This window comes from Lutra lutra, chromosome 11 (genome assembly GCF_902655055.1).
Source record: "Lutra lutra chromosome 11, mLutLut1.2, whole genome shotgun sequence".
In the NCBI taxonomy this organism is placed as follows: domain Eukaryota; kingdom Metazoa; phylum Chordata; class Mammalia; order Carnivora; family Mustelidae; genus Lutra; species Lutra lutra.
The window spans coordinates 15,911,946-15,984,034 of NC_062288.1; the positions used below are offsets into that span (position 1 = coordinate 15,911,946).

General features: G+C 41.4%; 1 pseudogene; it reads left to right on the top strand.

The window, feature by feature from the left end:
• The first annotated feature begins 4,113 nt into the window (after window positions 1–4,113).
• LOC125081304 (uncharacterized) lies at window positions 4,114–49,319 on the top strand (annotated as a pseudogene).
• The last annotated feature ends 22,770 nt before the right edge of the window (window positions 49,320–72,089 follow it).

Genomic DNA, 72,089 nt, shown 5'->3' on the forward strand with positions numbered 1-72,089 from the left:
AGGAACCGCAGCAGGAAGCTGAAGAAATGGAAGGAATGGAAGGTGGGGGAGACAGGAAGTGGTACAAAGCATGAGGCACAGGAGGCAGGAACACAGAGGATGAAAATGGCAGAGGGAGAAATGGGATGGGGGCCCTGAGAAAGGGCAGCTTCCCAGGGAGGCCCTGGTCTCTGTCATGGGCAACCTGGAGGACAGAGCTCCCTCCTCACACAGGGGGTCCTGGAGGATGGTCAGGTGAGGGGATGACAGGGAATAAGAGAGCATCAAGACCCTTCCCCTGCTCTGTCTTCTGAGATGCAGATCACACGTCACAGGGTCTGTGGCCCTCGGTTACATTTATTTTACACTCTGGGTCTCAACACGACTCCCACAGCAAGACCACGTCTCACTTACTCTCATATCATTGATGTCTGCTGTGTTCAATGTCTGCTCACTTTTCTGAGAAAAGAGGGAGGGAAGGAGAGGGAGGGACAGCTGAGCATTTGAATGATGAGCAAAAACACAAATAGATAATCATTTTTTTTTTTTTTTACCAGCTTCAGGTTCAGGAGCAAAATAAACTCAGGAGAAAGAGGTACCTTGAAAATCTTTCAACCAAAAAGTGTTTTGTTAATAAACTATGAACCAGCATTATAAAGACAGATTCCATCTAGTTTATAGAATTGTCTATTACTCTTATGATTCCTTGTTTATGGCATGTTTATTCAGTGTTTATGGCTTCTTTCCCTGGGAAATACCTTCTTCCCTAAAGAGACCAACACCACCATCAAAACCAAAGCACAGAGCAAATCAAAAAAGCTGGTCAAGTCAGACAAATGGCCTACAGTATACATTTTGTTAGAGAAATATCAGTTGTAAAGCATAATAAATGGATAGCCTTTATAAATGTATAAAGTGTTATTAAGATGGTGAAGAAATATTTATTCACTAAAACCATCCCCACCCAAAAGGAAGGAATTACAAGAGGACAGAAATGGGAATCCTGATGTGGGAGCTCAGCAGACTCACTCATGATGAGAGTGAGGCTCAGGGGCCCAGGGGAGGTAACACTGGGAGAAGTTGGAGGGAGCAACAACCTCATCCCAGGAGCCAGGTGTGCATCCCACTGCTCCTGACCCTGAGGACACTTGTGCTCTCAGAGTTTCATTCAGCCTGACTTCTGCTACACTAGTGCTTTGAATTCTACTGACTCACATAAGCATTCAAGCCTCACTCACACTAGAAATGATATGGTTTCAACGAAGCTCACGTTAATGTTGACACAATTAGAGAAGCAACTTCCATTAGTTCTCTCTGCTGCTGCTCCAGGAATGTTTTCATGGAAGAACAGAGGGCAGAAAATAGAAGACCTGTCTTGAATCGATTCTGGTGATTTAAAATTACTCTTGAATAATAATTCTGTTCTTGTAGATTTCTACTCTGTAAATGACATAACCCAAAATAAAACCATTTACAAGGTTTTTTTTATCTCCACTGTTCCTTGAGGTTATAATGATGCTTAACTTTCCTTAGGACATGAGACCGTCTTTTCCTATTAAGCAGGGCAAACTGAGCCAGATGCTCACAGAGCATAACCACAGCATGTGTGGAAATGGCATAGGTCTCTGCATTGAGCCTTGATCATGTCACCAGCAAGAATGCGGGGGTGGCCCCTGGGCTTCCACTCAGGCCATCATACAGAGAAGAATTCCAGCCCAGTAATGAACAATGCAGCTCAGTCCATCATGGGGCTTTCTAGTCCATTTCCAAGGGTCTCCAAGCCCGCAGGTGATGATAACATCCTGGCAGGGCTCAGGATCCCATAGCACTAGGAATCCCTCTGCTTCTCACAAGAAGATGGGGGAAGCCTGAGGTGACTGAGCATTTGTCTGGCTGGATGTCTCCCTCCTCCACCCACATGTTCCTCTCTCACCCACCATTCATCCCCTCCAGGCACCACCTGTGCTGATGGTGGCTCCACAAAGCCACCACCTGCTCTATGGAAGCCATGGGAGACTCTGGAGGGTCACTGACTCTTACAGTTGTTGCCTCAGCTCAGCCTGCTTGGTTTCCATCTCTCTGTCCCTGAGGAACAGGGCTGTTTAGAAACACAGAGTGCTTGGTGTTCTAGGACTGGGATCACAGGGACAGAGAAGTGCTGGCTCTTTCTGGTGTTGGAATGTCCTTTTCCCCAGGGCTCACACTGTCTTCTAGGGAAGCCTGGCCTGACAGGTTGAGAGGGGAGCCACATTCTCTCCCCATTCTGCTCTCCATCTGTTCTGGATTTCTGGTGGGCCCACTGAAGGATGGAGACCTGAGATCCACTTCACCCCCATGGTCACCCAAGTGTAGCACTGTTCCAATCAGGACTTCCAGGGTCTTCCTTCTAGCTCAGTCCCTAGCCTCTCTCAGGAGCCTAACCTGAGGAGACACTTTCTGGTTCCTTTTCTGCCTCTTGAGGTGACACATTGAGATCCAGGAACCATGTCTCAGTCCAGGCAAGGAGGGATGGGATGATTGGGAGCACACAGCTGAAAGCCCCTTGAGAGAAATGCTGCAAGGACAGTTGTGACCAGGAGAGGGAAATGCAGTTTCCAGGAGCTCACATTGGAAAATGAGGCTTCACCATTATGTACGATGATAGTACAGAACACGTGGGAAGCTAGACCTGTGACAGGATCACTTAGGGAGTAAAAATCCCTGGTCACTGCTGTCATCAGTGGACAGACACATAATCCAGCATCATTCAAATTAGACATTTGACGTTGGGAAGGCAGCTGCTCCCAAAAGACACCTGTGTGAGCCAGAAGATCCTAATCCCTGGAAAAGCTCTGCCAGGCTCGGGTCCTGCCCACATCACTCTGTCTCCAGCCCCTGAACGTGCACTGGCCCAAGGTCAGCTTCTCCGTGGTTCCCCATCCCTCCCTGGCTGCTGGTGCTCTCCCTCCTCCCAGAGTCTAGCAGGCTAGTGTGTTGGCAAACTAAGTTTTGCCCCCACAACATCCAGCATGCAAATGCAGTCTCCCCACCCAAGGGAGCCCTGGCGAGTCCAAAGATCATCTCACAGGACCTGGGCCTTGTCCCTCCATCCCCAAACTAGTATTCCCAGTGATGTGACAATGCCCAGAATGATGCCAACAGTAGCCTGACTGACAGATTGGGAGTCAGGGGACCTCGGATATGAAGCTCTATACTATTACCATAGTTACAGAGTCAATATTAGCAAATTACAACACACATACATGCACACAACCCACAGCCACATATGAACTTGTTTGTGTTCTGAATTCACTGTATGTACAAGTTTAAGGAGCAAATAAAGGAAAGACTGAGTGATGGATGAGTTCACAAAGTCACTATGGTCACAAAACAACATAAAGAGAGAGACCCATTCAAGTTATGACATCATAGGGTACTCTAATAATTCATGATAAATAGACTATTTCTCCTACTGTTCCTAAGTATCACGTCACAGCCAGCTACGATAGAAACACAAGCACAGTCTGCATGGGATGACCATGTCCCCAGGGCAGCAATGTTGGTGTCAGTTCTTCTATCATCGCCATCATTGTTCTGATGTCTTGGTGTGTGGCACATGCGATCATCAGGAGAAGGCAAGGGAATAAATTTGTGAGCTGGACCCATCCTGCCACCACAGTAAGCACAGACTTGCAACCCAAAGGCCCCAGGAGACCCAACAAGAGGACGAGAGAGAAGAAAGGGATGATGGACAGAAGAGGCTCATATGAAAAGAGCGCTGAGAGCAGCAGACAGTGGTCATCAGAAGAGAGAGAAATGACATGGATGGAAAGACATAGAACTGAAAATTGCTGTGACCACAGAGAGAGGTAGAGAGATAAAGATAGGCTGCAAAATAGGTAAGAGAGATGTCAATAGATGAAGGAGCTAGGGAGTAGAGATGGGCAGACAGACACTGGGAGACAGAAGTGCAGAGACAGATGAGAGACATATAGAGAGGCACAGAGAGGGAGAGAGAGAGAGAGAGAGAGATCAGGGGGAGACAGAGAAGAGGGGGAGAGAAAGAAAGCAGAAGGAGACCCAGCTAGAACGGGAGACGGAGAGAGAAAGATGCAGAGGGATGGGCAGCGATGGGACAGAAGACAAAGAAAGAGCATGGACACAGCCATGGGGACAGAGGAAGGTGAGGGAGGGGGTAGCGGTGGGGGTAGGGACGCAGAAGGTCTGTGGGAGCAGCGCCAGTGCCAGTGAGGGAGCTGGGGATCCCTTGGGACACATGTCTGGATACAGTGTCTCATTAGGGGGTGCATGGGGGCCATTTCCTAATTCTCAAATTCTCTCTGATTCCTCCTGCACTTACAGGTTAAGAATTCCATAAAGAAGAGCTGTCATGCATAAGCTCTGTGCAGCCTGAAACCTAGTCTGTATGGAAGCGGGCAGGGAAGTGGTTGATTCTTTTCCTATTGTGTTATTTCTGTTTTCAGTCATTTCTCATTTGAACCCTGGTACTTGTGGTAAAAAAAAAAAAATGGATTTGATACCAAAAGACAGACTCTATGAGTACTCATACATCTGGATTATTATTGCTTTCACTTTTTTCAGTGGGTAGCTAAAAAAAGAGTAATTTTTAGAGAAATGAAATCAAATTATAGATCACAAGGTTTTTACTAAGTCATAAAAAGCATATATTTGCATTTTTCTCTTACACTGAAATCTTGGTGCTTAACACTATCTATATGAGTTTATAAAAATATATATATAAAAAAATTATAATTACCACTAACAATACGAAGCCCAGAGGATGAAAATTAAGATTTCTCTCCCCTTGCCCAGCACCTCTTAGGTAAATTGTGCTGATTGAATAAAATCTAGTGGCAATATTGTATTCTTTTGATGGCTTTGATTTAGAGTTTATCTTTCTGGTGGCCAAGATTTCCCTTATTATCCTTTTTTGTTTTAAGAATACTCTTTCATCTTTAGTGTGATGACAGTTTTATAATTTCTTAACTTTGAAACCCGGAGTCCTCTGTCCTAGCAAGGATTTCCAGAACTGCAAGACACTGAGCTTGCTTGGGAGAGTCTGCTCTCAGAGCTGCTCCTGGGGCAGCCTCCTGTCACCGGCAAGGGGGTCCCTGAGCAAAGGACAGTCACCCCAAGTCCCTGCCCTTAGTTCCCATCTTCTGTGATGACACTTGTTATCTGTACTCTTTTTAACAATAGCCATTGTAACAGGTGTGAATGATAACTCACTGTGGATTTGATTTACATTTCCACAAATTTCAGATTCAAATAATTTTGTAGTTTATTTCCAAATATTGCCCAGCACTTTGCAGTATTTTCCCATCAAAGCTGGCAACCCTAGGTGAGGCTACCTTTTTGCCTCAGGAACCACAGAAATTCTCAAATTAATTTGCTATGCTTGCATGCACATATGCACACACAAACACACACATATTTACCTTTTTGGAGAGTCAAATGTAGACTGACATAACAGATCTTAATTTTTTCTAATAAAGCTGGTTCAAGGATTATCAGATTCTCAGCTACTTAAACGAATCCAATGTGAGGAAAGTCCAAGGAGCCTGACTGGTATGACAGTTGACTGAGAACACACGTGTGTGCCTCACCAAATTTTATCATTTTTCAGGGATACAGAACCAAGGTTAATGCTTCAAAGGGGGCCTGGGCCAGTGCCTGACAGGTGGTGGGTGCTCTGCATGTAGTGACTGAATTTGAAATGCCAGGTCCATGCAATAAAAGGTGCACAGAGTAGAGAGGAGGGGGTGGGGGTTCTAATCCCACCTCAGCTGCTCAGGGTCCTGTCATATTTTGAGTCCCTTACCTCTTGGCGGCATTCATCTAACAAAAAAACAACTGATTTCTTAAATTCTAATCCACACCCTGTGTTGTATAAAGATATAAGTTGAAGCTAAAAGAAAAATACTTTAGCCATAGTTTTGTTATCAAATTATATGACTACCTTTCCTGTTTTGAGTTTTTTGGGGCTTGTCCAGTTCACTAAGAGTTGACATTGCATGAACATCCAATTTATTCCCCGTGACATAGTGAAGAAGTCAAACTGGATTAGGTCTCACATTCTCCCAGGGTCAGAAGGGAGCTATCCCTGGCCAGAGGAAGCACAGGAGCCTCTCAGAGTTTCAGTGAAAGGTTCAAGCTTTAGCACCTGGCTCTTTGCACAGGGTCTGCCTGAGTCCACACCTGCTCTGACCCCCTGTCTCTCCCCTGGGGCTGAGGTCTGGGGCCATCAGAGCAGTTTCAATCATGGCAGCAGCGGGATGACCTGGGGGAACAAGAAGTGCTGCTCCCTCAAGAGCCACGTGATTTCTCTCTTCCTGAAGATGATAGGGTCTTGCTCAGGACCCTCCAGTCTCCACATGAGGGTGGTGGGGAAGCCTGTGCTACTCTTTCTGTGATGTTCAAGAGTTTCCTCCTTTTTTTTTTTTTTAAACATGTGTCTCTTTTAGACAAATATGACCTTTCGGCACCACTTAGAAGAGCACAGATGCACCACAGCAGGAAGAGAATGAGGGCAGGAATACAATTTTCACCCATTGAAATGCAGACATGTTTCCTTGTTCTAAATAAGATCAACTATGCAACCCCAGCCAACTGACCTAAGCCAAATAGTGTCTCCTCATTCCCTGACTGATCTGTGAGCCTTGTAAGGAAATCCCTGACCTCCCACCTGACCCTGCCTATTCCCCCTTTGCTGCTTCTAAGCCTCTATAAAGCTTCCTCATGGCCAAATTCCCTGGGGCAGAGTGCTCCCCTGCTTGTGAGACCCTGAACTCCCCAATCCGTGGATTGTTCTCCTTTGACTAAGGGACCTCACACTCTACAGACTAAATTGTGTTATTTCTGTAAGACAGAAGTGATGTAGGAAGCAAAGGCAGAAGAAAAATTATTAAATTTCCTTACTAATTACAGCCCATTGACAGGTTCTTGAAACAGACAGAGTGACATTCTTCTAGGGACTCAACTGCCTAGATGTTAATACTTTGCTAAGAGCAAAAGGCAATCCTAGAAAAATGAAACAAGATGGGATTGGGAGGGAGACAAACCATAAAATAATCTTAATCTCAGGAAACAAACTGAGGGTTGCTGAGGTGGGAGTGGGGGGAGGGATGGGGTGGCTGGGTGATGGACATCGGGGAGGGTATGTGCTATGGTGAGTGCTGTGAAGTGTGTGAGCCTGACGATTCACAGACCTGTACCCCTGGGGCTAATAATACATTATATGTTAATTTAAAAAAAAAAAGCAATCCTAGCCCAACCCCCTCACCCCAAAACTGGGATCTTATAAATCTACTTTAACATATAAATTTTCCTTTGGAAAATTCCTTTATCTCTAAACCGCCAAGACGCGTGTTGGTAATCACCGCCCAGGCATATGGCCCAAGGATATACATCTGAAGGGTCTTGTGATTTGATTAGATGGTTTGATTAGATGGTAATAAATGACCATTTCCCAACAATAGCTAACCCCTTCCAGGTCCTGGAAACCTTGCTTCCAAAATTCCTTAGAGACTTATGCTATTCCTAACCCCCTCCCAACTTGAAAGTATATTAATGGGCCACTCCTCATGACGCCAGTGCAGCTCTTTCTGCCCATGGGTCCTGTCCCCATGCTTAAATAAAATCATCTTTTTGCACCAAAGACGTCTCAAGAATTATTTCTAACCCTAACATTCTTCCTACATCACCCAGGAGAGTATTTGACTAGAGGTTTGGCACAAACTGCATTAAACACTAAGGCTGGTCATGGCCAGCGTGTGTTGAGCCTTTAATTTTAGCAGTGTTTGAAGACAAATAGTAATTGAGAGAAACAGGTTGAATTGTGATAATATGAAATAAAATTTATTTTCATAAAAGAATAGATGGCTGTGGATTTTCTCCCCCAAAGTAAGATGTTCTTATTGGTGAAAATCTCAAAAACAAAGAAGGCAAGAAGAGACAATTTCACCCAATTTCTCACCACCCACATTGTTCACTTCTATATTCAAATGCCATCTGCTCTACCTGTTGTTTTCCTGTGCAGATGTCACCCCATTCTCACTCTCTTTTCCACTTAACATTTCAGCACAACTTCCCTAGACACCTGCTGAGGGTCTGAATGATGGCTCTGGATTATTCTTTTAGCAGAATATTCTAGTCAACACCTCACCAACTCAGCACAACCTCAAAACCTGCATTTTGGGACACTTGACCCTTGAATCTTAGAGCTCAGCGTGTGTGCCTTTCAGTGTTTACCCAGAGGAGGAGCTCAGGAGCTGGGTCTAGTAGTGGGTGTGAAGGACCCAGACCTCCCTGCCCCAGCCAAGTCCCCTTCCTGGTCATTCCCATTGCCTTTTCCCTCCAGGCCAACAGGCTATCATTAGTGTAACTAATTACCATAACTATACCCAGGAGGTCCTGGTTTACTTGGAAAAAAAACAAAACAAAAAAAAATGAACCTTCATTTCAGTTGGAATTCAATGCTACCTTTACTTCTCACAGCTTCATTTCAGATGCATTCCTCAACTAACCCTTCCTGAGGCCCTATCTTTACAATTTCTGAGTATCTGACCCTGGAACTGCTGGACCTGGTCCAGCCTCCTGCCCCTCACTGTCCCTAATGTCTTGACCCCACCCTCTCCCCTTTCTCTCACCAGTATCTGCAGGCACTACCTGGAAGCAGCAGCTCACACCCTATATTGTCCTCTGCCACCCACCCAGGCAGTCTCCACCCAGCAGGTGCAGCCCTGAGGTCATCCTGGGCTTCTGTCCACCTGGTTGGACTCAGAGCCGTGCTGGGTCTCCTTACTATCCTATGCACCCTGTTTCAAGGTAAGTCTGGACTCTGTCCCCTGTGTCAGGTGTGGAGGTGCCCAGAGGTTCTAAGCTGCCCCTGTCTCATCATGGTCTCCCTCCCAGGCAGCCTGTTGGAAGTCAGGTTGGGGCAGCCAACCTTGATTGTGGGACTCATGGGCAGCTCAGCCATCCTGTTCTGCAGGGCAAGAATCACAGTCAAATACCTCCACTTGTACCACCACCAGGCTCCTCTTAGAGTCATGTTGGGGTCTTATGTGCAAATGGATTCAGCCCTGAAAGGAGATAAAATCATGACCAAGAGGGGCACAGATGGCAAGAGCTGTACCCTGTTGATACTGAAGCTGGAGAAGAGCGACAAGGACATATACTACTGTGCTGCCTGGGAACTGTACAAACCTGCAAGCCTTCCTGGTCCCAGCACAAAAGGGCTCTCTCTCCCTGGGTGTTCCAGGCCTGACAATTTCCACTGGCTCTGGTTCCCTGGGGTTGCCCTGGGGTGCCCCGGGGTCAACTTTCATCACCCTGACTCTCATTAACACCCCTTCTGTGGGTCCACTGCACAGAACCCTGAAGGCTAACGCCATACACACAGGAGGGCACAGATCCAGGGAGCTGTCCAGTCTGGAGGGACTGCTCTGAAGATTGTGTAGCACAGCATTTCTGGAGCATTTGGAGCAGAATCTGTGCTGCTTGATGCAGTAGCCACTAGCCACATGTGGCTCCTGAGCGTGTGAAAGGTAGCTGTTCCACTAGCCCAAGCTGAGATGGGCTGCTTGTGTAACATACAAACCATTATTTTGAAGACTACAAAAAGAAGATTAAATAGCTCCTTAATAATTTCTATATTGATTGCACATTAGAATAATATTTTGGATATCTTGGAATAAATAAAAATAGCTTCATTTGTTTTCTTAACCTTTCTTTTATGCAGCAGTTGGAATATTTTTAATTTGTCTCAATTGTTGGCTTATATTTATTTCTACTGGATAGTGCTGTTACTGACTGATGATTTAAGATTCTGACCATCTGCCTTGGCGAATGTACAAATAGAATATTGTGCAGATAATTTCAAAAGTGAAGGGTTCTCTGGAGATTTACCACAAAAGTGTTATAAGCTGAGACAGGAAGTCATCTCCGGATTCCAGTTTCTAAGTTGCTGCCCTGACAATTTTTAATTACTTTGTTATGAGTGGAGAGTCAGTGAGCGGAGGCACAGAAAACAACCTCACTAACCTCTCAGCACCCTCATGCACTGACTCAACGCCTGTGGGGGGACATGATCCTCAGGAAAGCTGATGAAACCTGAGTTGCTCCACCTTCTGCTTCTCCCTGAATTCTGCCCCTTATGGAATTTGGGGTCCAGATTCCCTGGACCTCTGTTGTCTGATCTGTAAAATGAGGTGGTTTGACCAGCAAAATTATGGGACTGATCTCTGTATTAAGGTAATATTATGCAAATAACAAATCACGATATTCACTACCTTCATATCAATTTAGTCAAATTCTTGAAAACCCTCTGCTCCTATATGTGTGGGAGAAAAGAAGCTTTTCCTGGAGGAAGCTGAATTAAAGTTATTTTCAACTGAAAATTCAAAGTTCAATTACAGCTTAATCACATTGGTAAAAAAAATAACTAATGAAAGGAAAGTCTAAATAATCTGAAGAAAATTGGTCCCTCAGATTCATTAACCCCTAGTCTTTTCAGAATCCCTGAGCTCCTATTTGTGCAGTAGAAGATTTGTGTGTGTATACATATATACATATACATATATATATATATATTAAAGATTTTATTTATTTATTTGACAGAGAGATAGAGAGAGAGCATAAGTAAACAGAGCAGCAGGCAGAAGGAGAGAGAGAAGGAGCCTCTCTGCTAAGCAGGGAGCCTGATGCAGGGCTCCATTCCAGAACCCCGGAATCATGACCCAAGCTGAAGGCAGCCGCTTAACCAACTGATCCACCCAGGTGCCCCAATTTGTACATATTTTAAAAGATTTTATTTATTTGATAGAAAAGAGAGAGAGAGACAAGAGGAGCAGAGAGTGAGCGACAAGCAGACTCTGCACTGAACACAGAGCCCAACACAGGGCTTGATCCCGTGACACAGAGCCCAACACGGGGCTCGATCCAGTGACTTGAGCCAAAATCAAGAGTCTGAAGATTAACTGACTGAGCTACCCAGGCACCCTAGAAGATTTATGTTTAAAATATGCCTGCCTGTGAAGGAGTCCAACAGCTCCACCCTCTGTAGAGGGCTGAGTCAATGCTAAGACCTCCCTCATGTGTGGGAGGGGTGGAGGTGGAAGGAGCAGAAATTTACTTTTGTTCTGTGTTGGGGATGTTCCTTCATTTGTCTCCCCCATTCCTAATACAGTTGAATGCTTACCTCTTGTTATAACCTCTCAGTGCCTGAATCCACCGAGGACTGACTTTATTACCTGACCATTACAGTTTAATTAGAGAGAAAGTAGCTAAATATTGAGGGCATTCTCAAAGAAGTCATCTCAAGTCAATGTAAATCTCATTTTTCAATATGGTTCTATATATTCTGCTTTTGAGATATGGCTGGAAGGATAGTGGCCTGGTGCATGGAGCAAAAACCCTATGGCAGTGGTGGCGGGGGAGGGGTGGGTAAATCCACTTTATAGTCCTTCACTTTTCATCCTGGCTGAGGTGAGTTTCACTGAGGACATTTTGTCCACACACAGCAAAGGCTAACCAGCCAGAGGCCAGCCAGTCCTCCTGTCCTAAGTAAACATTTGCTAATAAAATGGTTATTTCAATGTCTGATCCATAAAAACACTGAAGGCTCTTATTAGAATGTATAGCACCGAGTATAGTGGCGGCTCCGTTAAGTCTGTTGATGTGAGACTGATATTTTGACTATTAGAGAGGGGCTCACATTACCTCAGGCCTATGAGATTTTGCACAGATACGTGCTCAAAATGTCCTGATGATTTGGGCTCAGTTCATGTGCTTTCATATCTGGTGTGGGAGAGACACAATAAGTTTACAACAACATCATGTTATCAAATTAGTGCTGAATAAATTCTAAGAACATCTTCAGAATCATGATTTTCATAGTTACATTATCATTATCAGCTGCTCACACATACTAATGCTGCGGGAAAAGTGATATGTTTTACCTCAAAGTCACCTTGTGAAAATCATAATTCTAAAAATTGCCTTGCACACCTGGAAATCCATGTTAACTGTTTTGTGTTAGGGGTTCTTTATGTTAAGCCCCCCAAAATAGACTTAAGGACACAGCTTGGAGCAGAGGAAAAGGCACAACTTTGGAGAGGTCTGAACATTGAACATTGGGATTAGGATAGTTTTTTCTAGATCATTTCTGTATTCCCCAAATTATCTCAGAATCCTTAAATTGCTTTTGACTTTTATTTTATTTTATTTACTTAGTTTTTGCTTGGTTTTCTTTTTATAATTTAAATTCAATTAGCCAAATTATATTTATTTTATATACAATTCACACATTTCATAATATTAAAAATCACTGCATATTATTGAGCACTTAACAACAACATATGAAATTTGATGGTTAGAAAGGCCTAAAACTGGCTCTGTCCTAGTGAATTTTCTCCCCTCTTCTCAAACACTCTCTTCTTCTTTTACAAAACCAAACCTTGTTTTCTCTCCTGAATTCCGCTGAGTGTCTGCCAAATTCATCCTGGAGAGCTCAGAGTAACTTCTTGGGCTGAATGTGTCTTTTTCTCTATGTAGGACAGATACCACGTCCTATACAGAGTGGCAAAAATACTGTTTTCTTGTTAACACTGTACTGTAACTTCCTTGCTTTCTTATCGCTTTTTTATCCACATTCAGATGCACGAAAGCAATCAGTTGGTGAGAAAGGTTGTTGGCACTTTTATTACCTGGAAACATAATCTGCTAGCCTTTATGGAAGGTTGCTGGAAAATCAAGACTCACACAGTCTTTACCTGGAGACTGAGAAGAAGATAGACTTTCAACTAGAACTCTGGGTCCCCTTCTTTGGGTGCATGGATTTCTCCCTACTCAAAGGAAATGAATGGATGTTGAGAGGGCACAAAGTGTGGAATCTACTGAATGTCTTCTGTTTCCCATGAGGATCAACTCTCCACATTTCTCTACTACCCAGCTTTGGGCTCCAGGAGCTAACTCATATGGATTACAGTATTGGGCATCTTTGCTCTGATTTCCACTGAATGTTGGCCAGTAAGAGTTGAAGTTCAAGGGAGCATAATCTTGTCACTTGACAAAACCATTCATTCCTTGGGCCCTAGTTTTCTAAGCCTATAGATCCAGGGTCCTGAGAGAAAGGAACAAATTTCTCCAGTGGGTTAATTGGTATGAAAGGAAATGGCCATTCCCACCTGCACCTCTTGGTTGCTGAGCATAAACATGACTCTGGAATAGATGGCACCATGCATTGGCTGCGGGGGAGGATGCAGCCAGCCCAAGGCCACCTGTCAGGACAGGAACCCTGAGCTCATTCTGCTCCCACTCCCAGTCTCCTCCCAATGCTGCCATTGACTGCTCCCAAGGAGCCACCAGAGGATACGAAGACCATAGATATGGGGGTCAGCCTCATAACATCTGGGGCAAGGTAAAGTGAGTTGGACAGTCCATCTGCAGGATCAAAAGGAAGAAACCAAATGGTCAAATAAGTGTGTTATGTTTTACACCAAATTAGTAAAATAATTTGGGGAGTAGAGGGAAGATTAAATCTAGTTCCTTTCATTTCACTTTCCACAAAACCACCAAGGTCCTATCTCTAACAGAACAGGATGCGCCCTGTTCCTTCAGTAACAAAACGGGAAACATGACAAGTGTTGAGAGATTATCATTAAATTCTGTGCTTTTCTAGTTGATAAACTTTGTAGAGAGCAGCATGCAGTTTACTTGTAATACTGTTTTGTTCTTTTTTTTTAATAATTTTTTTTAAATTTTTTTATTCATTTGACAGAGAGAGAGAGAGAGAGAGAGAGATCACAAGCAGGCAGAGAGGCAGGCAGAGAGAGAGGGAAGCAGACTCACCACTGAGCAGAGAGCCCGATGCAGGGCTTGATTCCAGGACCCTGAGATCATGACCTGAGCCGAAGGCAGAGGCTCAACCCACTGAGCCACCCAGGTGCCCCAATACTGTTTTGTTTTTTAGTTAAATCAGGGCTTCTCAGGTATTTGTCTCCTGTTTAAGTAAGTCACTGACACTTAAGTAGAATAAAATAAATAAAGAGATCTCTGTGTAGATAAATAATTATAATACTCTATGAACCAACACTGTGATTAACACAATTCTGTGTTCTTGATGTTCTTTAATACAACAAACAAGTGTGCAGCAGTGACACAATCCAAAATCTTACTAAAAGAGACTAAAGAAATGCCTGCCACATTCATGTCAACTAAAATTCAGCCTCTCATGTTTGTTACAATTGATCTCTTTTCTGACCTTCCTTAATCTGCTTTCTGACCTATGAGTCAACACTTAACTGTTTCAATCACAAACTGATCACTCCTATCTACTGTAGTTCTGTTGCCTTTTTTTAAATTCCTAAATTGAAGCTACAGAGTAATTACCAAAAATTTGCAGTTATATTCTGAAAGTGGTAGAATTGGCATTTACAGTCCATGGGTCCACAGATTTGTTGTTTTTCTTTGCTCAGCCAAAGAAAAAGGATCCATTAGTTTATATGGATAGAGTTGAAAGTATAGTCATTCTTTCAAGGAGCTTAGTTCAATTAGAAAATAAATAGGGCCACCTGGGTGGCTCAGTGGGTTAAGCTTCTGCCTTCTGCTCGAGTCATGATCTCAGGATCTTGGAATCGAGCCCCACATCAGGCTCTTTGCTCGGCGGGGAGCCTGCTTCCCCCTCTCTTTCTGCCTGCCTCTCTGCCTACTTGTGATCTCTCTCTCTCTCTGTCAAATAAATAAATAAAATCTTTAAAAAAAAAAGGAAATAAATAAATATAATGTAATATTTTGATAAGAATATAATAGTTATTTTTAATGAAAACTCCTTATGTACTAGGTTCTGTATATAATAACAGCTATTTTTAATGAGAACTCCTTCTGTACTAGGTACTGTATTATGCACTTTATGTGTTTCTTGTTATTCAATGCCTTGGAATTAGAAGAAAGAAGAAAGGGAGTCTGATGTCTATCAATTCTACCCCCACAGATGTCATTCCAACCATGTCCAGAATGTCTGGTTTGACGTAATTTCCTATTGTTGACTTCCTGTTTAGAGACTATGTATGTTGAGATGGTCTGATTATCTCAGAGAAAAGCAAGGTGCCCAAAGATATTAAGTAATTATGAAAAGCTCAAGCTGAACGTGCTGGAAATGAGCAAAAAAAATTCATAACCATTTAGTTCCATCGGCTCCCAAATAACATGCTAGATGTTGTGTCTATCTAAGAAATCATGAAATCATCATAAAAATTCAGCAAATAAACCCATTTCACAAAAGAAAAGAACTGATGCTTAGAGAAGAATAGAAATGTTCCCAAGCAAATAAGCTGTATTGTCTCAATGCACTATTGGATCACTTCGGATTTCCTTAGTGTTTGTCAACTCTAGAAGAATATACTCTGGTATTTGTGGGCAAATAAGGGTTGTCCCAGACCTGCCACCCAGACCAGCAGAGCCTGGTCAGGACAGTAAGATTGGTCACTTAAGCCATGGCAAAAAAGGTCACTGTGGGCACACACCTGGAAGAGTTTCCTTTCTGGACTGTCTGCTCCAGGATCCTTCCAGCTAAGAAATATCACATTTCTTCTCTACTTTGTGAGTTTGTTTTAGCAGAAAATATCAGGTCAACTACATGAAGAAAACCCAAAACCCTCAACGAGCTTTAAGTAAACAATCAAAACGGTAGTGAGGATGATGCTCTGAAAATCTATAGCTGGCATAGTTTCATTCTTCCACACAAGTCAAGTCACCGGGAGTCCTTCTCTGGTTGGGCTAAAATATGACAAATATCACTCATGAAAAGAGATTGTGTCCGTGCCCAGAACAAGCTCATTTTTCTACTTAATCATTAGACAATGAGCTCAAAGTTCAGATTTAATTGAAAAAGAAAGGGATTTTATGAATTTCCAAACCTCCTATTCATAGTTTGTCAGGCATGCTTGGCCAACTAGGAATACAGAATTTCACAAAAGGTGCTTGATGTAGAAAAGGGTGATGTGGAGTCAGCAAAGTGTGCACGCACCCTGAGAAGAAAGACTTGCACTCATGCCTGGGGTGTGGTGTGGGATGGTGGGGAGCAAGTGAAGGTGCTTTCTGGTTCCCTTGTCTCTGAGGGTCTTATCCAAGGAAGGATAAAAACTTCTTCATCAGAAATCAAAACTCATGGAGGGAGAGTCTGAAAACTTCTCACTGACGTCAAGTTTCTACAATGTGGCCACAGTGGAATAACACCAACGGTGAAGGCACCTGCAAAGACCAATCCAAACCCCAGCCTGAGTTTCCCCACAGGCTGCACATGTAGGAGACCCAGATGGCTCTCAGGGTCTCTAAGAGGGTCAAGGTGCTGAGGGGACCAGAGTAGGCAGCAGATGGCATTTGGAGGAGTAGCTGACGGGTGGAAACTTTACATCCTAAGGTGTGGTGAGTCAGTAGCTGTGGGTTCACAGCTGGTTATTGCACAGGACAATCCAGAGGGTGAAGACAAATTCCAGAGACCAGTAGAGCAAAGGGCTAGAAGAGGGTGGCAGAAAGACCGTAAGAGCTAACTCTCCTCCTGTGTGTAGTGGTGTCATTCTGGGATGAGCAGGAGGCAGGGAGAGAAACAGAAGGGATGAAGAATGTGCCAAAGGAGATTGAATGAACCTGAAAGAGACTGTTCTAAACTAGAGGAAACTATTTCAAATTGGTAAATTCAGTGCCCTCCTACAATATCAGAATGAGGAAGAGATGATATTTGTAAGTTATCAATGATAATGACACTCCTCTCCCCTGCAAAACACCAGGAGTTGCAGCCTGTTTGTTGTAACCAGCATGCCCTGCTGGAAGTGCCTATGTGAGAGGGCACAGTGGGGACCAAAATCCATCCCATGCCCATTCCCTTCTATATCTGGAGCAGGGCTGCCTCAGGCTGGAGAAAAAGTGCCTTTTTCTAATCATTCTGCTGGACGTGTGCCCTGTTTTAATTAGTTAAAAAAAAAAAAGCCTTCTGCCCTTCAGAGACCTTGTTGAGGAGGTAGTAACTACATACAGTTATCTAGACACAATAGAGGATTTTTAAAAACTTAATCCATGAAGCTTCCTGAAGACTAGTCTACAAAAACAATTGTCAAAAACCAATGAAAATATTATTGCTTGAGTCTAGAAAACAAATTTTACATTTCAAAGCCTTGAGAGAAACTGACAGTCATTTGATATGCAATAAAACAACAATAGTCAGTCTTCTTTGTTGTAGTCCATTGGCCTTCTTGTCTATTGCCCCTACCTCTTCAACATTCTACTGCCCCGTGTGGATCACTTCACAGATGGTATTTACTGGAAAGGAGGGAAAACAGGGAAGCTCCCTCAGGAGGAAAATCCAGCCATCCTGGCTTTTTCCTCTCTTTTCTCCTCAGGAAGGACCCAACCCAAGCAGGAGTTCATATCGGCTCCACAGAGACATATGTAAGTGCAGCAGAAACTCTTTATAATACAACTAGTATTGGTCCATTTTACAACTAAAGAAACTAGAGCTCAAAGAATTTAGGATTACTGTTCATCCAAAGGCAGTAAGTCTGTGCTTTCTGAACTGGACTAATGGGCCTGAAAGTTTAAGAATTGAAATTCCTTAAGTGAATGCTAGGGGATATGATGAATTAGGATTGGAGCAAGGCCCTTTTGCTGGGAGGTGTGGGGAGGTTAGTGCCAGCATGATGTTATCAGAAAATAGAGCTCTGAATTCATTGAAGCTGTTAGATGGGCCATCATACTGGGCAAACTTTGATTCTCCTTGTGAAAGAGAGAGAACCTGAACCAGAAGAGCTAGCCTACGTGTGTATTTGTGTGTATAAGTTCTCTCTCAGTGTCCTCACATCTGAGCACATGTTAGCTCCTGTAACCCACATCACCTAAATGCTCTGTTCCATTATTATCACCAAGCATAGCTGACCCCTGAGGTTAAGCGTAGTACTAAGGAGTCGGTGACTTGTCCAGGTCATACAGCTGGTACAGGGTGGGGTGACCGAGTAGGGGAGGGTCCCAGATCAGCTGACTCTTTTTGACTATTGCACTAAACCACTTCTTCACTGCAGGACAATACAAGGCACAAGACAGTGTCCTCTGCAGCAGAGACAGATTGACATTGAATATTAACTGACACAAATTATTATTATGAGCTCGAGTCCATGGGCAAGACCAGAGTGATTAGGTGTCTTCAGAGAATAAGTGAAATGCCAGTAAATTATCCATTGACTTTTCAATAGGAAGCAGAGAAAAGACCCTTATTTTCTATTTCTAAAGTACAATCTAGAGTGGGTTTCTTGTGGGAATATAGATATCTCCTTGCAATTTATATGAACTATTCACCTTTATGATAAATTCCTCTAAGAACATCAACATATTCATTTGCTCCACCCCTTATTTCAAGGCCTCTCAGTCTATTGTTCAACATTGCGATCTATTGGGAGAAAGAGGAATTTGCCAGCCAGGCAGACACAAGAGATGGAATTAGATATATGATCCTTCAGTCCTTCTCCCACCTCATGTGAACTCATATTCTATGGTTTTCATTTTAACCCACACTATTTATGACCATGACAGTTTCTCACTGGGGAGACCACTGGCTTCTTGAGAAGGAAGAGAAATTTTAAGTTGCTATATTTTTATAAAAGCAAATTGGAGGCTAGAACCTGAGTGGAACATACTGAACAGGGAAAGACAACCCATTTCCAAAAGGAATGCATGGAAAGTGTGGATTCCGCTTCTCAAGAAATTTTTCTGCGTTACTATTTTGCTTCTCAAAATATCTTCACTAAACCTGTTATCTCATGTCACGTACAGAAGAGCACTGTGGAGTCATAGTATAGTATCTTCAGAGAAACAGACCTCAGAAGATTAAAGTTATATCAGCTTTTCAATATGAGTCTTAGAAAAATTGGTGAAAATTTTAATGATAAACAAATGGAAAGAGGCAAATAATTTATGTTGCATTCAAATGATGGAATATATGAAGCCATTAAAAATGACATTTTTAAGATTTTTGAGATTTATTAATAAAAGTGAAGATGTTTCCATTCAAATATCAAAAAACAATATAAAATTCAAATGAGCATTCTTTAAATCTCAAGTATGTAAATATCTCTCTTGGTAGAAGAAATGAAACAAAATGAAAAGAAACCTTTGAGTTTTAAGACTTTTTCCCTGACAAAGAGGATGGGTTATTTTCTTCCTTATTATACAAGAATCTTTACAATGAAAATATTATTTCACAAGGTCAGTTTTTCTTGTTTTTCAACTATGGTAAAGATATGATTTGAAAACATCAGAAAGGACATATTATTGCTATGCACAGCATATACTTTATGTTTATTATCATTTGTCAGATACCTATACTTTATGTTCATTCTCATGTGTGACTTTCTAAAATTTTGAAAAGATATTTATTTTGGCAATTATGGTTGTAGAAACTGAGACAAAGAGATTAAGTAACTCAGTCCACATCCAAAGGGTGAAGTAGCATAGGAGGATGCTAATTTTGTAGGTCATAAATAATGATATTCACAAAAATTTTTTAAGGACCTGAAAATTTTTCAAACTACAAATTTAACTAAATGGGTTAAGTGGTAAAGAGGGTGTTTAATTAATTCTGGCACATAAAAATAATATTCTCATAGATTATATAAAACCTGAAATATTGCTCACAAAAATAAGTTAACCAAAATCAGAGACTATAAAACCAAATATGCAAATGTCACTTAAAAAGTACATTTATATATAAAATACCAAGCAATTCTATTTGTATTCATAAACACAAGAGAAATACAAAGTAACAGTAAATTGTGCCTGCTGGAGTAGATCCACAGCTTCAGCATTGTCAAGAGAACCTGCACAAGAACCATCTTCAGGTCTGACCCACCCACACCCTTCTCAGTATGGGCAACCACAGAGGCTGCACCGCTGGATGCCCAGCCTGAGTCTTTCCCTCTGTTGTAGCTCCTGAGCTCTGTAGGAAGATCTGTTGTAGATTCTGCTCACACAGTGAGTGACACATGATATCAGCAATTGTACAAATTAAAGAAGTTTGACACTACTTCCCACTAAATTCAGCTGCCTGGGAAGTCTGAAAATATGGGGTGGCTGGTTCAGAGAAAAATCTGTTTGCCTTTTAAGTCATTGCAGAGACAGTGATGTCTAGTAATGGAATGGTTCAGAATGAAGATGACAAAGGACTATACATTTTACATAAATATTTTTTGTTATTATTACTTCCCAATTTTATTCATGGGCACTGCAGTTCTCAGAGGTAGAAAGATCTTTCACATGTGAATGAAACATTCATGTGTGGCTATCCTGTGGCCATCTTGAAGGAATCTACTAACTGTTACACCTATAAGTAAACATCAGGTATTTGGGGTGTAGGAGAAACCAAGGGATAAAACCTATATCTAGTGGTAGAAGCAGCACTTCACTCCACATTCAGGGATCAATGGTGGGAGAAAACCAGCACTGCTCCATTGGAAGAGACCCCAAGAAAGGACTTGATAAAGATGGAGGGTCACAGGTGGAGTCAGTATTTTCAGCACTAATGCAGTCAGTTTTTATTGGTGTTTACATTTAACAATGGGATTGTTTATACAACACTATAGAATATAACTCTCTCTCTATATATATATGAGACACACTTAAATGGTTTATATTTAATTTTCCTAACTAATACTATCACTGTTGTATATCTTCCAGAAAAAAAAAAACAACTAAAAACTACAATTAATCATAGAGGGTCTGTAAATTATGTCCATGCCCATTAACCCCCAGTTTTGAAAATAAAACTTTATTGAAACACAACCTTGACCATAGGCTTACAAATTGTAACTGCTTCTGCACTACCATGGAACAGTTACATAGCTGCAACAAACACCCACAAATTCTAAAATGTTGACCATTTGGTCCTCTATGGAAAAACTTTGTCAGTCATTGCCCTAGAATGATATACTACTAGTGACCAGTGATGTGGAATGACATTTATTGTTGTTTTATGTTTCTCTATTTCTCACTGCTTCCTCAATGCCCCTTTGTGATATATCCATTCTCCCCATATTAACTGTCTTAACTATAGAGAAATTGTCTGACATTTCTCTGATTCATTTTCTTCATTTAAAAATGGAAAACATATTTTTCTGAAGGAACTGTGGAGAGGAGTAACTTCAATATAATGTATAAAGTTCTTGAAAGTGTTTGGAGCATACCTAATATTCACTATATTGGGAATGACTTTGATCACATCTATATGATTAGATGAAATATTGCATATTTGAAAATTTAATTATTTACACCAGTATTCTAAGTCCTTGGTACTCAAAATTTGATTCATAGACCAGCAGCAACCACTTCCCCTAGAGCTTATTTCATACGTGGGATTTCAAGACTCAACCAGGCTTACTGAATAAGAATCCTTCCCACAAGTTTTTTTTTTCTTTTTTAATTTTTCTAAATTTTTTATAAACATATAATGTATTATTAGCCCCAGGGGTACAGGTCTGTGAATCGCCAGGTTTACACTTCACAGCATTCACCATAGCACATACCCTCCCCAATGTCCATAACCCCACCACCCTCTCCCACCCCCCTCCCAGCAACCCTCAGTTTGTTTTGAGAGATTATGGTTCGTCGCCCTCCCAATCCCATCTTGTTTCATTTATTCTTTTCCTATCCCCAAACCCCCCACGTTGGATCTCCACTTCCTCATATGAGGGAGATCACATGATGGCTGTCTTTCTCTGATTGATTTATCTTGCTAAGCATAATACCCTCTAGTTCCATCCACGTCGTCCCAAATGGCAAGATTTCATTTCTTTTGAGGGCTGCATAGTATTCCGTTGTGTATATATACCACATCTTCTTTATCCATTCATCTGTTGATGGACATCTAGGTTCTTTCCATAGTTTGGCTATTGTAGACATTGCTGCAATAAACATTCGGGTGCACGTGCCCCTTCAGATCACTACGTTTGTATCTTTAGGGTAAATACCCAGCAGTGCAATTGCTGGGACATAGGGTAGTTCTATTTTCAACATTTTGAGGAACCTCCGTGCTGTTTTCCAGAGTGGTTGCACCAGCTTGCATTCCCACCAACAGTGTAGGAGGGTTCCCCTTTCTCCGCATCCTCGCCAGCATCTGTCATTTCCTGACTCGTTAATTTTAGCCATTCTGACTGGTGTGAGGTGATATCTCATTGTGGTTTTGATTTGTATTTCCCTGATGTCAGGTGATGTGGAGCACTTTTTCATGTGTCTGTTGGCCATCTGGATATCTTCTTTGCAGAAATGTCTATTCATGTCCTCTGCCCATTTCTTGACTGGATTATTTGTTCTTTGGGTGTTGAGTTTGCTAAGCTCTTTATAGATGTTTGATACTAGCCCTTTATCTGATATGTCATTTGCAAATGTCTTCTCCCATTCTGTCAGTTGTCTTTTGGTTTTGTTCACTGTTTCCTTTGCTGTGCAAAAGCTTTTGATCTTGATGAAGTCCCAATAGTTCATTTTTGCTCTTGCTTCCCTTGCCTTTGGCGATGTTCCTAGGAAGAAGTTGCTGCGGTTGAGGACAAAGAGGTCGCTGCCTGTGTTCTCCTCAAGGATTTTGGTGGATTCCTTTCTCACATTGAGGTCCTTCATCCATTTTGAGTCTATTTTCGTGTGTGGTGTGAGGAAATGGTCCAATTTCATTTTTCTGCAAGTGGCTGTCCAATTTTCCCAAAACCATTTGTTGAAGAGGCTATCTTTATTCCATTGGACATTCTTCCCTGCTTTGTTGAAGATGAGTTGACTATAGAGTTGAGGGTCTATTTCTGGGCTCTCTATTCTGTTCCATTGATCTATGTGTCTGTTTTTGTGCCAGTACCATACTGTCTTGATGATGACAGCTTTGTAATAGAGCTTGACATCTGGAATTGTGATGCCACCAACTTTGGCTTTCTTTTTCAATATTCCTTTGGCTATTCGAGGTCTTTTCTTTTTTTTTTTTTTAAGATTTTATTTATTTATTTGACAGAGAGATCACAAGCAGGCAGAGAGGCAGGCAGAGAGAGAGGAGGAAGCAGGCTCCCCGAGAGAGCAGAGAGCCCGATGCGGGGCTGGATCCCAGGACTCTGAGATCATGACCTGAGCCGAAGGCAGCGGCTTAATCCACTGAGCCACCCAGGCGCCCCTCGAGGTCTTTTCTTGTTCCATACAAATTTTAGGATTATTTGTTCCATTTCTTTGAAAAAAATGAGTGGGATTTTGATAGGGATTGCATTAAATGGGTAGATTGCTTAAGGTAGCATAGACATTTTCACAATATTTGTTCTTCCAATCCAGGAGCAGGGAACATTTTTCCATTTCTTTGTGTCTTCCGCAATTTCTTTCATGAGTACCTTACAGTTTTCTGAGTCTAGATTCTTTGCCTCTTTGGTTAGATTTATTCCTAGGTATCTTAGGGTTTTGGGTGCAATTGTAAATGGGATTGACTCCTTAATTTCTCTTTATTCTGTCTTGTTGTTGGTGTAAAGAAATGTAACTGATTTCTGTGCATTGATTTTATATCCTGACACTTTACTGAATTCCTGTACAAGTTCTAGCAGTTTTGGAGTGGAGTCTTTTGGGTTTTCCACATATAGTATCATATCATCTGCAAAGAGTGATAGTTTGACTTCTTCTTTGCCAATTTGGATGCCTTAATTTCCTTTTGTTGTCTGATTGCTGAGGCTAGGACTTCTAGTACTATGTTGAATAGCAGTGGTGATAATGGACATCCCTGCCGTGTTCCTGACCTTAGCGGAAAAGCTTTCAGTTTTTCTCCATTGAGAATGATATTTGCGGTGGGTTTTTCATAGATGGCTTTGATAATATTGAGGTATGTGCCCTCTATCCTTACACTTTGAAGAGTTTTGATCAGGAAGGGATGCTGTACTTTGTCAAATGCTTTTTCAGCATCTATTGAGAGTATCATATGGTTCTTGTTCTTTTTGTTATTAATGTATTGTATCACATTGATTGATTTGCAGATGTTGAACCAACATTGCAGCCCTGGAATAAATCCCACTTGGTCGTGGTGAATAATCCTTTTTATGTACAGTTGGATCCTATTGGCTAGCATTTTGGTGAGAATTTTTGCATCTGTGTTCATCAAGGATATTGGTCTGTAGTTCTCTTTTTTGATGGGATCCTTGTCTGGTTTTGGGATCAAGATGATGCTGGCTTCATAAAATGAGTTTGGAAGTTTTCCTTCCATTTCTATTTTTTGGAACAGTTTCAGGAGAATAGGAATTAATTCTTCTTTAAATGTTTGGTAGAATTCCCCTGGGAAGCTGTCTGGCCCTGGGCTCTTGTTTGTTTGGAGATTTTTGATGACTGTTTCAATCTCCTTACTGGTTATGGGTCTGTTCAGGTTTTCTATTTCTTTCTGGTTCAGTTGTGGTAGTTTATATGTCTTTAGAAATGCATCCATTTCTTCCAGATTGTCAAATTTGCTGATGTATAGTTGTTCACAATATGTTTTTATGATTGTTTGTGTTTCTTTGGTGTTAGTTGTGATCTCTCCTCTTTCATTCATGATTTTATTTATTTGGGTCCTTTCTCTTTTCTTTTTGATAAGTCTGGCCAGGGGCTTATCAATCTTATTAATTCTTTCAAAGAACCAGCTCCTAGTTTCATTGATTTGTTCTATTGTTTTTTTTTGGTTTCTATTTCATTGATTTCTGCTCTGATCTTTATGATTTCTCTTCTCCTGCTGGGTTTAGGGTTTCTTTCTTGTTCTTTCTCCAGCTCCTTTAGGTGTAGGGTTAGGTTGTGTACCTGAGACCTTTCTTGTTTCTTGAGAAAGGCTTGTACCACTATATATTTTCCTCTCAGGACTGCCTTTGTTGTGTCCCACAGATTTTGAACTGTTGTGTTTTCATTATCATTTTTTTCCATGAATTTTTTCAATTCTTCTTTAATTTCCTGGTTGACCCATTCATTCTTTAGAAGGATGCTGTTTAGTCTCCATGTATTTGGGTTCTTTCCAAATTTCCTCTTGTGATTGAGTTCTAGCATAAGAGCATTGTGGTCTGAAAATATGCAGGGAATGATCCCAATCTTTTGATACTGGTTGAGACCTGATTTATGACCCAGGATGTGATCTATTCTGGAGAATGTTCCATGGGCAATAGAGAAGAATGTGTGTTCTGTTGCTTTGGGATGAAATGTTCTGAATATATCTATGACATCCATCTGGTCCAGTGTGTCATTTAAGGCCTTTATTTCCTTGTTGATCTTTTGCTTGGATGATTTGTCCATTTCAGTGAGGGGAGTGTTAAATTCCCTACTATTATTGTATTATTGTCTATGTTACTTTGATTTTGTTATTAATTGGTTTGCATAATTGGCTGCTTCCACATTAGGGGCATAGATATTTAAAATTTTTAGATCTTCGTATTGGACAGACCCTTTGAGTATGATATAGTGCCCTTCCTCATCTCTTATTATATTCTTTCGCTTGAAATCTAATTGGTCTGATATAAGGATTGCCACCCCAGCTTTCTTCTGATGTCCATTAGCATGGTAAATTATTTTCCACCCCCTCACTTTAAATCTGGAGGTGTCTTCGAATCTAAAATGAGTTTCTTGTAGGCAACATATTGATGGATCTTGTTTTTTTATCCATTCTGATACCCTGTGTCTTTTGATTGGAGCATTTAGCCCATTAACATTCAGGGTAACTATTGAGATATATGAGTTTAGTGCCATTGTATTGCCTGTAAGGTGACTGTTACTGTATATTGTCTCTGTTCCTTTCTGTTCTACACTTGTAAGGTCTCTCTTTGCTTCAAGGACCCCTTTCAATATTTCCTGTAGAGCTGGTTTGGTGTTTGCAACTTCTTTCAGTTTTTGTTTTCCTGGAAGCTTTTTATCACTCTTGTTTTCTCTCTCTTTTTATCTCTCCTTCTATTTTCAATGATAGCCTACCTGGATATAGTATTCTTGGCTGCATGTTTTTCTTGTTTAGTTCTCTGAATATATCATGCCAATTCTTTCTGGCCTGCCAGATCTCTGTGGATAAGTCCACTGCCAATCTAATATTTTTACCAGTGTATGTTACAAACTTCTTTTCCTGGGCTGCTTTCAGGATTTTCTCTTTGTCACTAAGACTTGTAAATTTTACTATTAGGTGATGGGGTGTGGACCTATTCTTATTGATTTTGAGGGGGGTTCTCTGCGCCTCCTGGTATGTGATGCTGTTCCCTTTGCCATATTAGGGAAATTCTCTACAATAATTTTCTCCAATACACCTTCTGCTCCCCTCTCTCTTTCTTCTCATTCTGGAATCCCAATTATTCTAATGTTTCATCTTATGGTGTCACTTATTTCTCGAATTCTCCCCTCGTGGTCCAGTAGTTGTTTGTCTCTCTTTTGCTCAACTTTTTTATTCTCTGTCATTTGGTCTTGTATATCACTAATTCCTTCTTCTGCCTCATTTATCCTAGTAGTAAGAGCCTCCATTTTTTATTGCACCTCATTAATAGCTTTTTTTATTTCAACTTGGTTAGATTTTAGTTCTTTTATTTCTCCAGAAAGGGCTTTTATCTCTCTGGAGAGGGTTTCTCTAATATCTTCCATGCCTTTTTCAAGCCCGGCTAGAACCTTGAGAATTGTCATTCTTAACTCTAGATTTGACATATTACCAATGTCCGTATTGATTAGGTCCCTAGCCTTTGGTACTGCCTCTTTTTCTTTTTTTTTTTTTTTTGTGGTGAGTTTTTTCGTCTTGTCATTTTCTCTAGATAAGAATATATGAAGGAGTAAATAAAATACTAAAAGAGTGGCAGAGTCCCCAGGAAAATGTGCTTTAACCAAATCAGAAAAGACCCCAAATCGTTGGGGGGAAAAGGGGGATAAAAAGAAGTTCAGAGAAAAAAAATTACAAAAAGAAAACAAATAAGGAAAAAATATAAATAAGAGAATATATATACATATATATATGTGTGTGTATATATATATATATATATATATATATATATGTATGTATATATGTGTGTGTACATATATATATATATATTAGACTGGTGACTAGAACAGGGTCACCCACTTAATTTTGGGAATATTTTGGTCTGTTAGAAGAAACTACCTCCCAAAATTTTAAAGAATGAAAAACATATATAAGGGTAAACACAATGAAGTGATGGAATATGCCTATAAAGAGGAAAATTTTTTTTTAATTTTTCAAAAAGGAGTTGATAAATAAAGTTAGTTGGGGGAATAAAGAAAAAGAAAGTGGAGAGAATTTGCTTGGGCTGGAGTCTAGAACAAGCCCAGTGCTAGATTTAGGGCCTATTTTGTTCTATTAGAAGAAGTTTCACCCCAAATTTTTTAGAAGAAAAACCCCTATGTGTATACAAAAAATAAAGTTAGATACAATGAGGGATTAAATATGACTATAAGAATGAAGGTTCAAAAAAGATTATTTTTTTTAATAAAAGGTATTGTTAAGATAAACTAGTTAAAAAAACTCTAAAAGAGGAAAGGGTAAAAGTTAAAAAAAATTAAGCAGAAGAAAAAATAAAATAAAATAAAATTAATTAAGTGCAAGACTAAAGAATCATGGGGAGAAAGCCATGAATTCCATGATTTGCTTTCTCCTCTGGAATTCCGCTGTTCTCCTTGGTAAGTGAACTTGGTCCTGGCTGGATTTCTTGTTGATCTTCTGGGGGAGGGACCTGTTGTAGTGATTCTCAAGTGTCTTTGCCTGAGGCAGAATTGCACCACCCTTACCAGGGGCCAGGCTAAGTAATCTGCTCAGGTTCACTTTTGGGAGATTTTGTTCCAGAGGATGGGAATGAAAATGGTGGCCACCCAATCTCTGGCCTGGAGGAGCCGAGAGCTCAGGGCCCCACTCCTCAGTGTGTCCTCAGAATAAAGCACTCAATTGCTCCAGTTTTTCTGGCCTCTGGCCTGCTTGGAGAAAAGCGCTCAATCAGTCCAGTCTCCCTGGCCTCCAGCCATGCTCCGAGCTCACCCAGTCTGTGACCAAGCATCTCTGTCTCTGGCACACAGCTCCACCTGGATTCTCCGAAACCCGCAGACCCCTGAGCTCTTTCAGAGGGTGTCTCCCAGGGATCTTGTGGGGACCCCACTCACAGAGCAGTTGCCTGTGCCACAGATTACATTTCAAGGTAACCCCGAGTTGAGAGCTCACTCCTCAGCTCTGTCTCTGTAGCTGGCTTCCCCCACTTTAATACCTGGGAGCTCTGCAACACTCAGACACCCCCAATCCTACTGTGATCCCGCAGGACCTGAGGCCACGCTGACCCCACATGGGCTTCACCCCGGTTTAGCCTCTGGAGCAATGTCCCTCAGTGGAGCAGACTTTTAAAAGTCCTGACTTTGTGCTCTGTTGCTCCGCCCTTTGCTGGGAGCTGGCCCTTCCCCCCGCGTTCTATCTTCCTGTCGCTTTGTATTCACTTCTCCCCCAGTCTTACCTTTCAGAAAGTGGTTGATTTTCTGTTTCTAGAATTGTTGCTCTTCCTCTCTTCAATCTCCTGTTGGATTTGTAGGTGTTTGCAATGGATTGATAAGCTATCTCGCTGCTCTCCTGCTACCTGGTGTGGTCTCAGCCTGCTACTTCTCTGCCATCTTGACTCCTCTGCACAAGGGTCTTACAGGATTCTTGCATTCTTTACAGTCTGAGAAACCAACATGTGAGAAACCAACATCTGAAGGTAGAGAATCACTTGAGAGGAACACAAAACAACACAAGACTGTGAGCTTTTCCCTGAAAGGAGTGAATGAAAAATATGCATGAAGGCTCTCTGAGGGCTTATAGCTGCTTTTCTACCATTTCAACTTTTGAAGAGAAAGCACAGTTCTTTATGGTGCATCTTTATAGATCAGGTATTCACACAAATTTCTCTCTCTCTCTTTTTTGTTTGTTTACAGTTTGTTTTTTCATAGTTAAGTTGGTTCAGGACACTTAAAAGTCTAGTGATCTACCATGACAGTAGGAGGCTTGCAAGACCAGACAACCAGCCGTTGTTCTAGTCATTCCACCCTGAATTTTCACTGTAGGAGTTTCAAGCCAAATTTTTGGCATGATCTGGAAAGAAGTCAGTGTAAGGTAAAAATTTCTGGTGAGAGCTTGGAATGCACATAGATTGTGCTGTTGGTGAGAAAAACACCATTTGTATTGAAGAACACAGATGAAGCAATTCCATAAATTGACCATACATTACTAGGCTTTGGCCAATGTTCTCTTTGATTTTCTTTACACTGGAAGTGCAGTAGATAAAACAAGACAAGTCAATGCCTATTGATTGCTGTGTCAAGGGCCAATTTTCAGTGATGATGACTCAGTGAATTCTAGACATAGTAGAACAAAGTGGGGTGCAAGCAAAAGAATAAGTCCCTATGCGTGATTAGCATAGATCTAATCATTACCCCCAAATACTGTATTCTCATTAGTAAGGGAAGATTTGGTCCCCAGATTAAGATGTCATGTTGGAAGACACAATCATCACAAATTGCTAATAATAATAGTAATGATACTATAATATCTCATTTTCACATCATGTTTAGATGTGGAAATCTTATGAAAGATTTTAATACCAATATTTACAGTAGAGGTCAGCATGGTGCAAACATTGTAATAGGATCTGACTCTGTGTCTGTGTCAACTTGCAGAACATGCTCATACACCAGGGTGCCTGGGTGGCTCAGTCAGCTGAATGTCTTGCCTGTGGCTCTGGTCATGGTCTTGGGGTCCTAGAATCAAGGCCAACATCAGGCTCCCTGTTGAGCGGAGAGTCTGCTTCTCCTCCTGCATCTCCCCCCACCTTCTGCTTGTGCTTTCTCTCTCTCTCAAATAAATAATAAACCCTTAAAAAAAAAATCCCATGCTCATGTAAAACATGGATAATTGTCATGAAAGTGTTTGGCCCCAAAACAAAGTTGATCATGACAGATAACTTGTGTGAGTTGACATGTTTCCTTTCCAGATGGTGAAAGGGTGTTGTCAGAAAGCCTGGTTTTGGACCCAGGCTGACCTGGAGATCTGGCTCCAACACTTGTTGCTTATGTGAACTTGGGTGATTATACCCTGGCCTCCAGTTCCTAATTCATAAAATGGGATAACAGTATGTATCCAGTAGGGGTCATAAGAAATTTGAATGAGACTGAATAAAGTGCCCGGCTCAATGTCTAAAGCACCGTAGTTGCTGTGTAGGTGTTGCTCCATTTCAAACCTAAGGGGAGAATTGTATCCAGTATGGAAAGTGGTTTGTAGCCAATCATACTGACAGAGCAGAAATTCTTCAGAGGATTTGGCTTTATTTCTAACTGCTCCAATGGAAAATTACCTTACTGTCCACAGATATACAAAAATCTCGAATTTAGAAGTGTTCATTTCTTCTCAGTGGACTTTTTCCAAAATTGGAAACAAAAATGAAATTAAAATGTGTTTTATTTTTAAAATTTTTTTATTTTCTTTATGTATTTTATTTTGGGGGGGGAAGGTTTATAATTCTCAATTTTTATTTTTATTTTTAAATTTTTTTCTTCTCTTTTTTTTTATTATGTCATATAGTCACCATACAGTACATCACTAATTTTTGATGCAGTGTTCTAGGATTCATTGTTTGTGTATAACACCCAGTGCTCTATGCAGTACATTCCCTCCTTAATACCCATCACCGGGCTAACCTATCCCCCCATGTATTTTAAATCTTAGTCCTTTATCTTAATTGATATCATCTCTAACACATACAAGTTTGGACTTAGTACTCATATTTAGTAGAAAAACAATTAAAGATTGAAAATATAGTTAGAATGTACTTAGAAATACAGTTAGAGATACAGTTATTACTTTTAAATATACTTAGAAATTCATAAATTTGAAATTCATATTTGCATATGAAATAACTATGATTATTTAACAAAAGAAAAATAAGAATAAAATAGAAAAACTTTGAATCAATACCCATATGCAAATTTGAAATATCACACTTAATTGAAAATGTGGTTGCATTTGTTTAATTTGTATATAATTCATCTTGTTTCTTTAATAAAATATATACAGTTCAGGCAATTAACTTCAAAACTTTTTTGATTATGAATATATATAAATGTATTGGGCAAATTTATTTATTTTGTAAACTGGTTTCTATTTTATGCATCATGAAAATGATTTTGGCCATTAAAAAAAACCTTAATAAATTTTAAAAAGAATGTTGAAAGTAAAACATGTAACAGAATTACCCAAAATATAGGCACTAAGCATACTAATCAAGTGCACTATTTAATGCTCAGCTAACTATCACATTGAGAAAAATATGGAAGTTCAAGATTCATTCTGTGAAAAGAATGGAAAAGAATGAAAATTCATGCATCTACCTATGGAAAAGGGACAGGAGGTAAGCATACTGTCTTACCATCCAGAAATTTCCCAAATTCATCCTTTGATTTTCAAGTTCTTTATTATATTTTTTATTTTTTATTTATTTTTTTAAAGATTTTATTTATTTATTTGACAGACAGAGATCACAGGTAGGCAGAGAGGCAGGCAGAGAGAGAGGAGGAAGCAGGCTCCCTGCTGAGCAGAGAGCCAAAGGCAGAGGCTTCAACCCACTGAGCCACCCAGGCGCCCCTCAAGTTCTTTATTATGACAAATCAGAATGATTTCTATGAGAAAACCAAGCTTCATAAGATGAAAAGTGGATTCTTTAATCTATTGACGAGAGGCTAAAATTGTGTAAACATCATGTACTGTGAAAATTTAGTCTTGTTTTATATAACACGCTTCTTACAGACAAAGTAGTACATGGTTGGAGAAATAATAGTGTCTTACTATTATAATCAATAAAATGCTATCTATTCTAGAGCAATATATACAAAGTTAAAACAAGTACATTATGATATGTTTCATTATAGCATGAGTAAATAACTCGTCATTGCTTGTTTATGAATTTAGTATAAAAATCAGGAGCTTTGCTGCACAAGCACAAATTCTCAAGAATTTTTAAGGAGGGCACATATTGCATGGAGTACTGGGTGTGGTGCATAAACAATGAATCTTGGAACACTGAAAAAAACAATAAAGAAAGAAAGAAAGAAAGAAAGAAAGAAAGAAAGAAAGAAAGAAAGAAAGAAATTAATTTTATTCTTTTCTTCTCAAAGGTGAAATCCAATTCTGGTTTGCTTAGGAAGTTTCCCATTAGATTATTATTCTAACTCTAAACTAGTCCACAGAGAAAATGAATAAAACATCTGTGTTTCACTTGGAAAACAAATTGGAAAGGGTTCTACTATTTATAATTTCAATCACTAAATTAACATAAATATATAAGTAAGGAAAATTTCAGCATTCAAATAGCATGTCCTTGAAAACTCTGATATTTTGACATTACAACTGTAGAAAACTTAGAACCAAAACTATTAACGTAACAATGGTTACATATAATTATATTCAGAGGATGAAATCAAATAAAATTGTGGAATACTACAAATTCAGCAGGCAGATTCAAATTCAGTGGGGAGATACTAAGAGTCAAATTATGGTGTCTTCTTAGTCAAACTTCAACTTCATTTGAAATTCCACCCTAAAATGTGCTTTTAGCACACATTTCCTAAAGGAAACAAAGTTGTGATCAATGCATTACTTGATACAGTTAATATAAGGACATTTCTGGAAATAATCAGTAAATTTTTTTGAGCAAAATTTTGGAAATATTGCAACATTGCTTCTAAATTCAAGGCCTTGTAAATAATTTGGAGGTGCAACTTTAATACTTCCCTACTCAAAGTCCTAGAGTGATTCAGATGTGAAAGTGAAATAGTCTATAAAGTCAGAAATCAAGGAAAAGAATTCCAGTATCAGAAGTAGTCATGAGATCCATATTTAAAGTTCAATTTGATATATGTCATATACATATGGAAATATATTCCCATTCATACAAGTTGCTATGTATTGTTCCAAAAAAATTCCACGTCTTAAGCCAGGTTCTGTCACTTAATAGCTATGACTCTGAGTAAGTAACATAATCTCTAGGACTTCTTTTCCCATGGAAACTAAGAAGAATTAATAATTCAAAACCCACTGTGGGTGAAAGGCCATGGCAAATACTAGTTCTATAGCAAGTTTTCCTTCCTTTTACTATATGTTAGGTATTTCCAAACCACAAAATATTTGTGTTTCTCTAACATATTTTTAATTGCTCTTCCATTTTCTCCCACAGATAAAAATCCTAATGAAGACATTTCCACCAAGCCCACAGTATTTCTTCCTTCAATTGCTGAAATAAAAGCCCTTAAGGCTGGAACATATCTTTGTCTTCCTGAGGATTTTTTCCCTGATGTTATCAAGATAGATTGGAAAGAAAAGGATGACAAAAAAAATTCTGAAATCCCAACAGGGAAACACCATAAAGACTAAGGACACATACATGAAATTCAGCTGGCTGACCGTGACTGGAGCGTCAATGGTTAAAGAATACAAATGTATCATCAAACACAAGAATAATAAAGGAAGAGTTGATGAAGAAATTCTTTTTCCTTCAGTAAACAAAGGTATGTGCATATAAGTAGGCATATAACCTGAACCCTTTGTTTCAAAGGGAATGTCCCAACTTTTCTGTCAAGTATTAATGGAAAATAAACAAATAGAAATCTTTCTTTATCCTGTTACCTTTAATGGTAGCATCACTGTCCTGCTGTTTCCCTATAGAATTGAAATAGTATAGGCTTTGAACATACAGAGAAAAAGAAGAGGAAGAATTCATTTAGCCTCAATTTCATCATCCAAAATATGAAGGTTACAATGTTGTTTTTTAGAGTCATTTATGATTAAAGGAAGCAATACACGTGAAAGCCCTTGCCGACCTCCCACAAAATAAATGGTCAAAAGAGAGTCCACTTTGATGATCTTACTTGATCAGGAAGTAAGAACAATTATACATCTTTCATGAATGTTCCACTCAGCAAAGTCCCTCTCACTTCATTCTTGCTCTACACAAAGTATAACCCATCAACAATGAATTATAAGTTACAAAATGTTGTTCATTTGATAGAACCAGATCACAGTTTAAAAAAATAGTAATTTGGCTGCTGAGGTTTTAGTATGGTCTTGGGCTTCTCAGATTTCAATTGTATGTACCACTCTAAGGTGAAATTTGATAATTAAAGATTGGGTGAGGCTAATGTCTATAAACATTCTTCCATTCTACACAGTGAATGTATTTCTTACCATTGGTAAATCTTCTCAGTAGACATCTATTGCCATCCTCGTGAGTGCCCGTCCACTAAGGGATGAAGGACTAACTACTGTCCCAAGGAGAATCACTACCATAAAGCAAATATCCTTTTCCTAATCACTCATATTCACTTGTGATTCAGACGTAGTGTCCAAAAGGAGCCCCACTGGTGCAGACACTAGACATATTTAGATAGTGTGGGCAGGCAGCTGAATGTGTCTGGGCCAGGCTTTGATCAGTATAACTCACTAGACTGAGAAGTCAAGTCCTGAGCATTAATGTCACAGACCAAAGCCCCAAAGGGCCCATAAGAAGGAACTTTTGTTTGTACTTTTCCCTGTGGGTCACAAGCCCCTTTTTAAGCCATGGGGAGCAAACACATAACAAGGTGTATGAGGAGCTTTCTACAGACAAGTCTAAGTTTCTGAAGTCAGTCTCGGTCTTCCTGGGTCTTTTAAAAAGAAAACCACAGGTCCAAATGGCAACACTTAGCTTAAGGTCCCACGTAACTAAACTGAGACTTATTACCTAACTCATGTGCAATTTCAAACCCCCAGAGCAGTGACCTTTAACAAGTGACCATAGGAATTTCCTGGTTAGCTCTATGATGTTTCCTGATTCCATTCTGCTTAGAAGGGCGATCTTAACTTACACAATGCATCTTTGCTAATAATTTCATTTTCCACACTCCCTGCTCACTTCCTCACTTCCTTCTTTCTGTAGTCCTTTGGAGCTACCCTCTACTTGCTAGATGGCCTGTTGCCCCACTCATAATTGGATTGATTAATATAGCCATTGGTCTTTAACATTTACTTGGTTGAATTTTTGCTAACAGATTCGGTGGTAGCCACAGATTTGGTGGCAGCAACAGTATCCAAAGTGGACTTCTCGGCATTCAGAGATAAGGAGAAACACAGGGGTGATAACTGTGAGGCCTATGAGTTCATTGTCTTTCTCACCATTCTCAAGGGCTCTAGGTGAGTTCTACTTCATTCTAAGCTCTGCTCTCCTTGCTTTTATGCTCCTGATCTAATTGGCTTTTCTACAGGGTGAGTCAGCTTGGGCTGGCAGATAGTTATGCCTATACCCCAGTGAGGTGGCACATTTGTCTGGAGTCCTATTGATCTGAGATATCTGCCTAGAGCCCTGCTGAAGTGGCAGGTGGTCTACATGGAGCCAAGCCCCTAAACTTTCAGACCACAGTTCCCTGGACAGAAACCTCAGCAAGGTTCCAGGAGAATTACTGGTGGCACACACAAAGCCTTCTTATGGACAAGACACAGTAACTTCTCTTAGATACACATACACTACACATACACTAGGGTACAGATAATTGTCTTGTTTCATGTAGATAAAAGCTACTGCTAAAAGGGATCTCAGAGGCAGAAAAAGCCAAAATCAAAAAACCAAGATAAAACAAAACAAAAACAAAAAATGCACACAGGTCAAGCATTAAAGGCTGTTAGAGCACTCGCTACCTCACGAATATTCCCCTGATAGTCTGATAGTATAAGTTGATCAGAGAATGGGTTGGATGAGCATGAGGTAATTCATGAATCTCAAGAAAATTTCTATGCAATAATCCACACTGATAAATATGCACAATCTCCAATTCTAGATTACTTCTGCTCCTAGAAGCCCAAATGTTTAGCTAATGCGATCCTTAAATTCTGAAGTGTCAAGTTCACTGCTTTCCAGTACACCAGTTTATTTTACATCTAGGAACTATAATCCCAGATATAATGGCAAAATTTTCCTAAGTTTGTTTTGTGTCCTTGAGGAACTGGCTTGGTGATTGTCAGACTGGAGACCCCAACACAAGGCCAGAAGGTTTAGGTCTACATTTCATTTGTGGCTACTTTACGGCAGGACCAAAGTGTGGCTTAACTCCATTCCAGGAGTAGCTGACACCCGGATAGACTGCTCTACCAAAACAGTGGATGAAGACTTCATACGATAACCAAACATGAAACACTTTCTCCCTCTTTTTTTTTTTTCCCCTTAACTTTGGCACTGGCCTGAGAAGGTAGCATCTTGATCTGTATCTCCCAGGTCATTGTCAAGGGGGATAAACTCTGGAATTTAGAGCAACCTGTACTTCAGGTTAGCACAAAATCTAATGGCTGGTCCTAAATTTTCTCAAGCTAAGTAAGACAGCTCACTGGTTGACTCCCCTAAATTTACATCCTGAGTTGGAATGAACCTACCATGAAGTTTTTGAGACCCAGGATTCACTCCTTTGGCAGAGCCCTACTTCCCTGGTTAGGGATAAATGTAAATGAGGTACCATCAAGAACTTCTTCATTCCTGAAATTGCTACAGAATCTCTTGCTAAAGCAAGGGCTATCCAACAAAAAGCCTTAGACTCTAGCTAAAGTTGTTCTTGAAAATAAGTTAGCCCTTGATTATCTCTCAGCTGAGCAAGTCTGGGTCTGTGCTATAGCCACCAACTGAGTCCTGCCCTGGATTAACACTTCAGGGAAGTTACAACTCAGTAAACATCAGCTCACTGACCAAGCCACGGGGTTTAAAAGAGTGACTCCTTCAGTGTCTTTCTTATTTGACTTTAATTGCTTTGAGTCTCAGGGACCATGACTTCAAGTTGCACTAAAACATTGGGAATTATAGTTTATGGTAATTCTGTTTATAGTAATCATAATAATCCACGTAGTGTGCTCTGTTCTCTTAAAAGACTTAGGTGCAAGCTCAGAGCCATAGACTGGAACATCAAAGAACAAAGAGAATGACCAACTCAGAAATCATAAAGCTGAAGTGGTAAATTGGGAATATCACAAAGATTAAACAAAAAGGTCAAGAACTGTGAATGCCACACTGGGCAACAGTTGCTGAGAGTGGTGTTAATGCTTCAGTTTTGATCCCAGCTCTCAGTTAAGCTGAGAGTCTGATCAAAAGACAGGGTTGTCAAAAGGAAAACCACAAGCTCAAAATGGCCTCATTGGCTTGAGGCTCCAAGTCAGTGAACTAAGGCTTAATACCAACCCAACTGTAGTTAGTTTTTCTTTCTTTCTCTCTTTCTTTCTTTCTTTCTCTCTTTCTTTCTTTCTTTCTTTCTTTCAAGATTTTACTTATTTATTTGACAGAGAGATCACAAGTAGGCTAGGAGGCAGGCAGAGACAGAGGGGGAAGCAGGCTTCCTGCTGAGCAGAGAGCCTGATTCGGGACTTGATCCCAGGACCCTGAGATCATGACCTGACTGAAGGTAGAGGCTTAACCCACTAAGCTACCCAGGTGCCCCCTAACTGCAGTTTCAACAGTCAGAACTGTAACCTTTAACCAGGGGACATGGGAATTTCCATGTCAGCCCTAGGAAGTTTACTGATTGACCCCTCTGCTCTCCTTAGGAGGGTGACCTTACCTAAAACAATGGATTCTTTCCTAATACTTTTTTTACTTCCTCTCTACTGTTAAAAATCTTCCCTTTTTTGTAACCCTTTGGAGCTCCCCTCTACTTGCTAGATACTGCCTGATTCATGAATAGATCAATTGATACAACCAACTAGATCTTTGAAATTTATTTGATTGAATTTTTATTATTCATAAATTCATAGTTTGTTCAATGATCAAATTAGGGTCAAATATTTACCTTTGTTTTCACCTTGACTACAATGAAGAGCAAATAAAATTATGTCAGTGAAAATGCTTGCTCTTGAAAACTTAACATGGGCGAATTTATTTTTATATTTATTGTATTTATTTATATAATTTCCTAAAACCCACTAAAATAAGATAACACAGTCAGCCCTAATTTTTTTCTATAGCTAAGAGACAGAGAGGAAACAAGTGAACAAAGCATACATTTAATGAAACCCCTGGGCTAAAGTATCCTGTTAGGTTTTGATTTTCTAGTGATCAGAGAAAAATAAAATGCATAGTAAGTTCCATGGTAATGATTATGGTAAGGGAGAAGTTTCTCTTTATGATGTGTTTTACTTGGAACTTATTAGTGAAAGGAATGTCTTCCAAGGTCTTCTCATAGCAACAAAGCTGAAGAGGGCATTTCTGTTAATACAATTCTACAGCAAATTTCTAGTGATGTTTCTTGAAAATTTTTTTGTTTTGTTTTTCATTAAATATATATATATTTAGTGGCTTAGTCAGTTAGTTAAGTGGCTCCTTAGTGGTTCAGTCAGTTAAGCATCTGATTCTTGTTTTCAGCTCAGGTCATGATCCCAGGGTTGTGGTATCAAGCCCCATGTTGGGCTTCCCGCTCAGCTTCCGGCTCTTGCTTAGGAATCTATCCCAATCCCTCTCCCTGTGCCCCTACCTTGCTCTATCTTTCTCTCTCTCTCAAGTAAATAAATAAATCCTAAAAACAAATACATGTATGTGTATGTATGTAGGTATGTATTTGTGCACAAAAGAATGAGTGATTCTGAAGAGGGATAAAACGCATCTTGTCCAAATTTTCAAAGAACCTTGATTGAAAAAGAGCACCTAGGACACACATACAAATTTTATCATGAAAATTGTAACCTTACTCTCTTTATATCAATCAATGCATTATGGTAAGTGGTTTTTATTTATCTTCCTTTTTAAGTTTTTATCCTAACTCCAGTTAGTTAACTTACAGTGTTATAATAGTTTCAGGTACAAATATGATAAAGTCACTATATGGAGAAGAAAGAGATCTTTAAGGCACTTCAAATTCAGCTCTTAAGGATAGTTTAACATTTAACATAAATATACTAACATTTCCCTTCTTGGAATTTACTCCAAAGCCTATACCTCAAACCTGTTTTTAGAGCACACCAAAATAAGATTGTGTGGGGTGCATAATATTGCCCACCAGAACCATGTATCTCTGGACAAGGACGTATCAAGCTGAAAAAGAGTAAACCAAAATAACCTTGAAAATCTTTCTTCCTGCATCCAGTGGTCAGTGACCTTTTCAAGGAATTTTGCCTTTGTATGTATGTTAGGCTTTTCTTTTCTTTTTAACGCTGTAGATGAATACAACCCTCACCTCATTTTTGTATATTCAGACAGCTATCAGTATGACTTGAACTGTTATTCTATTCCTGAAAAGAAGTGCACTGAATGCTGAGCTGTAACAGAAAGGTCATTTGCTAACAGTAATTAAGATACTAGAAGAGAGAATGCTTCAGAGTCCACAATGGTAAAGTTATATTCCATTTCTATGTACTGTTTCATAAGGTACTTTCCACAGGCTCTAGCTCATCTAAACCCCTACAAAGGCCCTTTGACTGCTGGCTCTGTTATGACTCTTTGCAAGGTACTTAGACTCTCTAAACACTATTTCCTCATGTCTGACATGGAGCCCTCCAAATTCAGTTTACATCAATGTTACTAGGAGATCAGATGAGATAATGCCTGTGAGCTCTCACATACTGGCACAATAATAATCAATCAATAGGAACTGGCTTTCACTAGTATTGTTGTCATGTCCACAAACACCATCTACCATTATAGAAAATCGTAGGAGGAGCTGGGGATACTGTGGAAAGCATGACTTGAAAAGTAATGTTGCTTTCTTTTCTTAGATGGGGAATTTACCTGAAACAGACTCCTTCCAACATGTAAGATTCTGTGGTGGATTCTAGGGTTGGATAAATTCATTTTGGTAGCAACCCTTCATGTCAGCAGTGGGGGCTGAGGACTGTACAGCAGCTACTGTTTCTGTTATTTTTCCTTTCAACTTCAAGTATTTATAGAACACCTACTGTGCAGCAGGCCTGTGTTGGGACCTAAAAGCACAGAAGGAAACAAGATAGTCTTAGACATTACCCTCCAGTTATGAGGGAAAAAAAAGGAAAACATGTATCATTCATGAATTTCAACATCTTCATGTGCAGAAAAATGTATAAATTGATCTACTGAATTACACAGAAGCAGACTAACCTTTTCTAGCATTGTGGGGCTCCTATTAGTAATGACTCTCCTCTCTGCTGACAAATTGTATCTATCCTCTACTCACAACACAGATACACATCAAATAATGCAAATAAACAATTGAATAATACTTGCTCCCTTTTCCTTTAGAGCTCACTGCTATTAACTACACAAAAGCTTCTTTGAGTGATGAAAATGGTAAGTTTTTGTCTATGTTTGCCTTTATGTTCTGCTGTAGCATTTTTTCTTCCTGATCAACTTAACCATTGAACTTCCCTGGCTTCAGGGAGAAGCCTCAGAATGGCCAGATCTTGCAAGATAGACCAAGTCATATTTTAAGTCAATCCATCATTTCTTGGGAGTCATCTCCACACAGTAAATGCTGTTTTGGGTGTGAGAGGACTATAAATTAGGGTGCAGTGATGTGCTCTGAATTCTTTCAACAATGGACTCCATTCATCACTGTAGCCTTTGTTTCTACTGACTGAGGAAACATGGTACACAGTTGGCTCTAGTCTTTTTTTTAATTCTCTGTTCTTACTGGTGGTTAATAACATGAATGGATACTGAGAGCTTCTCATATAGAAGGTGTTGTGCTGCACTGTGAGTGCATTTTGTTTAATTCTCCTAACACTGTGAAGGATTTTATCCCTATTTTTTTTTAAAGATTTTATTTATTTATTTGACAGACAGAGATCACAAGTAGGCAGAGAAGCAGGCAGAGAGAGAGGAGGAAGCAGGCTCCCTGCTGAGCAGAGAGCCCGATACGGGGCTTGATCCCAGGACCCTGGGATCATGACCTGAGCCGAAAGCAGAGGCTTTTACTCACTGAGCCACCCAGGTGCCCCGATTTTATCCCTATTTTACACAGGAGGACAATAGGTCAAAATTAATTCAGTCCCTTGCACCATGCCACACAGCTAGATCTGGGGCTTTAACCCAGACCTTCTGAATCAAGAGTTCACACACTCAGGCAGTTTTTATTCTTCCTCTAATTCCCAAAACCAAGGTCCTGAGACAGGTGCACATATGGGGTGGGGGTGTGTGTGCAGGGTTTCTGGTGTCACAGGCTGGAGTTAAATTCCAATCTTTAATTATTAGTTGCATGAATACAGGTAAACTATCTACATTTTCCGAGTCAACCACAAATGATACAAATAACACCTGACTCAGTTATTGAAGACATTAGGTCACATATATGGAATATCTACCACAGGGTATGTCATTTAGCTGACACATTGTAAGTATAGATTCATCCTCTCTTCACATATGCACAAAGGAAATAACAAGGAGCATTGGTTCTGCTTTTTAAAAAGTCTCTGTTCTTTCTGGTGGTTAATAACATGAACTGACACTGAGAGGTTGTACAGAAGGTGTTGTGCTACACTGTGAGTGCGTTTTATTTAATTCTCTTAATACTCACTGTGAGGGATTTTATTCCCATTTGACACATGGTAGCAATGAGCTAAAATTAATTAACCCTTGCACCATGACACACAGTGATCTGGGGCTTAAACACAGACCATCTGAATCAAGAATTCACACGCTTACTGCATTTGCTATTCTTCCTCTAAGTTTTTGATATTGAACAAGAAACCCCAAAGCCAAGGTCCTGAGTCAGGTGCACACATGGGGAGGGGTGTGAAAGCAGGGTTTCAGGTGCCACAGACTAGACTTATACCTCAGTTTTATAATTAGTAGTTGCATAAATTTGGGTACAGTATGTACACTTTCTGGGCCAACCCAGAATAACACAAATAACACCTCACAGTTATTAAAGACATAAGATCATATTTGTGGAGTGTCTGGCATAGGTAACTCATTTAGCTGACACATGGTAAGTACTGGTTTCTGGCCCTGTTTCCATACATATGTATCAAGAAAGTGATGAGGAACATTGATTCTACCCCTGGTGTTCTGTCCTCCATATGCAAAATCAAGGGGCTTTGGACCTTGGCTAATAATAATCATCACCCAACTTTATTGTCTTATGGCTCTTGATGCTATAGTAAATGAAATCAATTCTCTAATTTCCCTTTCTATATTTGCATTGTTAGTGTATAAGAAAGCAACTGATTTCTGTCCATTGATTTTGTATCCCTCCGCATTACTGAATTGCTGTATGAGTTCTAGTAGATTGGGGGTTTTCCATATAAAGTATCATGTCATTTGGGAAGAGAGAGAGTTTGACTTCTTCTTTGTCAATTTGAATACATTTTATTTCTTTTTGTTGTCTGATTGCTATTGCTAGGTCTTCTGGCAACACTGTTGAACAACAGTGGTGAGAGTGGGCATCCTTGTCATGTTCCTAATCTCAAAGGGAAGGCTGGAGGTTTTCCCCATTGAGGATGATATTAGCTGTGGGTTTTTCATAGATAGATTTTATCCCTATCCCTCTATCCCTATACTCTGAAGTGTTTTAAGCAGGAATGGATGTTGTATCTTGTCAAATGCTTTTTCTGCATCAATTGAGAGGATCATGTGGTTCTTCTCTCTTTTCTTATTGATTTGTTCTGTCACATTGATTGATTTGTGAATGTTGAACCACCCTTCCCTCCCAGGGATAAATCCCACCTAGTCATGGTGAATAATCTTTTTATTGTGCTGTTGGATCCTGTTTGCTAAGATCTTGTTGAGAATCTTGGCATCCATATTCATTTAGTGATATTGGTCTGAAATCCTTTTTGGTGGGGTCTTTGCCTGGTTTGGGGATCAGGGTAATGCTGGCTTCATAGAAAGAGTCTGGAAGTTTTCCTTCTGTTTCTATTTTTTGAAACAGATTCAGGAGAATAGGTATTATTTCTTCTTTGAATGTTTGGTAGAATTCCCAGGGAATCTGTCAGGTCCTGGGCTCTGTGTTTTGTTTTTGTTTTTGTTTTTGTTTTTTTTTGGAGGTTTTTGATCACTGCTTCAATCTCGTTACTAGATATTGGTTTATTCAGGTTGTCAGTTTCTTCCTGATTCAGTCTTTGAAGTTTATATGTTTCCAGGAATGCATCCATTTCATCTAGGTTGCTTAATTTATTGGCATATAACTGTTGATAACTTCTTTTTTTTTAATTTTTAAATTTATTTTCAGCGTAACAGTATTCCTTGTTTTTACACCACACCCAGTGCTCCATGCAATCTGTGCGCTCTCCAATACCCACCACCTGGTTCCCCCAACCTCCCACCCCCCACCCCTTCAAAACCCTCAGATTGTTTTTCAGGGTCCATAGTTTCTCATGGTTCACCTCCCCTTCCAATTTCCCTCAACTCCCTTCTCCTCTCCATCTCCCCTTGTCCTCCATGCTATTTGTTATGCTCCACAAATAAGTGAAACCATATGATAATTGACTCTCTCTGCTTGACTTATTTCACTCAGCATAATCTCTTCCAGTCCCGTCCATGTTGCTACAAAGTTGGGTATTCATCCTTTCTGATGGAGGCATAATACTCCATAGTGTATATGGACCACATCTTCCTTATCCACTCGTCCGTTGAAGGGCATCTTAGTTCTTTCCACAGTTTGGCGACCGTGGCCATTGCTACTCTAAACATTGGGGTACAGATGGCCCTTCTTTTCACTACATCTGTATCTTTGGGGTAAATACCCAGTAGTGCAATTGCAGGGCCATAGGGAACCTCTATTTTTAGTTTCTTGAGGAATCTCCACACTGTTCTCCAAAGTGGCTGCACCAACTTGCATTCCCACCAACAGTGTAAGAGGGTTCCCCTTTCTCCACATCCCCTCCAACTTCTGATGATTGTTTCTATTTCTTGATGTTAGTCATGATCTCTCCCCTTTCCTTCATAATTTTATTAATTTGGATCCTCTCTCTTTTCTTTTGGGTTGGTTTGGTCAGTGTTTTATTGATCTTATTGATTCTTTCTAAGAACTAGCTACTAGTTCCATTGATGTGTTCTACTGTATCTCTAGTTTCTATGTCATTGTTCTCTGCTCTAATCTTGATTATTTCCCTTCTTGTGTGTGGGGTTGGCTTAATTTGTTGTTGGTTTTCCAGTTCTTTAAGGTGTAAAGAGAGCTGGCGTATTCTGGATTTTTCCATTTTTTTGAGGGAGGCTTGGATGGCTATGAATTTCCCCCTAATTTCCCTTAGGGCCACCTTTGCTGTATCCCATAGGTTTTGGATTGATGTGTCTTCATTCTCATGGGTTTCCATGAATTGTTTAGGTTCTTCTTTGATTTCCTGTTTGATTCAAACATTCTTGAGCATGTTGGTCTTTAGCTTCCAAGTGTTTGAATTCCTTCCAAACTTTTTCTTGTGGTTGAGTTCCAGTTTCAAAGCACTGTGGTCTGAGAATATGCAGGGAATAATCTCAATCATTTGGCATGGGATTTGTGACACAGTATGTTGTCTATTCTGAGAAAGTTTCATGTGCACTTGAGAAGAATAAGTATTCTGTTGCTTTAGAGTGGAATATTCTGTATATATCTATGAGGTCCACTTGGTCCAATGTGCCATTCAAAGCTTTTGTTTCCTTATTGATTTCCTATTTAGATGATCTATTACTGAGAGTGGTGTGTTAAGATTCCCTACTATTAAGGTATTCATATCAATACGACTTTATTTTGACTAACAGTTGGCTTATGTAGTTGGCTGCTCCCATATTGGGGGCATAAATATTTACAATTGTTAGATCTTCTTGGTGGACAGACCCTTTAGTAATGATGTAGTGTCCTTCTTTATCTCTGACTACAGTCTTTAGTTTAAAATCTAATTTATCCAATATAAGAATCCCTACCCCAGCTTTCTTTTGAGGCCTGTTGGCTTGAAAGATGGTTCTCCATTCCTTCACTTTCAGTCTGGATGTATATTTAGGTTCTAAATGGGTCTCTTGTAGATAGCATATGGATGGGTCCTGTCATTTTAACCAATTTGCAACCTTGTGCCACTTTATAGGAGCATTTAGGCCACTCACGTTGAGAGTGATCATTGAAAGATACCTTTTTATTGACATCATGTTGCCTGTGAAGTCCTTGTTTCTATAGATTGTCTCTGTAAATTTCTGGTCTATGTCACTTGGGTTCTTTTTTCTTTTATAGACCTCCCCCCCCTTAATATTTCTTGTAGTGCCAGCTTGGTGGTCACATACCCTTTTAAACCTTGCCAGTCTTGGAAGCTTTTTATCTCTCCATCCATTTTGAAAGTCAGCCTTGCTGGATAAAGTATTCTTAGCTGCATGTTCTTCTCACTTAGGGTCCTGAATATGTCTTGCCAGCCCTTTCTGGCTTTCCAGGTTTCTGTGAAGAAGTCTGAGGTTATTCTGATGGACCTTCCACTATACGTAAGAAATCTCTTTCCCTTTGCTCCCCTCAGAAGCTCTTGTTTAAAATTATGATTTGTTAGTCTCACAATTAAGTGCCTTGAGGTCTTTCTAGATTTGTTGATCTTGGTGGGTGTTCTTTCTGCCTTCTGGGCCCCAAACAATTATTCTGTTCCCCAGTTTGGGAAAATTTTCATCCAAAATTTGTTGAACTATATCTTCTAGTTTTCTCTCCTTTTTCATCCCCTCAGGGATCCCAATAATTCTGACGTTGGAACATTTCATGGCATCATTTATTTCCCTAATTCTGTTTTCATAGCTTCTAGTCTGTTTGTTTCATGCCTCCTTCTGTTCCTTTTTCTCTATTATTTTGTCCTCTAGATCACTAATTCTATCTTCTGCCTCTGTTACCCTAGCTATTAGAGTATTTAGATTAGAATGGATCTCATTGATAGCATTTTTAACTTCTTTCAGATCAGCTCTCACTTCTGCCCTTAGAGATTCTATGTTGTCACTAATGATTTTCTCCAAGCTAACCATTGCCTGGATAATTGTTACCCTGAATTCCCTTTCTGACATACTGTTTATGTCCATATCCAACAGTTCTGATGGAGAGGGCATAGTCTCTGATTTTTTCCTCTGTTTGGTGTTCCTCCTCCTAGTCATTTTGGTGAGAGGTGGTTGAGGGAATGTATATCTGAATATATCAACCACAATGCAGGCAAGGTGCACCCTGGAATGCTTTGGAGCAATCGGAAGCCACCACCAAAAAGAAAGAGAAAGAAGAAAAAAGAAGAAAGAAGAAAGAAAAAAAGAATAAAGAGAGAGAGAGAGAGAAAAGAGAAAACCCAGCCAGAATGAGCCCCAAAAGTAAGAATTATAAGGTCTATAAACAAAAATGGACCAAAAAAGACCAACAAAAATCAATGACAAGAAAAAAAAAAAAGAAAGAAAGAAGGAAAGAAAGAAAGAAAGAAAGAAAGAAAGAAAAAAGAACCCAGCCAAAATGAACTTCAAGGATAAGCTTTATATACTACCAGAACAAAAACAAACACACAGAAACACTGACAGAAGAAAAAGAAGGGAGGGTGGTTATAAATCCTTGATGTGGGAGAGGAAGGTTATTTTGGCTCTTCCTGGGTATATCTTGATATCTTTGTTAAAGGACTCAACTTTCCAGAGATAAAGGGAGATTAAAACTGGTCTATATATAGGGGTAGTATTGATTAGGGGAAAAGAATTACCTTGAAGCTTATATCTATATGTATATTTAAAAAAAAAGAAAAGAAAAAGAAAAACACAGGTATATGTATGGAAAAAGTTCAAGTTAAAAGGTTATTATGGAATATATTAAACTTCTAGTTGTAATGGTAAGTAGATTAAAAAGATTAAAAGAACAAGAATCATGAGAACAAATTAAAAAAAAAAGTTCTATCTATGAAATATACAGGATTTAGGGCAATACCGGGAGCTTAATATATTGTTTTACCTGGATGTTGGGGTTTTACAGTTTTATTGGGATGCTGTGGTGGTTGTCCTCTCGTTCTTTTGCTTGCCTTCTGGGGGAGGGGTCTGCTGTGCTGCTTTTCAGTCAGTCTTGCTTGGATTGAGTTGCCCTGTCCCCTATCAAGGGGCTGAGCTCTGTGGAAACCGGTTTTTCAGGCTTTTGTTCTCTGAAGGTTTTTGTACTTTGGTGGCTTTTTGCAGCTTTTGGAGGTTTAGTGGAAAGCAAACTGCACCCAGACCTCTGTCTCAGAGAGAAGCCTCAGTTTTTTTCCCTCTGGGTGGTCCAGAACACACAGACTCCCCCTGCAAACTGAGCTGAGCTGTGCAAACTCCCACAGAGAAAGCACATCCCCAGCCACTGTCTCAGGGGTTGCCCAAAGCGCCTGCTTGTCTCTATACCCCTGTGCCACTAAAACCATAAGTTTCCTGATCCAGGAAGCCCGCTTCCAGTGGTTGCCCTTGTCGGGACTGCTGTCTGGGGTCCATACCCACACAGCGTACTCAGACCCTGTTGTTGTGACACTTCTCCCAGGCGTGGGCTGGGAGCGTCCAGACCCTCAGCAGGTGGCAGAAGGACTGGGTCCTGGGGCGCCTGGGTGGCTCAGTGGGTTAAATCCTCTGCCTTCAGCTCAGGTCATGATCTCAGGGTCCTGGGATCGAGCCCCACATCGGGCTCTCTGCTCAGCGGGGAGCCTGCTTCCTCCTCTCTCTCTGCCTGCCTCTCTGCCAACTTGTGATCTCTGTCTGTCAAATAAATAAATAAAATCTTTAAAAAAAAAAAAAAAAAAAGAAGGACGGGGTCCTAAAGAGCGCTCTCTGCTGCCCACACCAAGCTCTCTCAGGCACAGGTGGGAGCACCCAGCAGTCATGAAAGGGTACACAGAGCGCAGAAGGCTGTGGACCTAGAGGGTGCTAGCCAGCACCCACACCAGCCTCTCTCATGCACGGGAAGGACTGCATTCAGCTTAGCAGTGGTGCAAACAGTGGAAAGTTGGGGGCTCAGGGATCATGGACTGGAGGCTCCACCCCACTCTCTGGCATAGATCATTACCAGCAGTGGCTGTCCTGGGTCGGTGGTCTTGGGCCCGTGCCCGTGACTACCCAATTCCACCAGTTGCCCCTTAAGATCTTTTGCTCTTTTTGAGTGCTTTTAACCAGACTCCAAGTTAATGCTGGTCCCCAAGCACAGGGCACTTTTGTATTGGGGTATTACTTCTCAATGGGTCACTTCTGGTGGCTCCCTCCCCGTTCAGTTAATCCTCCTATATCAGCCAGATTATTCCCACTCCACTTTACCTATCCACTGATGTCTTCTGCCCCCGTAGAGATCCAGAAGTGTATAATCTTACATCTCAGGCTGATTTCATGGGTGTTCAGAGTGCTCTGTAGATAATTAGCTCACTTTAGGGGACCGGTTGAAACAGGGTCTCCTACTTCTCTGCCATCATGTCCCTCCTTCACAATTATCCAACTTTATACTTAACCTTAATCATTTGATGTCTTTGGTATCTACTGCACATGGAGATACAGAATTATGGAGCAGCTGAGGAGGTTTCTTAAATTTCATGTTGTTGGAATTAAAATCTGGTTTCTAGTACTTACTACTTGTGTGAAATCAGGCAAATTGCCTCTCTCTCTGTCCTAAGTTTATTTGTAAAATAGGAGTGATCTAATAAATTTGATTAGTTACTGAACAATTAAATGAGATTAAACCTTTGAATGCAACATTCCCCAAATAAGTGACATTCTTTTTGTGGTCAATGGATGTTGCCTATTATTCTTACTTAGAGACAAGGTGTGGATGAAAAAATGCTAAAAACTATTTTTCACTAATGTTTTTTATCCCACTAGATTAGTTCCTTGGGGCGCTTGGGTGGCTCAGTGGGTTAAGCCTCTGCCTTCAGCTCAGGTCATGATCTCAGGGTCCTGGGATCAAGCCCCGCATCAGGCTCTCAGCAGGGAGCCTGCTTCCCCCCCTCTCTCTGCCTGCCTCTCCGCCTACCTGTGACCTCTCTCTCTGTCAAATAAATAAAATCTTAACAAAAAAAAAGAGAGAGATGCAACTTGACTTTTTAAGACTTCAGAATACTGTAAGTGAATTTCACAGAAATTGTTGATTGACTTGACCTGCCAGTGGGACTCTGAGTTGTCTTGGAGGTGGTGGTGGTGGTGGTGGTGGTGATGTTTAACTCTTGGGTTGCGTTGGTGTGAGTGTGTCCCTTCAACCTAGGTCATCAGAAATGTATAATATGACCCTCCCATTAATAAATCCTAGCCATTCAAAAGAACAAAAGGTGAAATTAATAAAAGACTTTTTTAGACACCTTGCAGCTGCATCTCATGAGCACCTCTGCCTACTACACCTAGCTCTTCCTCCTCCTCAAGAGTCTGGTCTACTCTACCATCATCACTGTCCATCTGCTTGGGACACCAGCAATCTATGGCAGTGGGAAGATTTCCTAACAGATGGTGGCACCAAGGGTCCACTTTTCCCTATTGACTACTGTTGCTAAAAGTGTCTGCTGAGCATCTAGTGGTGCTTTCTTACTGGATTTGCCTTATTTCCATTTACATGTGTCTCTTCCTATTGTGTCAATATTGCAAAATAGGTTAACAAATCACTGGGCAAACAGAAGCTCTCAGTCTGCAGCAAGAACAAATGCTACCATGACTCAGGGGTGGGGCCAGGGGGCATCCACAGGGACTTCAGCACCCCTCTCTCCTTAATGTCCACCAGTTCCTCAACCACCCAGTCTCCGTACCTCTGAGAACAACCAGGATGCAGCTTCTAGTCATGTCCCATGGGGCTCTTTAACCAGATAACTGCCTGGAGGCCTTTTATTCTACACATCCGGAAGCTGCAATCTTTGCTACCTGAATTGTATACTGTTTTTCATAATAGCTACAATAAAACAACCAAAAATCTCCCTTTGCCTCTGTGTTCTCCATTTGGTGCAATCTAATTGAAAGTCCACAGTAACGGACAGCATGGCAACTGAGCTTTCCAATTAAGCAGTGTTATAATGGTCACTTCCACATTTCTAATTATTGCCCTGAAACAATCCTTATGATGCCTTCTTTGGGGCCCTAGCTCCACAGCCAGTGAAGGTGCCCAGGTTACATCTAATTCAAAGTCAGCAGATCCAGACTCATTTGGTTGAAACCGATCCAGTGGTGACAGTATAACCTGTCGCATGACTGTCCCAGTGCATCACGAGCACCAGGTTCCTGATCTCACAAGAACCTCATGAGAGCTGCACTAACACTGGAAAGGTAGGGTGGGGGAGGGGTTAAGTGCTTGGACTCTGAACCCCAAGTGCCTGGGTTTAAATCTTGGGTCTATAGCTATTTGAACTCTCTGTGTCATAGCCTTCTCATTTGTAAAATGATGATACAGTGTGAGTGACCTGTCTCCTGGAGTTGTGTGGATGAGATGAGTTACTTATGTTGGATACATGCAAGTCCTCAACAGCATTAGCTGGAACATTGCTGGAAGCTCTACTTTAGTAATAATACGTAGTGCACTCATTCACACACACTACCAAGTATGACACTCATTTTTATGTGTGTTTATATTTCTACAAACATGGGTTTAAAACAAAATGTTCAGTGTCTGGTAAGTTGTTGAAAAATTAGTGATTGTATATTTTTCTATTTTTGCTAATGAATGCATCTAAAGTTGAAATTTTCATATATTAGAAATAAAACAATGTCTTATTTAAAATTGGGAAAGATTTTCTATTTATTTATAATCAGCTTCAGTTTCTGTGAAACAGGTTCTTTTGGAAACCAAGGAAATGTTCCCATGTGGTAACAATGTAAGATATAAGGAAGATATAAGGTCAGATCAGATATAAGGAAGAAGAAATTTAATTTCGATCTACTCCTTGGGTCTCAAGAATTTGATCAGATCTCTTTAGAACAAATGCCTGGACCTACTTAGAGATCTGGAACTGTTTCTGCATGTAGAAAGCACGGAGACACAGAGGGGAAAACTAGCAAATGACCTAAAGCCATGTGGGCTCAGAAGGTGTCAAATTCCATTTTCAGGGCCTTTATCTAGATTCCTTAGCACAGATTATATGATGCAATTGAGCTAATCTTCATTTTAAGTCTTCCCATGACTCAAGAGGTGACAAACCACCTTTTCCTCAGCATTGTGACTGGTTCACTTCAGCTGTCTGATCCCACATAACACCTTCAGCCAAGTGTCTGACAGAGAATTGTGCTCCCTCCTTCTTTCCATTGAAGACACAGAGAAGGAGACCAAGACGCAAACCTGCAGACTCCCTTTATATCTTTCAAAGTTCATACAAGAAAAGGTGCTAATTTTCCAAATCTCTATGATAACAAAACTCAACCCATTCCTTTACAAGGAAAAGTGCTAACATTGTAAATGTGGGTGCCCCCGATGTCTTTCTTTCTTTCTACTTCTCCTCCCTTCCTTCCACAGCTATCCTCTACTCTGTGCCATTGCCGCACTAGGTGCTGGAGAAAGAAATTCAGGAGAAGGTCAGCAGCCCCCAGACACCCTCTCCTCCACCAGGGGCCCATCAGCACTGGATCTGTCCCAGCACTGGATCAGCCCAGATGTCCTGTTTCATTTGTAGGCACAAGCCGAATGAGCCCACGATGCTTTAGAATCGAATCTTACGTTCTAGGAAACTTGCTCCAGTAATAGTTTTAATTTTAATAACTCCCTAACTTGAATGTTCAGACAATGAAAATATAATACAGTAAAGTCAGTCACTTTCAACACTTCTTCTCTGCCTGCTACTCACCTGCATTTTGTCTTGAACAAAGCACAACACCCTGACACTGTTCTAGCTCAGCTCCAGGATCCAACGAAATGGTAATGCTGACAACCAACACTAGGTGGGGGTAAAAATCAGAGGCAGAAAGACAACCATAGATTCAGAATTGGAAGCTGGATGAAGAATGTCTACGTGGCATTCTTCCTGTTATTATCATCCTGCTCTTCTGAACTTCTAATTGAGTAAATACATTACTACTGAGAAATTATTACTCTTGGAAAAATGAAAGCTATACAAAAGCATGAAGTAAAATGTGAACTTTTTTCCAAAAGTGTAAGTCCTATGACATACAAAAAATCTCCATGAAATAACCTCATAATGAGTTAGGCAAAAGTTTAATAGTCCTTTGAGTTTCTGCTGGTTGAGAAAGAGTTTGTGTTTCCTCTGACTCTGCTTTCATGGTTTAACCTGCTTTTAGATCCAATATCAAGAGTCCAGAATATCAAGTTACTTGGAGTTCGCCTGACTCACGGTCACATTGCTGTGCCTCCGATCACTCACATGAGTCTTTCTGCCTGGAACCTGCTACCTGCTGCACTAGTGTGTGTGTGTGTGTGTGTGTGTTTCACTACTTACTGAGCTCAATGCTGGGAATAACATAACACAGTCTCTAACTCAGTTTACTATCCCAGTGGTGGAAACAGGCCAGGTCAGTGCTGAGGGCAGTGCAGCCAGCACACATGACAACGTTGGGGAGAATTCCTAAGGAAATGCAGAGAAAACCCTCCCAGCAGCCAGGGGGTGGGGGTGGGGTGGGAGAAGGCTTCTCTCCTGGGAGTGGAGAGTAGAATTGCAGAGCAACAGTGTGAAGGATGGAGAAAGCACGCTGCCGAATGGCCTGAAGGTTTAGGCTCACAAGGTCTTCAACAAAGTTCAGAAGAGAACATAAGGAGATGCTATGGGGAGGTTGGACAACTGTAAGTGAGGTCAAATGGTGCTTATTGCCAGGCTAAGTACCTATCACTTCCCTTATCCTTTCTACCACTGAAGGATTTTGAACAGGAGAAGATGGGATCAATGTTACATTTCCATAAATACTGAGAGCCACCACATGGATTAGCTGTGAGCATAGACTCTAGCACTGAGCGAGGATCCAAATCCTAGCTCCACCTCTCACTCTTTTTTTTTTTTTAAGATTTTAGTTATTTATTTATTTGACAGAGAGAGAGAGAGAGACAGCAAGAGAGGGAACCCAACCAGGGTGAGTGGGAGAGGTAGAAGCAGGCTTCTTGCTGAGCAGGGAGCAGGGAGCCTGATGTGGGGCTTGATCCCAGAGCCCTGGGATCATGACCCCGCCAAAGGCAGACACTTAACGCCTGAGCCACACAGGCAAACTCCACCTCTCACTCTTTGTATGGCCTTGCACAAATTATCCCCTTCCCTGTGCCTCAATCTGCTCATCTCTGAAATAGGCTGATGAGACTTTCACCTCCTAGAGTGGATTGAGGAACTCGTGAAACAATGCAGTGTTCTATGTCCCATGGCGCTCTGGTGGGGCGGGGAGACACTGACTGAGGCAGGGAGACAGGAGCTGGTGCAGGAACCGCAGCAGGAAGAGCTGAATGGAAGGTGGGGGAGACAGGACGTGGAACAAAGCATGAGGCACAGGAAGCAGGAACACAGAGGATGTAAATGGCAGAGGGAGCAATGGGATGGGGGCCTGAGAAAGGGCAGCTCCCCAGGGAGGCTCTGGTCTCTGTCATGGGCAACCTGGAGGACAGCGCTCCCTCCTCACACAGCGGGTGCTGGAGGATGGTCAGGTGAGGGGATGACAGGGAATAAGAGAGCATCAAGACCCTTCCCCTGCTCTGCTCTGTCTTCTGAGATGCAGATCACACGTCACAGGGTCTGTGGCCCTCACTTATATTATTTTACATTCTGGGTCTCATCATGGCTCCCACAGCAAGACCCAGTCTCTGTTACTCTCGTATCCTCAATGCCTGCTGTGTTCAATGTCTGTTCAGTGTTCTGAGAGTAGAAGGAGGGAAGGAGAAGGAAGAAAGGCTGAGCTTTGTATGATAGAGGAAAACACAGATGATATTCTCATTTTTTACCAGCTCAGATTCAGAACCAGAATAGAACACAGCAAAAAGAGGTACTTTGAAAATCTTTCAACCAAAAACTGCTTTGCTAATAAACCATGAGCCAGTGCTATAAGGACAGATTCCAAGTAGTTTTTAAAATTGCCTATCTTTGACTCGGTACTTATGGCATCTTTCCCTGGGGAATACTTCCTCCCTGCAGAAATCAACAACATCATTATAAACAAAACACTTGGGGCACCTGGGTATCTCAGTCAGTTAAGCATCTGCCTTTGGCTCAGGTCTTGATCCCGGGTCCTGGGATTGAACCCAAGTCAGGTTACCTGCTCAGTGGGGAGTCTGCTTCTCCCTTTCCTCCTGTCCTCCTGCTGCTCACTGTTTCTCGGCTCTCTCTCTGTCTCTCTTTCTCTAACAAATAAATACACAAAATCTTAAAAGGAGAAGGAAAGAAAACAAAACACAAAATGAATAAAAAATCTGAGTTAGGTCGGGCTCTTGGCCTATGGTATGTGTTTTTTTAGAGAAATGGCCATGTAAAGCATAATAAAAGAATAGCCTTTTATAAATGGACAAAGTGTTATTAAGATGGTAAAGAAATATTCATTTACTAAAATGCTATGCACTCCAAAGAAGGAAATTACAAGAGGACAGAAACAGGGAGGAAGCTCGATGTGGGAGCTCAGCACACTTACACACTATGAGAGGGACCATCACACAGAGGCTGAGGGACCCAGGGGATGTGACACTGGGAGAAGCTGGAGGAAGCTATAGACTGTGGTCTATGTGCTATAGACCATGAAAATACAGGCTGTTGTAAATTGTTTCATTCATCCTGTGTTCTTGAATTTGGTTGCATCACATAGCATTCAAGCCTCAGTCACATTAAAGAATGAAATGGTTTCATTCAAGCTCAATTAGATGTTGACACACAATTACAGAAGCAACTTCCATTAGCTCTCTCTGCCACGCTCCAGGACAGGCTTTCAAAGAACTGAGGGTTCAGGATAGAAGACCTATCTTCATCTGATTCTGGTGTTTGACAATTACTCTTGAACAACAATTCTATTCTTGTAGATTTCTGCCCTATAAATGATATAACCCAAAATAAAACCATTTGCAAGGTTATTTTTCCTCCACTCTTCCTTAACGTGCTCTAGGACATGAGCCTTCTTTTCCTATTAAGCAGGGCAAACTGAGCCAGATGCTGACAGAGCGTAACCACAGCATGTGTGGAAACGGCCTGGGTTTCTGCATTGAGTCTTGATCATGTCACCAACAAGAGGGCAGGGGTGGCCCTTGGGCTTCCACTCAGGCCATCATGCAGAGAAGAATTCCAGCCCAGTAATGAACCATGGAGCTTAGTCCTTCGTGGGGCTTCCAAGTCCATGTCTGGGGGTCTCAAAGCCCACATGTGATGAGAACCCCCTGGCACGCTCAGGATCCCATAGCACTAGGAATCCCTCTGTCCCTCACGGGAGGAGGATGGGGGAATCCTGAGTGATTGAGCATTTGTCTGTCTGGCTGTCTGCCTCCTCCAACCCTCCATGTTCCTCCCTCACACACCATTCATCCCCTCCAGGCACCACCTGTGCTGATGGTGGCCCCACAAAGCCACTGCCTGCTCTTTGGAAGCCACAGGAGACTCTGGAGGGTCACTGACTCTTAGAGTTGCTGTCTCAGCTCAGCCTGACTGGTTTCCATCTCTCTGTCCCTGAGGAACAGGGCTGTTCAGAAACACAGAGCACTTGGTGTCCTAGGACTGGGATCACAGGGACAGAGAGGTGCTGGCTATTTCAGGTGTTGGAATGTCCTTTCCCCCAGGGCTCACACTGTCTTCTAGGGAAGCCTGGCCTGACAGCTGGAGAGAGGAGCCACGTTCTCTCCCCATTCTGTCCTCCACCTGCCCTGGATTTCTGCTAGGCCCACTGAAGGATGGAGACCAGAGATCCACCTCACCCCCTGAGTACAGCTCCATTCCAATCAGGACTTCCAGGGTCCTGAAACTCCTGAAGTTCCTGAGGCTAGGGACTGAGTTCTAGCTCAGTCTCTAGTCTCTCTCAGGAGCCTAACCTGGGGAGACATGTTCTGATTCCTCTTCTGCCTCTTGAGGTAACACTTTGAGATCCAGAAACCATGTCTCAGTCCAGGCGAGAAGGAACGGAATGATGGGAGCACCCAGCTGAAAGCCCCTTGAGAGAAAAGCTGTAAGGACAGACGTGACCAGGAGAGGGAAATGCAGTTTCCAGGAGCTCACACTGGAAAACGAAGCTTCACTATTATAGACTGTGATGGTACAGAACATGTGGGAGGCTGGACCTGTGAGAGGACAACCTTTGGGAGTCAAATGCACTGGGCATTGCTGTCGTCAGCTGACAGACACATAATCCAGCACCATTCAAATTAGAAGGGAAGGCAGCTGCTCCCAAAAGACACCTGCCTGAGCCAGAAGCTCCTAATGCCTGTAAATGCTCTGCCAGCCCGGCTCCAGCCCACATCACTCTGTCTCCAGCCCCTGAACACACACTGGGCCAACGTGGGCTTCTCCGTGGTGCCCCATCCCTCTCTGGCTGCTGGTGCTTTCCCTCCTCCCAGGGTCCAGCAGGCTAGTGTGTTGGCAAACTAAGTTTTGTCCCCCATAAGGTGCAACAGGCAAAGGCAGTCTCCCCACAGAAGGGAGCCCTGAAATGCAGAGGCAGGTCTCCCCCTAGTGGTTGGGGGCCCAGAGATCATCCCACAGGACCTGGGCCTTGTCCTTCCATCCCCCAACTTGGATTCCTAGTAACAGGACAGCCTCCCAGAATGATACCAACAGTAGCCTGACTGACAGCATGGGGGTCAGGGGACATTGGGTGAGAAGCCCTGTAAATATTAACACAGCTGCAGGGTGAATGTTGGTTAGCAAATCACCACACACACACACACACACACACACACACACACACACACACACACAAACACACACACGCACAACCTGCAGCCAAAGTGAGCTTCCTGGAAGAGGAGGCATTTTACATTATGATATTCATTATGTTTACAGGCTGACACCAAGTGCAATGTAGTACCAGCCTCCCTTTTGCTGATTTTCCTCTGTGCAGATGAGGAGCTGAGAAACTGCGGCAGGAGCACTGACTTCAGGGCTCACAAGCAGGAAAAGGGGGTCCCCGGCCATAATGCAGGCAGCCTGGTTCTGCTGTGTGAGCCTCTGCAAGCCAGTCTCCACTTTGCTGCCCCTAAAGCACATGGAGAACCTTGTCTCTGAGGGAGATGCTTCATGGATACCAGGTATAAACAGAGACCGTCAGCTTGCTCATCATCAGACAGGAACCCATTACCTCCTCAAACAATGGGATGCTGTGTGGGAGCCATCAGGCCAGTAAAAACTTGAGATAACACAGCATGGGCAGTGTTTATGGAGGACATGTCTGTGTATTTCCTGGGACCAGCCTCCCTGGGATCAGATTCCCAGGGAAATGTTTACTCCCAGCATGCAGAGCCCCTGAGCTGTCGGGGACAGCTTTGCTGCTGACAGCCAGTCTGGACAACAGTAAGGGTGTCTGTCACTGTCAGTGTATGAATTAATGCAGTGGTGGCAGCCAGTGGCACTAGAAGCAGCGCTGAGGACCAGTGAACTGGGGGACAGACAGACGGACAGACATGGATTGACATGAATGCTGTGCCTTTATGTAAACATAAGTATGCATATTCACAAGCAAATCTCTGTAGTTTTCACAGGTACATACAACACCAAGCATATTAGTTAATCCTCTCATTTGAGGATGGGAAATAGGGGCCTTACAAGGAAGATCAGCTTAGAAAAATCTACAAGCACACTGAGTATATACAATCGGAAAAACAGGTTTCCTACGAAGTATTTCTGGGCACCTCCACTCACTAAGCTGAGTTTTTGCTGTAATAGCCTGCGCTTACCTGGGCTCCAATACAAACTGTAAGGTATATGTAATGCCTGAAATGGCCAGCAGGGGGAGGGAGAAGTCCATGTAAGGAACAAGATACCAAAGTTTTTGCGCTGGAAGCTTATGACTGAAAACATGGGAAATGGAGCAAGATCACAACGTGCATTCAAAGCAACAGCTCAGTGAGGACAGAAATTAATCCCTGAATCAGAAACATCCACGCAGGTTATGTAGGCCACAGCCTGCGAGAGTCTGGCCGACCTGAGGTTCTTGTGCTTTGTCTTAGCTGGGCAATCTCGAATAAGTTACTCAACCTCCCTAAGCCTCAGTCTCATCAGCAGAATGGGATGAATAACACCTGCTTTATGCTTTCAGGGAAGGAATCCATACATATAATGTTGGACATTCGATAAAGTGTATTTGTGATTATTCAGTGGATCAGTGATTTCTTTTATGACCTTTAAAAAATTAGTCTCGTTTCTGGGCTCCCCTGGAATCTTCTGGAAACTGTACTGGCCCAGCCCTGCCACAGCACTAGCAGGAGATGGGGCTGCTTTCTGGGAAGTTGGGGGTGACACCGAGGAGCACTGGTCCCAGGAGCAGGAACTGGGCCCTGGTCTGGCTTCCTCTCCCCTCCACTGCCAACCCCTCTTTCACTCCAGTGCGTTGAGTCATGATTTGCATAAAGTCATGTTCCCATCCATGTCTCAGCCCAGACTGACTGCATGAAATTTCTGTTCACTGACAGTTTCTTCCCATCCTCAATGCAAGGAGCACATGATGCAAATCAGTTTTGTTAACACTCTTGTACAAAACTTCTAAACATACACAGGTTACATTATTGCATGCATATATATCAAACATACAGCATCTTCTAGGCGTTTCTCCAAGTGCTCTTGATACAGAGGTATGTGCCCTCACAGAGCTCATTAAGAACACAATAGACCAGCCACCCTGTGGTCAGAAAACAATATGTATAGAGTGACCCATGTAGGGGTCATGAAATTGTAGGACATTCATGATAAACAGACTGTCTCTCATACTGTTCCCAGAAGGCACATCACAGCCAGCTGAAATAGAATAATAAGCACTAGTGTGTGTGTGATGACCCTGTCCCTGAGACAATAATGCTGGTGACTTCTTCTGTCACCGCCATCATCATTCGGATGTTTTGATATATAACAGGTGCAATTATCAGGGAAAGCTGAAGGAATAAATGTACATTTCTGAGCTTGGATCCATCCTGTCACCACAATGAGCACAGACACAGACCCACAGGCCTGCATCCCACAGGTCCCAGGAGACTTGACATGAAGACCCAAGAGAAGAAAGGGACGATGGATGGAAGAGGCTCATATGAAGAGAGCGCTGAGAGCAGCAGACAGTGGTCACCAGAAGAGAGAGAAATGACACAGATGGAATGACATAGAATTTAAAGTATCTGCTGTGACCACGGACAGAGAGGTAGAGAGAGAGAGATAGGAACTAAAATAGGTAAGAGAGATGTCAGTAGATGAAGGAACTAGGGAGTAGAGATGGGCGGACAGATGTCAGGAGATAGAAGTGTAGAGATAGATGAGAGACACAGAGAAAGAGAGAGATCAGGAGGAGACAGAGGAGAGGGAGAGATAAAGAAAGCAGGAGAAGGAGACCCAGCTAGAACGGGAGATGGAGAGAAAATGGTGCAGAGGGACAAAAAGCAATAGGACAGAAGACAAAGAAAGAGCTTGGATACAGCCATGGGGACAGAGGGAGGTGAGGAGGGGGTGCAGTAGGGGCAGGGACACAGAAAGGCAGTGGGAGCAGCGCCAGTGCCAGTGAGGGAGCTGGGGACCCCATGGGACATGTGTCTGGATCCAGTGTCTCATTAAGGGGTGCATGGGGGCCATTTCCTAATTCTAAATTCTCTCTGATTCTTCCTGCACTTTGTGGTGGTAATAATTCCATAGAGAAGAGCTGTCATGCATAAGCTCTGTGCAGCCTGAAACATAGTCTGTATGGAAGTGGGCAGGGAAGTGGCTGATTCTTTTACTATTGTGTTATTTCTGTGTTCAGTCATTTCTCAACTGGGCCCTGGTACTTGGAATAAGAAATGGTATTTGATGCCACTACATAGATGCCAGGAGTGCTCACTTCTGGATTATTATTGTTTTCTTTTCTTTTTCTTTTTTTCCGGTGGGTAGCTAAAAAGGAGTATTTTTTTTTTTAGGAAATAGAATCAAATTATAGACCATAGAGTTTTTACTAAACGTGAAAAATTATATACTTGCATTTTTCCCTTACACTGAAATGTTGTTTTCTAATACTATCAACATGAATTTATAAAAATACAAGTAAACAACTGTATAATAACTACTACTGACACAAGGGCCAGAGGGTGAAATTTAAGATTTTTTCACTCCTTCTTTCTCTCCCTGCAACGTTTCTAGGGTCCTCTGTGCTCCATGAATAAGGTCTAGTGTCAACAGTGCACAATTTTCAGTGCTGTAGTCTATGATTTCCTTTAACACTCTGATGGAGAAGATTGCTGTTATGTCTGTTTTATTTTAAGAATTTTCCTTGAAGCATCTAGGTGGTTCAGTACGTTAAGCATCCGACTCCTGGTCTATGCTCAGGTCATGATCTCAGGGTCCTGGAACAGAGCCTCGTGTCTGGCTCTGCCCACAGTGCAGTCTGCCAGAGATTTCTTTCTTCCTTCCTCTCCCTCTGCTCCTCCCCCGGTTTGTGGTCTCTCTCTTTCTCTCTGAAATAAATTCATTTTTTTAAAAAAGGATTTTCTTCCATGGTCATAGGGAAGCTCTATTTTTAATTTCTTGAGGAATCTCCACACTGTTCTCCAAAGTGGCTGCACTGACTTGCATTCCCACCAACAGTGTAAGAGGGTTCCCCTTTCTCCACATCCTCTCCAACACATGTTGTTTCCTGTCTTGCTAATTTGGGCCATTCTAAGTGGTGTAAGGTGGTATCTCAATGTTGTTTTAATTTGAATCTCCCTGATGGCTAGTGATGATGAACATTTTTTCATGTGTTTGATAGCCATTTGTATGTCTTCATTGGAGAAGTGTCTGTTCATATCTTCTGCCCATTTTTTTGATATGATTGTCTGTTTTGTGTGTGTTGAGTTTGAGGAGTTCTTTATAGATCCTGGATATCAACCTTTTGTCTGTACTGTCATTTGCAAATATCTTCTCCCATTCCGTGGGTTGCCTCTTTGTTTTGTTGACTCTTTCCATTGCTGTGCAGAAGCTTTTGATTTTGATTAAGTCCCAAAAGTTCATTTTCGCTTTTGTTTCCTTTGCCTTAAAAGAAGTTGCTGTAGCTGATATCGAAGAGGTTACTGCCTATATTCTCCTCTAGGATTCTGATGGATTCCTGTCTCATGTTGAGGTCTTTTATCCATTTTGAGTTTATCTTTGTGTACAATGTAAGAGAATGGTTGAGTTTCATTCTTCTACATATAGCTGTCCAGTTTTCCCAGCACCATTTATTGAAGAGACTTTTTTCCACTGTATATTTTTTCCTGTTTTGTCGAAGATTATTTGACCATAGAGTTGAGGGTCCATATCTGGGCTCTCTACTCTGTTCCACTGGTCTATATGTATGTTTTTATGCCAGTACCATGCTGTCTTGGTGACCACAGCTTTGTAGTAAAGCTTGAAATCAGGTAACGTGATGCCGCCAGTTTTAGTTTTGTTTTTCAACATTTCCTTAGTGATTCAGGGTCTCTTAAGGTTCCATACAAATTTTTGGATTATTTGCTCCAGCTCTTTGAAAAATACCACTGGAATTTTGATCGGAATGGCATTAAAAGTATAGATTGCTCTAGACAGTATAGACATTTTTTTTTAAAGATTTTATTTATTTATTTGACAGAGAGATCACAAGCAGGCAGAGAGGCAGGCAGAGAGAGAGGAGGAAGCAGGCTCCCTGCTGAGCAGAGAGCCCGATGTGGGGCTCGATCCCAGGACTCTGAGATCATGACCTGAGCCAAAGGCAGCGGCTTAACCCACTGAGCCACCCAGGCGCCCCAACAGTATAGACATTTTAACAATGTTTATTCTTCCGATCCAAGAGCATGGAATGGTCTTCCATCTTTTTGTGTCTTCTTCAATTTCTTTCATGAGTGTTCTGTAGTTCCTCGAGTACAGATCCTTTACCTCTTTGGTTAGGTTTATTCCCAGGTATCTTATAGTTCTTGGTGCTATAGTAAATGGAATCGATTCTCTAATTTCCCTTTCTGTATTTTCATTGTTAGTGTATAAGAAAGCTACTGATTTCTGTACATTGACTTTGTATCCTGCCACGTTGCTGAATTGTTGTATGAGTTCTAGTAGTTTGGGGGTGGAGTCTTTTGGGTTTTCCATAAAAAGAATCATGTCATCTGCGAAGAGAGAGAGTTTGACTTCTTTATTGCCAATTTGGATACCTTTTAAATCTCTTTGTTGTCTGATTGCTGTTGCTAGGACTTCTAATATTATGTTGAACAAGAGTGGTGAGAGTGGGCATCCTTGTGTTCTCTGATCTCAACAGGAAGGCTGCAAGCTTTTTCCCATTGAGGATGATATTTGCTGTGGGTCTTTCATAGATAGATTTTATGAAGTTCAGGAATGTTCTCTCTATCCCTATACTTTGAAGCATTTTAATCAGGAATGGATGCTGGATTTTGTCAAATGCTTTTTCTGCATCAATTGAGAGGACCATTGCACTACTGGGTATTTACCCCAAAGATACAGATGTAGTGAAAAGAAGGGCCATCCATACCCCAATGTTTATAGCAGCAATTGCCACGGTCACCAAACTGTGGAAAGAACCAAGATGCCCTTCAATGGACGAATGGATAAGGAAGATGTGGTCCATATACACTATGGAGTATTATGCCTCCATCAGAAAGGATGAATACCCAACTTTTGTAGCAACATGGATGGGACTGGAAGAGATTATGCTGAGTGAAATAAGTCAAGCAGAGAGAGTCAGTTATCATATGGTTTCACTTATTTGTGGAGCATAACAAATAGCATGGAGGACAAGGGGAGATGGAGAGGAGAAGGGAGTTGAGGGAAATTGGAGGGGGAAGTGAACCATGAGAGACTATGGACTCTGAAAAACAATCTGAGGGTTTTGAAGCAGCAAGGGGTGGGAGGTTGGGGGAACCAGCTGGTGGGTATTGGAGAGGGCATGGATTGCATGGAGCACTGGGTGTGGTGCAAAAACAATGAATACTGTTACGCTGAAAATAAATTAAAAAAAAAAAGAATTTTCTTCTACTCTAGAGTGACAGCAGTTTTACTTTTTTAATTTTGAGGCCAGGAGACTTCTGGCCCAGCAAGGACTTCCGGGATTGCACAACATTGAGCTTGCCTAGGAGAGTCTGCTCTCAGAGCTGCTCCTGGGGCAGCCTCCTGCCCCTGGCACATACGGTCCCTGAGCAAAGGACAGTCACCCTGAATCCCTGCCCTTCCTCAGCTCCCAGCTTCTATGGTGACACTTATTGTCTGTATTTTTCGATCATAGCCATTCTAATAGGAGTGAGGTGCCATATTATTATCAGTTGGTTTGCCTTTCCAAGAATTGCAGATAAACAACATATAATTTTGTAATTTATTTCCCAAATATTGTATAACACTGTGCTTCTTTTCCATTAACTCTGGCAACCCTATGTGAGGCAGACTTTTGACTTTATAGGAACAGAAATCCTGTCAAACTGACCTGCTATGTATGTACACACATACACAACCACACATACACTTCAAGGAGAGCCAAAGTGGACCAACATACCTGACCACAATTTCTTTTTTTTTTTTTTTTAATTTTTTTATTTTTTTCAGCATAACAGTATTCATTATTTTTGCACCACACCCAGTGCTCCATGCAATCCGTGCCCTCTACAATACCCACCACCTGGTGCCCCCAACCTCCCACCCCCCACCCCTTCAAAATTCTCAGATCGTTTTTCAGAGTCCATAGTCTCTCATGGTTCACCTCCCCTTCCAATTTCCCTCAACTCCCTTCTCCTCTCCATCTCCCCTTGTCCTCCATGCTATTTGTTATGCTCCACAAATAAGTGAAACCATATGATAATTGACTCTCTCTGCTTGACTTATTTCACTCAGCATAATCTCTTCCAGTCCCGTCCATGTTGCTACAAAACTTGGGGATTCATCCTTTCTTTCTTTTTTTTTTTTTTTTTTTACAGCTTTATAAACATATATTTTAATCCCCAGGGGTACAGGTCTGCGAATCGCCAGGTTTACACACTTCACAACACTCACCATAGCACATACCCTCCCCGATATCCATAACCCCACACCCTCTCCCAACCCCTCCCCCCATCAACCCTCAGTTTGTTTTGTGAGATTAAGAGTCACTTATGGTTTGTCTCCCTCCCAATCCCATCTTGTTTCATTTACTCTTCTCCTACCCCCTCGACCCCCCATGTTGCATCTCCTCTCCCTCATATCAGGGAGATCATATGATAGTTGTCTTTCTCCGATTGACTTATTTCGCTAAGCATGATACCCTCTAGTTCCATCCACGTCGTCGCAAATGGCAAGATTTCATTTCTTTTGATGGCTGCATAGTATTCCATTGTGTATATATACCACATCTTCTTTATCCATTCGTCTGTAGATGGACATCTAGGTTCTTTCCATAGTTTGGCTATTGTAGACATTGCTGCTATAAACATTCGGGTGCACGTGCCCCTTCGGATCACTACGTTTGTATCTTTAGGGTAAATACCCAGCAGTGCAATTGCTGGGTCATAGGGTAGTTCTATTTTCAACATTTTGAGGAACCTCCATGCTGTTTTCCAGAGTGGTTGCACCAGCTTGCATTCCCACCAACAGTGTAGGAGGGTTCCCCTTTCTCCGCATCCTCGCCAGCATCTGTCATTTCCTGACTTGTTCATTTTAGCCATTCTGACTGGTGTGAGGTGATATCTCATGGTGGTTTTGATTTGTATTTCCCTGATGCCGAGTGATATGGAGCACTTTTTCATGTGTCTGTTGGCCATCTGGATGTCTTCTTTGCAGAAATGTCTGTTCATGTCCTCTGCCCATTTCTTGATTGGATTATTTGTTCTTTGGGTGTTGAGTTTGCTAAGTTCTTTATAGATTTTGGACACTAGCCCTTTATCTGATATGTCATTTGCAAATATCTTCTCCCATTCTGTCAGTTGTCTTTTGGTTTTGTTCACTGTTTCCTTTGCTGTGCAAAAGCTTTTGATCTTGATAAAATCCCAAAAGTTCATTTTTGCCCTTGCTTCCCTTGCCTTTGGTGATGTTCCTAGGAAGATGTTGCTGCGGCTGACGTCGAAGAGGTTGCTGCCTGTGTTTTCCTCGAGGATTTTGATGGATTCCTTTCTCACATTGAGATCCTTCATCCATTTTGAGTCTATTTTCGTGTGTGGTGTAAGGAAATGATCCAATTTCATTTTTCTGCATGTGGCTGTCCAATTTTCCCAACACCATTTATTGAAGAGGCTCTCTTTGTTCCATTGGACATTCTTTCCTGCTTTGTCGAAGATGAGTTGACCATAGAGTTGAGGGTCCATTTCTGGGCTCTCTATTCTGTTCCATTGATCTATGTGTCTGTTTTTGTGCCAGTACCATGCTGTCTTGATGATGACAGCTTTGTAATAGAGCTTGAAGTCCGGAATTGTGATGCCACCAACTTTGGCTTTCTTTTTCAATATTCTGCTGGCTATTCGAGGTCTTTTCTGGTTCCATATAAATTTGAGGATTATTTGTTCCATTTCTTTGAAAAAAATGGATGGTACTTTGATAGGAATTGCATTAAATGTGTAGATTGCTTTAGGTAGCATAGACATTTTCACAATATTTATTCTTCCAATCCAGGAGCATGGAACATTTTTCCATTTCTTTGTGTCTTCCTCAATTTCTTTCATGAGTACTTTATAGTTTTCTGAGTATAGATTCTTAGTCTCTTTGGTTAGGTTTATTCCTAGGTATCTTATAGTTTTGGGTGCAATTGTAAATGGGATTGACTCCTTAATTTCTCTTTCTTCTGTCTTGTTGTTGGTGTAGAGAAATGCAACTGATTTCTGTGCATTGATTTTATATCCTGACACTTTACTGAATTCCTGTACAAGTTCTAGCAGTTTTGGAGTGGAGTCTTTTGGGTTTTCCACATAGAGTATCATATCATCTGCGAAGAGTGATAGTTTGACTTCTTCTTTGCCGATTTGGATGCCTTTAATTTCCTTTTGTTGTCTGATTGCTGAGGCTAGGACTTCTAGTACTATGTTGAATAGCAGTAATGATAACGGACATCCCTGCCGGGTTCCTGACCTTAGCGGAAAAGCTTTCAGTTTTTCTCCATTGAGAATGATATTTGCGGTGGGTTTTTCATAGATGGCTTTGATAATATTGAGGTATGTGCCGTCTATCCCTACACTTTGAAGAGTTTTGATCAGGAAGGGATGCTGTACTTTGTCAAATGCTTTTTCAGCATCTATGGAGAGTATCATATGGTTCTTGTTCTTTCTTTTATTAATGTGTTGTATCACATTGATTGATTTGCGGATGTTGAACCAGCCTTGCAGCCCTGGAATAAATCCCACTTGGTCGTGGTGAATAATCCTTTTAACGTACTGTTGAATCCTATTGGCTAGTATTTTGGCGAGAATTTTTGCATCTGTGTTCATCAAGGATATTGGTCTGTAGTTCTCTTTTTGTTGGGATCCTTGTCTGGTTTTGGGATCAAGGTGATGCTGGCCTCATAAAATGAGTTTGGAAGTTTTCCTTCTATTGCTATTTTTTGGAACAGTTTCAGGAGAATAGGAATTAGTTCTTCTTTAAATGTTTGGTAGAATTCCCCCGGGAAGCCGTCTGGCCCTGGGCTTTTGTTTGTTTGGAGATTTTTGATGACTGTTTCAATCTCCTTACTGGTTATGGGTCTGTTCAGGCTTTCTATTTCTTCCTGGTTCAGTTGTGGTAGTTTATATGTCTCTAGGAATGCATCCATTTCTTCCAGATTGTCCAATTTGTTGGCGTAGAGTTGCTCATAGTATGTTCTTATAATTGTCTGTATTTCTTTGGTGTTCGTTGTGATCTCTCCTCTTTCATTCATGATTTTATTTATTTGGGTCCTCTCTCTTTTCTTTTTGATAAGTCTGGCCAGGGGTTTATCAATCTTATTAATTCTTTCAAAGAACCAGCTCCTCGTTTCGTTGATTTGTTCTATTGTTTTTATTGTTTCTATTTCATTGATTTCTGCTCTGATCTTTATGATTTCTCTTCTCCTGCTGGGTTTAGGGTTTCTTTCTTGTTCTTTCTCCAGCTCCTTTAGGTGTAGGGTTAGGTTGTGTACCTGAGACCTTTCTTGTTTCTTGAGAAAGGCTTGTACCGCTATATATTTTCCTCTCAGGACTGCCTTTGTTGTGTCCCACAGATTCTGAACTGTTGTGTTTTCATTATCATTTGTTTCCATAATTTTTTTCAATTCTTCTTTGATTTCCTGGTTGACCCATTCATTCTTTAGAAGGATGCTGTTTAGTCTCCATGTATTTGGGTTCTTTCCAAATTTCCTCTTGTTATTGAGTTCTAGCTTTAGAGCATTGTGGTCTGAAAATATGCAGGGAATGATCCCAATCTTTTGATACCAGTTGAGACTTGATTTAGGACCAAGAATGTGATCTATTCTGGAGAACGTTCCATGTGCACTAGAGAAGAATGTGTATTCTGTTGCTTTGGGATGAAATGTTCTGAATAGATCTGTGATGTCCATCTGGTCCAGTGTGTCATTTAAGGCCTTGATTTCCTTGTTGATCTTTTGCTTGGATGATCTGTCCATTTCAGTGAGGGGAGTGTTAAAATCCCCTACTATGATTGTATTCTTGTCGATGTGTTTCTTTGATTTTGTTATTAATTGGTTTATATAGTTGGCTGCTCCCACGTTAGGGGCATAGATATTTAAAATTGTTAGATCTTCTTGTTGGACAGTTCCTTTGAGTATGATATAGTGTCCTTCCTCATCTCTTATTATAATCTTTGGCTTAAAATCTAATTGATCTGATATAAGGATTGCCACTCCTGCTTTCTTCTGATGTCCATTAGCATGGTAAATTCTTTTCCACCCCCTCACTTTAAACCTGGAGGTGTCTTCGGGTGTAAGATGAGTTTCTTGTAGGCAACATATAGATGGTTTTTGTTTTTTTATCCATTCTGATACCCTGTGTCTTTTGATTGGGGCATTTAGCCCATTAACATTCAGGGTAAGTATTGAGAGATATGAATTTAGTGCCATTGTATTGCCTGTAAGGTGACTGTTATTGTATATTGTCTCTGTTTCTTTCTGATCTACTACTTTGAGGGTCTCTCTTTGCTTAGAGGACCCCTTTCAATATTTCCTGTAGAGCTGGTTTGGTATTTGCAAATTCTTTCAGTGTTTGTTTGTCCTGGAAGCTTTTAATCTCTCCGTCTATTTTCAATGATAGCCTAGCTGGATATAGTATTCTTGGCTGCATGTTTTTCTCATTTAGTACTCTGAATATATCATGCCAGCTCTTTCTGGCCTGCCAGGTCTCTGTGGATAAGTCTGCTGCCAATCTAATATTTTTACCATTGTACGTTACAGACTTCTTTTCCCGGGCTGCTTTCAGGATCTTTTCTTTGTCACTAAGACTTGTCAATTTTACTATTAGGTGACGGGGTGTAGACCTATTCTTATTGATTTTGAGGGGGGTTCTCTGAACCTCCTGGATTTTGATGCTTGTTCCCTTTGCCATATTGGGGAAATTCTCTCCAATAATTCTCTCCAATATACCTTCTGCTCCCCTCTCTGTTTCCTCTTCTTCTGGAATCCCAATTATTCTAATGTTGTTTCGTCTTATGGTGTCACTTATCTCTCGAATTCTCCCCTCGTGGTCCAGTAGCTGTTTGTCCCTCTTTTGCTCAGCTTCTTTATTCTCTGTCATTTGGTCTTCTATATCGCTAATTCTTTCTTTTGCCTCATTTATCCTAGCAGTGAGAGCCTCCATTTTTGATTGCACCTCATTAATAGCTTTTTTGATTTCAACTTGGTTAGATTTTAGTTCTTTTATTTCTCCAGAAAGGGCTTTTATATCTCCCGAGAGGGTTGCTTTAATATCTTCCATGCCTTTTTCAAGCCCGGCTAGAACCTTGAGAATCATCATTCTGAACTCTATATCTGACATATTACCAATGTCTGTATTGATTAGGTCCCTAGCCTTTGGTACTGCCTCTTGTTCTTTTTTTTGTTGTGAATTTTTCCGCCTTGTCATTTTGTCCAGATAAGAGTATATGAAGGAGCAAGTAAAATACTAAAAGGGTGGCAACAACCCCAGGAAAATATGCTTTAGCCAAATCAGAAGAGATCCTGAATTGTGAGGGGGGAGAAAGGGGATAAAAAGGGGTTCAGAAAGAAAGAAAGAAAAAAAAACTATTAAAAAAAAGAAAGCCGATAAAGAAATAAATATAAAAAGAGGAAAAAATATATATATATTAGATAAACTATTTAAAAAACGTTAAAAAAAAGAAAATGGTAAAAGTTAAAAAAAATTTAGCAGAAGAAGAGAAAAAGAAAAAAAAATTGAAAAAGAAAAAAAAATTAAATTAACTGCAAGGCTAAAAAATCATGGGGAGAAAGCCATGAGTTCCGTGCTTTGCTTTCTTCTCCTCTGGAATTCCGCCGTTCTCCTTGGTAGGTGAACTTGGTCCTGGCTGGGTTTCCCGTAGATCTTCTGGGGGAGGGGCCCGTTGTAGTGATTCTCAAGCGTCTTTGCCCCAGGCGGAGTTGCACCGCCCTTACCCCGGGCCGCGCTGAGTCATCCGCTCGGGTTCGCTTTCGGGAGCTTTTGTTCCCTGAGCGCTTTCCGTAGAGTCCGGAGGACGGGAATAAAGATGGCGGCCTCCCGGTCTCCGGCCCGGAGGAGCCGAGAGCCCGGGGCCCCACTCCTCAGTGCGCCCTCAGAGAACAGTGCCAAATGACTCTCGTCACCCTGGCCTCCGTCCGCGCTCCGAGCTGACCGAGCCTGTGACCAGTTCAAGGCATCCCTGAGCTGAGAGTCACTCCTCGGCTCTGTCTCTGCAGCCGGCTTCCCCGTTCTAATACCGGTAAGCTCTGCGACACTGAGACACCCCCGATCCTTCTGCGACCCTGCGGGACCTGAGGCCGCGCTTACCCCGCCTGGGCTTCACCCCAGTTAAGCCTCTGGAGCGATGTCCCTCAGCAGAACAGACTTTTAAAAGTCCTGATTTTGCTCCGTTGCTCCGCCGCTCGCCGGGAGCCGGCCCCTCCCCCCGCGGTCTATCTTCCCGTCGCTTTGGATTCACTTCTCCGCCAGTCCTACCTTGCAGAAAGTGGTTGATTTTCTGTTTCTGGAATTGCTGTTCTTCTTCTCTTCAATCTCCCGTTGGATTTGTAGGTGTTTGCAATCTTTAGATAAGCTATTTAGCTGATCTCCCGCTACCCGAAGTAGTCTCAGCCTGCTACTTCTCCGCCATCTTGACTCCTCCCTCTGACCTCAATTTCTTTTAATACAGCAAGTTCAATGATTACCAAATTCACTCACCTTTTAAAACGAGTCCTTGGTGAAGAATGTCTAAAAACCTGTCATTCTCTGTTGTCTGACAATACTCATGTGTGCCTCATGGGTTTTATTATTCTCATGGTTACAAAATAGAATTTAATGTTTGAAAGGGTCCTGGCCCAGTGCCTGACAGGGGGTGGGTGTTCTGCATGTAGTGACTGAGTTTGAAATGCCAGGTCCACATGACGAGAGGTGCACACAGCAGAGAGGAGGGGGTGGGGGTTCTAATCCCACCTCAGCTGCTCACGGTTCTGTCATATTGAGTCACTTGCATTTTGGCAGCTGTTTTCTCATCTTTAAAGATGAGGAACGATGAGGGTTCTGGAAGAAAGGCTTTCCTTTTGTTGGGGAAAGACCTTCCTCTGCCCTTTGGTCCTTCTACCTAGACTTAAAATCAAAGTGATATGAGACAGATTAACAGGAGAAAATCAAATTTAATAGGCAGGCATGTGAGAAGTCCACAAAGACACAAGAATTCTGAAGACAATGAGGCAACAGGAAGCTTTTAAGAGCTAAGGAGAGGGGCAGGGTCTGAGGACACAAAGGGGCCAGGAGCGGGGGAGTGAGAGGAGGTGTTTGGAAGAACAAGATTGCCCAGTTATGCAGATGATTCCTTAGATGAAGGGGAGTCTTTGTTAGTAGCTGTCTTGCTGCCACAGGCTCTCCTTTCCAGGGTAAATATCTGCTGTTTCGGGAGAGGCAGAAGCTTTTCCTGCATCTGCTGGGTTTTGATTATTTTAATTCAGAACAGTCTTCATGCTGAGTGGCCCATCAGGGGCAGCCTGTCCTGGGTCCCCTACACTGTCCATCTTCTGTGATTCCATAGCAAAGTGTGATTCCCCAGCATGCTACTTATGATTTGGTTTTAAACATGGGGTTACTTGTCTAACAAAGAGAAATTATTTTTAACCGTTTCTTCAACACAGTGTTATAAAGGTTTAACTTGAAAATAAAAGAAAGAATATTTTATGCACAGTCTTCTCATCAAAATGTATCAGTGACTTTCCTGGTTTGAATTTTCGAGCTTTGTCCTTTCCACTAAGAGTTAACATCGCATGTACAACCAATTTATTCCCGTGACTAAGGGAGGAAGTCAAACTAGATTAGATCTCACATTCTCCCATGGTCAGAAGGGAGCTGTCCCAGGTCAGACGAAGCACAGGAGCCTCTCAGAGTTTCTGTGAAAGTTCAAGCTTCAGCACCTGGCTCTTTGCACAGGGTCTGCCTGAGTCCACACCTGCTCTGACCCCCGTCTCTCCCCTGGGGCTGAGGTCAGGGGGCATCAGAGCAGTTTCCTTCATGGCAGCAGTGGGATGACCTGGGGGGACAGCAAGTGTTGCTCCCTCAAGAGCCACCTGATTTCTCTCTTCCTGGAGACCATAGGGTCTTGCTCAGGACCCTCCACTCTCTACATGAGTGTGGGGTGAAGTCTTGGCTACTCTTTGTGTCTGGCCCAGAAGGTTTCCTTTATTTTTTAAAATATGTGCATCTTTTAACAAATATGACCTTTCAGCACCACTTACACAAGAGCACAGATGTACCACAGCAAGAAGAGAAGTAGACGAACACAATTGTCACCTTTTGAAATGCGTTTCCAGGCCCAGGATGGATCCATTCCTCCCTGGGGTGCCAAGTTGGCAAACGGAAACTTAGGTAACTTCCCTGTCCCTGTAAATGCTGCCCTTGACCAAAAACACAGTATATCCCAACTAGGCAGGCACCAAACACCAGGAATCTCTAATAATTCTCTTGTTCTAAGTAAGATCAGATATGCAACCCCAGCCAATCAGTCTAAGCCAAATAGTCTCTCCTTAGTCTCTGACTGACTTGCTATTCCTCCCTGTTTCCCCTTTACTGCTTCTAAGTCTCTATAAAACTCTCTCTTGCCCAAG